Source organism: Myotis myotis, unplaced genomic scaffold (genome assembly GCF_014108235.1).
Source record: "Myotis myotis isolate mMyoMyo1 unplaced genomic scaffold, mMyoMyo1.p scaffold_m19_p_12, whole genome shotgun sequence".
Lineage (NCBI taxonomy): Eukaryota > Metazoa > Chordata > Mammalia > Chiroptera > Vespertilionidae > Myotis > Myotis myotis.
In genome coordinates this window covers 25,506,081-25,567,207 of record NW_023416316.1, presented here as the reverse complement: position 1 = coordinate 25,567,207, position 61,127 = coordinate 25,506,081, and the positions used below count along the sequence as shown (strand labels likewise).

The following is a 61,127-nucleotide window of genomic DNA, read 5'->3' as shown; positions in this document are numbered from 1 at the left end:
AACTGGGAGCGGCTTTTTACATATTTCCCGTTTTAAATATGGAGCCAGAGAGTGTTCCCAGCACTGCAGAGTCCAAATTGGGTCTGGTTGCATTTTAGGTCTATTAAATCCACTGCGGTGTTTGGAGCAGATTGGAGGAGAGAGAAGGGAAAGAGTTCTGAAATAGACTGAAATACAGCATCGGACAGAAAGGAGCGCCACGGAGAGACATCGGGCAGACTTAGGGGCTAGATGTGGAAGTATAAAAGAGAGCCGTGTCCAGAGAAGACACTGCACACTTCCCCATCGCGTTAGGGAAAAGGCCCAAACTCCTGAGCATTTGTCGATCAGGCCTTCCATGATATACTCCCAATCAACTGCTTCATTCATGAGCCAGAAGCTCCTCAAGCACAGGCCTTCACATAGTAGGCACAACATGAAAGTTTGTGTTCAGTATATACTGTTTGTCCGTTCACCTTCTGATGAACATTCGTGTGTTTCCCTTTGGGGCTGTTAGGATTAAAGCCGCTATGAATATTCTTGTCCAGGTCTTAAAGTGGACATATGCTTTCATTTTTCTTGGGTAAACTCTGGGAATGGAATTGCTGGGTCATATTTTGGTTTAAGGAATATAACCAATATGCTCAGTAAGTGTTGATAATAATGTATGTGCAGAAGAAATAAATGAATAAATATTAGGTGTTTCATAGTTTTAGAATGAATGAATGCATTTGACAAATAATTTATGTCACCCTTATCATGTGCCAGGCACTATCCTAGGCCCCGGGATTAGACTAGGGAACAAGACAAAGATCCCTGTGCTTCTAGATCTTTAACTTGAGGAGAAGCATAGATAGGAAAACAGTCAGTGTGCTAAGGGAGACAGGGAACCTGAGGAAAGGAGATTGACGTTTCTGAGATTGTGGCCACCCTCCCCGAAAGGGCGATGCTTGAAAAAGACCTACAGGAAATGAGCGGCTGGGTGGCTGTGTAGCTGAAGAAAAATTAAACGAGCAAGAGCGGAATGACATGTCGGACGGCCAGGTTGAACGCAACAGCAGGAGCACGTCCGAGCGGGTGGGATCTGCCGCCCCGGGCCCGCCCGGCCCGCTTGTACTTGCGTCGCCCAGGAGGAGGCGCTGCTGAGCCCACCCCGCAGTCTGCGCCCCGGGCCCGCGCATGGGCCCGCGCAGAAACCGCTAGGCGGCGTCGGTTTCCCTTCCCACGCGGGACGCCCGCCTGGGCCGACGCGGCCGGGGAGCCCGCGCGTGCGCACACCGAGGCTGGGTGCTCTCGGGGCGGGCGGGGCGGGGCGGAGCGGGGCGGGGTGGGGTTGGCGGCGATTCCCGAGCCGCAGTGGCAGCTCGGGCGGTGCGGGGAAACCGAAAGTGGGCGGCGGCCGCGGCTGTGGCCCGGACGGAGACGGCGGCGGGAGCGGGGTCCGGAGGCGTGGGGACCGGCCGTGGGCCCCCGGAACCAGGTGAGCGCACGTCCCGCGGCGGAGGGTGCGACAGGTGCCCGGCGAAGTCGGACGAGCTTGGGGCCGGCGCGGCGCACCTGTGTCCCCCGCGGGACAGTGGCCCGGGCGGGACCTGGACGGGCCTCTTGGCTGCAGCCGCGGGGGATGCCGCGGTCCCGGCCGCCGGAAACGGGACCGGCGCCGGGGAGTTGGGGTTCCAGAGCGCTGTGTTTTAAATCTCCGGTGGGACCCCGCCCCCCGGCACCCGGGGCCGGCTGGACGGGCACCCGGGAGTCGGACGGACGCCCCGGCGGCGGGGAAGCTCAGAGCAGCGGGGGAGCTGCGGCGGCGGGGGTGTGGCCACCGGGCCCGGCGCTGACCGGGAAGTGGTTCCTGGCACCGGCGGGACCGCCGCGGCCGCCGCCGGCAGCTCCTGGGCTCCACAGTCTCTGCCCGGACCGGGGAGACCCGAGCCCCAGGCGGGGTGAACTGCCCGCGACTTGCACCTGGAGCTTTCAGTTCCACAGCGACTCGGGCTTCTCTTTTGGGACCGGCCCATGCAGGCCGCCCAGGTTAATGTGGGACCAGAACCACCCGTTCCGTCCAACCGTGAACGCAGGGTGGGCGCAGAGCCCCGAGCTCGGAAGGAAGCACGAATCCGTGGATGAGTTGTCGCTGAACCTGCCCCTATCCCGCAGGGTCCGGTGCCCAGCTTCCACTTAATGGGAAGAGGCTGGGAGCCCACACAACTTTTCTGCTCTGACCCACCTGAGGGACGTAATATATTTCCGTTAATAACCCAGGGTATCACTCCCGAATAATTTCCATTATTTGAGCAGAAAAGGGGAAATACCTATATTAGAAAAAAGTCCAGGGCCCCAAAGGATTCTGATAACTGTCCTACAAAAGAAACTATTGATCTAGGTCAGCTTACCCCGCCCCCCATCTCACCCCCAAATTGTACAAGTAGAAAAATTGCAGAAGAGTATTCTGTCTAGTTGATAAGCATTGCCTTAATGACAGAAAGTGGAACTTAGACACAAGTCCCCAACGTACCCCCGAGCTGCCTCGATGGGCTGCCTTGGTGTGTAGGCGTTGCCTACTGCGAACATGGTGGCCTTTGCACACCTGGGGTGGAACCTGTCTGGGCCTCTCCTCTTACTAACTGTGATCTTGAACAGATTACATACTTTCGTTGAGCCTGGTTTTCTGTGTATCAAGTGGAAATATTTAACTTAGTCTGCACAGCTTTCATGAGATAACTATTGTAAGTTCTTTGGCTTGTAGTGACTAGTCAGGAAATGTTAACTCCCTCCCACCAAACTTCCCATCATTTCCATAATCGGGTTTCAATTTCTTGGAAGCAGGAACACATCTTTAAATCCTCTATGTCAGTGGTTCTCAACCTTGGCTGCACATTAGCATCACCTGGGAATCTTTTTAAAATCCTGATTTCTGGGCCTCATCCTCTGGAAATTCTGTTCCTTTGTTACTAATGTTGTGGCCCCACCCCATAACACAGAAACAGAATTTCCGGAGGATGAGGCCCAGAAATCAGGATTTTAAAAAGATTCCCAGGTGATTCTACTGTGCAGCCAAGGTTGAGAATCACTGCTCTATGTCATATAAAGTGGCAGGTGGTGGAGATGTCTGCAGTTCCACTCAGCTGACATTCATTGAGCATCAGTTACATGTAAAGTACTGTGTTGGGTGCAGGGAATTGCTCCTGGGCCCAGCTGGATTAGAACCCACACCTCCTGTGCCTCGTACAAGACCCTTTGGTGGCACTCAGCTTCCCTCTTTGCTAGTGAACCCAGTGAGACTGTGAGGCAGCGGTTGGCGGTGTTTTTGGATTTCAGTCCCTGTAGACTGGAAATGAAATGTAATCCCTGCTAATGCCCTTTTAAGTGTACTGGTTGAAAGTGGCTGAATGAACTATTGTATTTTGTACCAAGAGATTTAAACTTCTTGAAGGACCTCTCTTTATGTTCATCATGCAATAAATCGAGTGTAGAGACTTAGTTTGAATGTAAAGGAAGAACATTTAATAATCCAACTCTAAGTCCCTGCTCTATTTTTGATTAAGTGCTGTTTTCAAAAATTGGTATTTGACATAGAGTGAGTGGTTTGCTTCTGGGCACTTTCAGGGTCAGCAGATAAATGCAGGAAGGACAGAAATGCCCTGGTGTATGGAATGAAATCTAATTTCATTTTTGTGTGAATTGGTTTTTCTTTCTTTATGTAAAACCTACTTTCTCCACCCGGTACTCCAACTTAGTGCTTTCTTTTTATTATTTCCCCATTGGGCCACTTTTTTTAAAGTTCTGTCTTTCAAACAAGCTATTTTTTAAAAATCATTTTTAGCTAAAGATTTTTTGTGTGCGTATATTTGCCAATAAGAGCTTCTAATCAGCACAAGTTACCCAGTGTGACCCCAAAAGTGAATTCAATATTTTCATCATGCACCTTAGTCAGGGGAAACAAACCCATGGTTCCCATTAGGCCTTTGGGCCCCATTTTAGAGCTCGAAGGACTCCAGGGAAGGTTGAGAGTCATGGTTCTTGTCCACCTTCCTTATCTTCCATGAGAAAAAAAGAGACCTGAAGTGACTTGCTCACAAGGTTACAGCTAATAAGTAGCATAAATAGGATTAAGACCCAAACTCCTAAATAAACCAGTTTGTCATCTCTAGTACAAATATAGATTTATGTAAAGCCCTTGTTTATATATTCACTAGAGGCCTGGTGCACGAATTTTTGCACAGGTCGGGTCCCTTGGCCTGGCCAGCGATTGGGACCGATCGGGTCCGTCTTGCCCAGTCTTGATTGGGGCCAGTCGGGGTGGCCAGCCTGGGTGGTGGGGGAGCAGGGAGGGACCGAGGGAGGTTGGCTGGCTGAGGGAGGTTGGCTATGAGAGTGCACTGACCACCAGGGGGCAGCTTCTACATTGAGTGTCTGCCCCCTGGTGGTCAGTGTGCATCATAGTTACCAGCCGGTCATCCGGTCATCTGGTCGTAACTGTTGCTTAGGCTTTTATATATATAGATAGTATGAAGTTAGTCATGCATGGATAATTTGGAGTTTGAAATTACGATAATAAAAAATAAAACTGCTTCCTAAAGATACTGTGTGGAAGTATGTCACCATCTGAGTCATTAATTATTATCTTTCCTTTTAAAAAGTTGATAAAGGAGTGATTCAGGTGGTAACAAGTAGACTACAACTGGGGATAAATAATAACATGTTAAACTGTTGCAAGATGAGTCATGTGGAGGGTCGTTGGCAAAAGCCTTCCTTCTCTTAGGCTCACTGTATTATTTTGTAAGAAGAGGGATTTGGGCTGATGTCTAAAATCTTCAGCACAGACATTCTGGACTTTAGAACCCTGGCTTGTTGCTAAAATAGTGTTTTCAAGGATAAGAGCATCCAGTTGCCAGAAGTATATGTCCTGAGGAGATACTACTGCCCCCCCCTCACCTCCTCTTCCCATGCCTTCAACACACTATTGTGTATGTCCAGGGGTTATGCATATATGGCTAATCTTTGGTTAATCTCTCTCCAACCACCCACCCATCCCTACCTTTCCTTTGTGATTTGTCAGTCTGTCCCTTGCTTCTTTCGTTCTGGGTCTCTTTTGTTTATAAGTTTATTTTGTTCATTAGCGTCCACATATGAGTGAGATCATGTGATACTTGTGTTTCTCCTACTGGCCAAAACCAGGTTCTTTAGAACAAGACTGTTTCTCAGGACTCTTTTTAGGTGTATGAAAGAGAAAAACTGTGAATTTCCAAAATACACATTGGAATGTGAGAATTATTTTAGGCTATTGAAATTGTTTAAATCTTGCTTTTCTAAAAGTTGTCATTATTCTCCCCTACTTCTTGCCCCACTTCTTGTACATTATCAACACTCTGTGGTACTCATAGTTGATTGTGTAGCAAAGAGAAAAGGAACAGGATGAAAGAATAGAAGGTATCAACTGCCACCATTGAATTTTTGCAATACGTAGTTGCAGTTCTTTTGAATTTGGATGCCACACCCTTCCATCCGAATGTGGCAGATCCCTGCGTCATGCCACTTTGAGGGCTACTTGCTGAGCACAGCCCAGAGTTGCTGCCAGCGTGCCCTGAGCCGGATTCACTTTCGGAAGCATAGTCCGCTCTACATCCGGAGCAGCTGTCTGAGAAGAAGCCCGAGGTTTGGGAGTCGGAAGGTCTGGATTCTTGTGGTTCTGGCCATAAAAATATGTGAGACCTGGAATATTGACCCTGGGCCTCAGTTTCCTTACTTGTAAACTGAAGAGCTTAGAGGGGATGGTGTGAAGGTGCCCACTAGAACCCCCTGTGTCTCTCAGCTCCCCTTGGTGAGGTTGGGCCCACCATCCTGTGCTGCTTTCCTTGGCCAGGCCAGGCCTAGGGACATTGTGGGGGTGGAGTCTGGCAGGGGATCTCTGCTGAGAGACCATTTGCTGAAGCAGTAAATGACTTTTTGCCTATCGTTTAGATGAGGGACGATGTTGGAGGAGATCCAGTGGCTTTCTTACCAAGCTTTCCTGTTCGTAGTATGCCAATGCTTATATCATTGCACTCTTAGTCATATATTCACAGGTAGTTTCCCGTCCACACCATACTTCTATCTAGGGAAACGTTTTTAATTAAGCAACTACTGAATGCTAAGTATTGTGGTAAGCACATGTAACTCTACCCTTGAACTAGTCATTCAGAAAGAAGCAAAGAAAGAAGGAGGAAAAAGAGTGAGAGGAAGGAAGCGAAAGTCAAGTGCAATATGTTGTGATCTGTTTTTTTTTTTCTTAATTAAATCTTTATTGTTCAGATTATTACATTTGTTCCTCTTTTTTCCCCCCATAACTCCCCTCCTCCCAGTTCCTGCCCCACCATCCGCCCTCACTCCCCACCCACTGTCCTCATCCATAGGTGCACGATTTTTGTCCAGTCTCTTCCCGCATCTCCCACACCCCTTTCCCCCCCAAGAATAGTCAGTCCATTCCCTTTCTATGTCCCTGATTCTATTATGATCACCAGATTATTTATTCACTTGATTGTTAGACTCACTTGTTGATAGATGCATGTTTGTTGTTCATAATTTGTATCTTTACCTTTTTCTTCTTCTTCCTCTTCTTAAAGGATACCTTTCAGCATTTCATATAATACTGGTTTGGTGGTGATGAACTCCTTTAGCTTTTCCTTATCTGTGAAGCTCTTTATCTGACCTTCAGTTCTGAATGATAGCGTTGCTGGATAAAGTAATCTTGGTTGTAGGTTCTTGGTATTCATCACTTTGAATATTTCTTGCCACTCCCTTCTGGCCTGCAAAGTTTCTGTTGAGAAATCAGCTGACAGTCGTATGGGTACTCCCTTGTAGGTAACTGACTGTCTTTCTCTTGCTGCTTTTAAGATTCTCTCCTTGTCTTTTGCTCTTGGCATTTTAATTATGATGTGTCTTGGTGTGGTCCTCTTTGGATTCCTTTTGTTTGGGGTTCTCCGTGCTTCCTGGACTTGTAAGTCTATTTCTTTCACCAGATAGGGGAAGTTTTCTGTCATTATTTCTTCAAATAGGTTTTCAATATCTTGCTCTCTCTCATATTCTGGCACCCCTATAATTCTGATGTTGGTACGCTTGAAGCTGTCCCAGAGGCTTCTTACACTATCTTCGTATTTTCAGATTCTTTTTTCATTTTGCTTTTCCGGTTGGATGTTTTTAGCTTCTTCGCATTTCAAATCTTTGCCTTGATTCTTGCGGTCCTCTGGTCTGCTGTTAGGAGTCTGTATAATATTCGTTATTTCAGTCCGTGTATGTTTAATTTCTAGTCGGTTCTTTATCATAACATCGAGGGTCTCATTAGATTTGTTGAGGATCTCATTAAGTTTATCGGCGGCTTCTAGACAGTTCTTGAGAGACCTTAAAAGTGTGGTTCTGAACTGAATATCCTCCATTGACAGTTTTGTCCTATTTGTTTGTCTCCGCATTTTTTATGCTTTCTTGGTGCACCCCCTAGTGGTCTTTGTGTGCAGTCCTCCTGTAGTTAAGCCTTGATTGTTGTAGTTAATACTAGGGGGATTTGACCTCCAGGCCAGCTGGCTGTGAGAATCAGCTGTGTCTGCAGTGGGAAAACTTCTGTCCTCTAGGGAGGTGCTAATCTAGCCTTTGCCTGAGGCTATCTGGCAAATGGCTCTGAGCAGGGCTTGGGCAGGGCAGGTCCCCAGGGATCTACAGGGTGGGCCGGATCGAGCAGTTATGGCTGCTCTCAGTTCCGTCCCTAGGGGCTCTGCCTCACAGAGTCCCAGCAACCGCTGCAAACCTCGGAGAGAAAGCTGCCTTCGAGTTCCGACTGAAGCCAGACAGTCCCGCTTCTCCCGTTTGAGTCTGGGTCCCTAGAGACTCGCCCGGATCTGGAGCTCAGAATCTGAGACTCCCTCCCAATTGAAAGCACCAACCGCGCCCTCCGCCGCCAGCCCGCCCTGTGCGCACTCCATACCTGAGTATTTCACTTCAGCACTGCGCCTCCTCTGAGTCTGGGTATGATAGTCTCTTTCCTCCTAGTTGTAGAATTTCCACTCAGCCAGCCTTCCTGTGGTTCTGGATGATGTCCGTTCCGTCTTTTAGGTGTGTTTTGAAGTGGTTGTTCAAGGCAGCAATCTCCGGTGTTAACCTATGCCACCATCTTGGTTCTCCCTAAAGTTAGTTTTTTCTGTTGTGATCTGTTGTGGCCCGTTTCTTCCTTCTTGATTGTGGTCTTTGGTCAGTTTTTGAAATAAAAAATACTCTGATTAATTCTCCAGACCCACCTCCACTTTACTCTGCTGTTTAGGATCCTTATTCAGCTTAAACAGCTCCCTTAAGCCCCTTCATTGTCTAGGGAATCCCTTAAGAATTTTAATCTGAGAACCTGTGGGCTAAAACAGAGATGCCCACCCTTATTTCTCCCAACCTAGCCTACCTTATGGTCCACCAAGGCGTGCATAACATTCTTAAAATCTAAGTCAGTTGAATTCTCTTAAACTCTAAATTGTGTTTATTACAACACTTTTAGAGAATAGAAATAATGGGGAAGAGATTTGAAAGATCAAATTGGCAACTTTAAAATTTTGGGAAGCCGCTTTAGAGAAACCTCAAACCTAATTTTTTGAGGGATGCCTAAGGTTTGCCATCGAGACACTAAGATTTGAAATTTCCATGAGAAACTTCCTTTTTGTTTCTAATGGATGACATTCAAGATAGTAAACTTGATTTTTATAGTTAGAGGAAAGTGTTCTCATATACTACACATTTTGTAAAAGTTCTCAAGTATAATTTCCATCTTCAGGAAATCTCAAAATATGCCAAAACTTAGAGCATTTTGAAGCAATATAGTAGATCAGAAAATGATAATGTTTTTTAAAAGCTTTAGTTGTATCTCTCCTTTTGTTCAATGCCTAAAGTGATATTGCTAATGTAGGAATTGCAAACCAGATTGCAAAGCATGAGAACAAGGCACACATCTGAACAAGACATAAAATCACACCTACTGTTCCAGGTTTTACTGTGCTTAACTGCTTCTCACTAGCTTTGGGATCCTCAGTCTTATAGTCTAAGGGACTGCTCTTCCCTCCAAAAGTTGTATGCAAATAGAGAATTATAGTATTCCATGAAAATAGCATATTTTTTAAAGAAGTCACGGGGTGGGGGGGTGGGGGAGTGGTAGGATACTTAATTCAGATTGCCTTCCTGTGGTCAAGCATTGCTTTCCAGTCTTCCCAAGTATAAGATCCTTTTTGTTAGCTTTGTAAAAAACATTGTGAAACCTCACACACTAGTGGTTGTACTTCTAATAATGTCTATTGGTTGATAAAATACATCACTACCCAAAGCTGTTGTGGATTCAATATGAATTTGGGTTTGTGAATCCCAATAGTGTCTGCACACTGTTTGAAAAACGGAATATGTGTGAGACACCAGTATTCAAGCAGCGCTCACTGCTCATCGGAATGTATAGACTCCGTGCAGTCTGCTGTGGCCTTGACCTGGGCCTGCCTCAGAGTACACTGGCTCAGAGTAGCAAGGCCCAGAATTCATCCACCTGATGGTTCTCAATGACAGCTTGGTGACACAATTGGCTGTCTCAGTCAGTTGATAACAGTCATTAAAATTTGCAAATAATTTGTTTTCTTTCTTTCCCTGCAAGTAATATTTAAAATAAAGATTATTCCTTTAATAGTTCACATGCATATATTTTAGTGAGTAGGAGAGAAAAGCAGTGGTGTTAGGTAGATGGAGAATTTCTCATTCATTCATTCAGTGTTTATTGAGCTCCTCTTGTGGCCTGGGCAGGAGGAATTCAGCAGTGACCTTACAAATCTCTGCTTTCACAAACCTTATATTCAAGTTGGGGAGACAGCCAGTAAAATTCAATAAAGTATTTGGTGATGGTGGTAAGTGCTGAGGACTTTATGACCTCCTGATGAATTGATGCCCCCCTTTTCAATCATATTATTGGTAATGTGTGTGTTTTCTTTAATAATCGGCCTGGAAGTTTATCCATTTTATTGATGTTCTCAAAATACTAGTTTTGTCTTCATTCTATAATGAACCTGTTTCATGTTCTTAATATTTATTTTATTCTCATCTTTATGTTTTCCTTCCTTCTCATTACTTTTGTTATAATTTGCTCTCTTTTGTTCTAAAAGTTGTAGATTAGATCACTGATTTGGGACCTTTCTTGTTTTCTAACATCTACACTAATAAAAGAGAAACATGCAAATTGGTGTCACTCTGCTATGCTCACCAGCCAATCTGGATGAGTATGCAAATTAACCAACAAAGATGGCGGTTAATTTGCATATGCAGGCGCAGAGCAAAGACTGAAGACTGAAGAGGACTCAAGACTGAAGAGGCTTGCCTTTTCCGCTGCGGCCGGAGCGAAGGCCTGGGTCCCGGGTGCCGGAAGAAAGCCAGTGCTGGCAGCTGGGGGAAGGAAGGCCTATTGCACAAATCTCTTCGTGCAACGGGCATCTAGTAACAATATAATGCTCCAAATTTCCCTCTAAATGCTGCTTTGACTGCAACCAGTAAATTTCTGTATATTGTGTTTTCATTTACTTAAAAATATTTTCTGATTTTTGGGGAGCCTTCCCTTTGATCATTGGTTATTTAGAAGTATGTCATTAAATTTGCCAATATATATATCAATGTCATTGGTACCTAATTTAATTTTGTCCTGGACATAGTACACTCTTTGTGTAATTTCAGTTATTGTATGTAGATTGGTCAAGGATTGTTTTAAGTTTCAGAATATATTCCATCTTGGTGAATGTACCGTGTGCTCTTGAAAAGAATGTATATTCTGTTGTTGGAGGGGAGTATTCTATAAATATCAATTAGATTAGTTTGGTCCATAGTGTTGTTGAGCTCTTCTGTATCCTTACTGATGTTTTTGTTTCCTGGTTGTATCAATTACCAATAACTATGAATCTGTCTATTTATTCTTTCAGCTCAATTTTGAAAACATTTTGCTTCATGTGTTTTAAAGTTGATGTCAGGTGTGGTCTCACTTAGGATTGTTATGTCGTTCTGTTGAATTAACTTCTTAATTATGATATAATGTCTCTCTTTGTCCCTGCCAATATTCCTTGTTCTGATATTAATATAGTTATGTATTAGCATGGCATATCTTTTTCTATCTTTTTACTTGTAACCCATGTATTTATATTTAAAATAGGTTGCTTTGAGATAGTATTTGGTAAGTCTTGTTTTTACATCCACTCTGCCAATCTGTAACTTTGTATTGGAATATTTTGGTCATTTATATTCAATATAATTGTTGGTATGGTTGGTTTTAAATCGACTATTTTGCTCGCTGTTTTCTAATTGCCCTGTCTATTCTTTGTTGTTGTTATTATTTTTGTTTTTTCTCTCTCATCTTTATTATTTTCTTCCTAAGTTGTTGTTTTTTTACTTCTGCCTGCCTGCTTTTTGATTGAATTTTTTATTCTTTTTTATCTTTACTACTGGCTTATTAGTTATACTGCCTTAAAAATTTTTAGTGGTTGCCATAGTGTTTACAATTTACATCTTTATCACATTCTACTTTCAAATAATATTATGCTATTTCATGTACAGTATAAGAACCTTCTAATGGTATTCTTCCAGTTTCTCTCTCTCATTCTTTGTGCTATTGTTGTTGTACATTTTACTTTTATATAATTGTGCACCCCACAGGAGGGAACTTTTTTGGTGATGGAAATGTCTATATCTTGATTGTGGTGATGATTGCATGAGTGTGTATATTTTTCAAAACTCAGTAAGTGTATACATAAGATGAGTGAATTTTATTGTATGTAAATTATACCTAAATGAAGATTTTGATATATGTATAAATATGTATGTGTGTGTGTCTATTTATCTATCTATAGAGAGTATAAGAATATAGACCTAGTATAGGACTTTCTAAGACTATAGTATTAATTAAATGTTGTTGGTGCTGGTGGTGACAATTTTAAAAAAAGTTAATGTTAGGTGCAGGAAAGCATGTGAGGAATACTTAGGTCTAAATATTTGTCACTTAAACCTTGCTGTCATTTGAGTATCATATTTATAATTAAAAGGATCCACACTGAAGCTAATATTGTCTCCTTTTTCAAAAGGACAAATGAGGAAATTAACAGAATTCTCTGCTGTTCAATTTGGTGTCTAACAACTATATTTATTTTAAATTAAATTAAAATCCATTTCCTCACTCATGTTGGCCACATTTCAAGTGTTCAGTAGTTCATGTGGCTATTGGCTACCATATTGGACTGCACAGATATAAAACGTTGTCATCATCACAGAAAATTCTATTGGATAGCACTGTTGAAGGAAAATATAACAAGTTGTCCATGGCTTACCTTTCTGCTTCCTTTCATGCTTCCCACTTTTCTTGGCTGTTTAAATGTCATTCTCCTAATCTATCTTCATTCTATTTACCACTAGTCTAAATAAAATGGGAATGGTTAATTTTGAAACATGCCTGTTACTGATCAATGCAGATTCTTAGCCAAGGTCCTCATGGATTTCCTAGGTACCAAAATGCAGCAGTCGCTTTGCTTTTCTCTCTCTTACTTGTCTGCTGAAGATGGCACTTTTGAACATGCCCTTCTTCTCGCTTCTCTCCTCTTTTTGTTTATATGACACGGTGACTGCCTTTTCTACTTCTATTTTTCTGGTCCCTTTTTCTCAGCCTTTTATATGATCTTCTTCCTTGCCTACTTCTTAAATGACAGTCTTTCGCAAAGGTCTGTCTTTAACTTTGTTATTGACTCCCTAGTTATGAAATACCACATATATGCTGAAGGCCAGCAATCTATAACCGGCTCAGACATCTAACTTAAATTCCTAGTAAGTATATCTGTGTGGCTGCCTTGTGAGCATCCCAAACTCCTATGTCCAAAATTAATTCACTCTATTACTTTATTTTGCAGATCTACCTCACCTCAGTGTGGGTCATTACTATGCACCATGCTTCTAAAATGGGAATTTGGAAACTCTCTCATCATCCAAACCAGCTAATCAATTCCTGTTGACTTCACCTCCTAATTACCACTCAAATTGATATTTTGCTTATTCCCAAGGCCCTGTTTTCAGGTCATCCACATTTCTAAGTATTCCTACAAGCCATTTATCTTCTTCTAATTTATCTTCCCCACTACAGAATAGTGATATTCCTAAAATGCAGAACTAATCATTTTATCCCCCTATTAAAACCTCTCCAAGGCCCTACATTACTTTTGGCAAAAATGCAAACATATTAGCATAATATGAGAGACTCTTCTGGGTCTGCCTCTTCCCACCTCTCCCATCCCTATCCTTCAGCCCTTACGTAGCTTGGAGTCTTTGTTCAGCCATATCCAGCCACTTAACTACTTGGAATTCTCAGAACAACCATAAACTTCTCTCTCACTGCTGCGCCTTTTGCACTTTCTGTTTCCTTTACTTGGGGCTGATACCTCTCCATCCCCCCGGCCACCCCCCTGCCACACCCTTTTCCTCTTTGTCTGGCTGATTCCATCTTGTCTTTTAGGCTTCCATTCGGGCCTCCCCTCATCTGGGAAACATTCCCTGATATCGTCCCTTCACAGGCTAGTCTTTGTGGCTTTCTGACTTCCTGTGTCCTCCTAACATGCTGTGCATTTCTCTACCATCGCATTTATTGCTCTTTATTGTAATAGCACAGAAAGTATCCAGTAATTTATCGAATAGTCTAACAAGTGTAAACTCTGAAAATCTACTTGAATCACAGGCTAATGAGTCATCTCACAGTAATCTTGCACTGTGCTCTTATAGGTGAAGATGCTGGAAGCAGATCTGGTTTCAAAAATGCTACGAGCTGTTCTACAGTCTCATAAGAATGGAATAGCATTGCCTCGGCTGCAAGGAGAGTACAAATCTTTGACTGGAGACTGGATCCCCTTCAAGCAGTTAGGTTACCCGTCACTAGAAGCCTATCTGAGAAGTGTGCCAGCAGTGGTCAGGATAGAGACCAGTAGATCTGGTGAGGTAAGGGGGTACTTGTGCATGTCAGAAAAGTCACACCAGTTCTTAATTTCCTCTCTGGCACTTTCAGCCTCATCACTGTGATAGAAGTCAAAGTGAAAAGTGCTAGCTAAGCCTTGACCAGGTGGCTCAGTTAGTTGGAGCGTTCTCCCGGACAGCAAAAAGTTGTGGGTTTGATTCCCGGTCAGGGCACATACTTAGGTTGTAGGGTTGATCCCCGTTCAGGGTGTGTTCAGGATATTTCCCTCCCTCCTCCCTCCCTCTCTTTCTCAAAATCAATTTTAAAAAAATATATCCTCAGGTGAGAATTTAAAAAAAGCACAGTCTAGATCAGGGGTGGGCAAACTTTTTGACTCGAGGGCCACAATGGGTTCTTAAACTGGACCAGAGGGCCGGAACAAAAGCATGGATGGAGTGTTTGTGTGAACTAATATAAATTGAAAGTAAACATCATTACATAAAAGGGTACGGTCTTTTTTTTTTTTTAGTTTTATTCATTTCAAACGGGCCGGATCTGGCCCGCGGGCCATAGTTTGCCCACGGCTGGTCCAGATTCTGATTATTTTGGTTAACCCCTCAAATTCTTTTGTTGTAAAAATAATAAGATTTTAACCATATTAAATAAGAAATTTTAAAATTAAAGTTCATTCAGTCTCAATATCCAAAGTAACTGTACTGGAAATCTTAAGTGCCTATATGTCACACCCACCCATTATGAACTTGCTACAACTGTTTTCTCCAGGTCACTGACCTCCTGATTGCCAAACTAACTGATGCTTTTAAATTCTCATCATTTGACCTCACTCAGATCTATTCCTACTCTCTGGACCCCACTTCAATCCCTAATTGATCATTTAGCATTTGATTATTACAGGCCCTCCCAACCGTTCTCCCTGTCTTTAGTCCTCTCTCTCTCTCGCCTGTTCTTGCCTTCACACCAATGTGATCATATTATTCCATAATTCAAATCCTTTAGTTTCTCTAGAATAATATTATGTATTCATATTTATATTCTCTGGGAGATATTTTATGTATAGCATGGGAAATTTGATGGTAGCAGTAAGTTTTTCTTGTGCATACCCTGTGACCCAGCAGTTTCACTTCTTGGTATCTGCCCAATGCACAGTGTGGAAGATAGGGACAAACCATCACCCAAAAGACAGGCAAAAACACCAGTCCCCCAAACAGGACATTTTTCTGGGTACATTTCTATAAATGTAAATACATCAAACATGTATAAAGTATTTCTCACCAAAACTTATTGTTGTTGTTCCTCTGTTTGCAGTGCACAGGGGAGGCAGTGAGTAGAGGAGGAAAAAGGGTCCCAGGATCAGCAGTGGTCAAAGGGGAGGTTCACCTAATCTGTAATAATGTTTATAAGGAGCAGCTATAAATTAATTAAATATTATATTAATAATAAAACTTTCTTCAGCATTCTTGATTCTCCTAGAGAGATTTAAGCCATCCTTTCTGTCCACTTGGCACCTTGTAATACATCCAACATCCTACTTGACACAGTGTTTTCTGTTTAGTCTCTTTGTCCTTCTCTCTTTCATTCATCAGTTTCTTGAGGATGAGAGATTGTTTTTCATCCCTAATAGTTGGTGCTTAATAAATGTGTTGAATGTATGAATGATAAAATGTCTGAATGAATTAATAAATTAATAATGCTTCATAGAGTTACTAAGCTATAATTTACTCTTTTATTTCCCTGTTTGGGGCATTTTTAATGTTTCCAGGTTTTGACTGTTAGAATAGGCCCTATTGCACATATTTGGGTATGTAATTTTTTCTTCTTTTGAATTATGTTCTTGTAACATATTTTCAGGAATAGAAATACTGGGCCAAAGAGTAGGAACATGCTTTGGCTTATTTTTGCTTTCCCGTTCTTGAGTTCAACTTAGAATCAAAGACTTAGATATTAGATGGGGCTTTAGGGATCATCTAATCCTAATGGTCTACATACTTTTGTCAAATATTTTTTCAAATGGCCTATATGTTGCACAAGTTTTTGTGTTGTTGTTGTTGTTTCTTAAGATAAAAAGCTGAGCTGCTGTTTTAAGTAGGAGCAGAGGGTCCTGGCCTGCCTAACCTTCACACCTTGCCACTGTGAGGCCCTTGAGGTAACTCCATGGAATCCTGTGGCTCCACTGAACACTTTGAAAACCCCAGATCTAAGCCCTGTAAAACCCTTTTTTATAGCTGCAAATTCTGAGATTGGGAGGTTAACTGATTTGTCCTAAATCACTCAGCTAATCTTTGCAGTGGCAAGACTAGGATTTAGCGGTCTTTGAAAGGTAGTACAACATAGCAGTTATGAGTACCTACTTTGGATTCAGGTAGCCTAGCTGTGTGACTTGGATGAGTTGCTAACTTTTCTGAGCCTCTGTTTTCCCATCGTATTAAGTAGAGTAAAATATATTTCACAGATTATGTTAGATAATACGTGTAGACCACAGGTTTCTTTGGGTTCATTTATTATTCCCATAGTACCTAGCACATTGTAGATGCTTCATAAATACCTGTTTAAGGAATAAATAAAATTTTGAATTTAACCAAGGAAGATTTTTCAGTATGTTAGACTGTACTTGATTTCTATGTAGAAAATATAAGTCTGCTCAACGTGATCAAGAAGAGAATGATTTGCAAACAGCTTGATTTGGGACATGTAAACTCACTGAGATCCACTTTTAAATATTGGCCTCTAGCCCTAGGTGGTTCCGCTCAGTGGCTAGAGCATCAGCCTGCGAACCTAAGGGTCCCAGGTTCCATTCTGGTCAAGGGCACATGTCCAGGATCCACAGTAGAGGGCATGCAGGAAGCAGCCAATCAATGATTTTCTCTCATCATTGATGTTTCTCTCTCTCCCTCTCTGTTCCTCTCTGAAATCAATAAAAATATATTTTTAAAAAATATGGCCTCTAGGCACCGGTGTGTCTGAGAAATGTTTCTCCTCTCACTTTGCCTCTCACGAATAGACTACCTGTTATGCTGTGGCCTGCACAGAAACTGCAAGAATTGCTCAGCTTGTGGCTCGTCAGAGGAGCTCTAAAAGAAAGACGGGGAGGCAAGTTAATTGTCAGATGAGAGTAAAGAAAACCATGCCGTTTTTTCTGGAAGGTATGGTCTTTTCACATGCTAAAAATTTTAAGCCTGTTTATGAATACACTGACATATGGAATTCTGGGAATATTGCTTATATTCATGATAAACTTATATCTGTTAACATAAGACTTATATGTCAAGGGTGAAATCCTGAAGCTAATATTTTCATTTGAAATTAAGTGAACATGATGAGCATGACTTGCTAAATGAAGTAATTACTCAGTGTGAGGTAACAGAGAGTACTTACAGCAAAATGTGGTGTTATTCTTTTAGATTATTTGCGGGAAAGCTTCATCCAGCATGTTGGATGAACCAAGAACCTATGATTTAATGTATTATTTAGCAAATCATGCCTTTTAGTATAAATTCTCTTTTTTAAAAATGTGAATTATATGGTAGACAGAGGTATTATATAGGCAGCTCAGCCTGTGTTTACTGAATACTCATTTCAAGGAGCTTATAATCAGTTCTAAAACTAAATTCTCAAGAAATAGCTCAGTGGCAATACAAAAGAGTAGATGAAAGGAGGAAAAGGGATTCAACAAAATTCCCTATAGGCATATATAACATATAGACACTGACAGTGGTGATGATAGTCAGAAGGAAAGGGGGTTGGAGGTGGGTGGGTGGAGGTGGCAAAGTGAGGAAAGGTGGGAACAGAAAAGGACTTTGCTTGGGGTGATGGGCGCAAGATGCAGCGTGCAGATGATGTTTTATTGAGCTGTTCACTTGAAACTTGTATGGTTTTGTGAAGCAATGTCACCCCAATAAATCCAGTTTTAAAAAGAATAGATGCCTGAATGCCACAGCAAGCAGTTTACGTGAGAATGACAATGGAGGTCATCATATTGAAGAGGAGACTTGAACCCAGACTTCAAATGATGGAAAGAGTTTAAACTGATGGAGAGGGGATGGAGGACTGAAATATGGGGGAGTGTGGTACATTTGTAAGAACATGAGATGGTTGCTAATAAGTATTAATTGGTAAGTAGAGGGAAAGTAACTAGCTAGTCTAGTAGATGAAATCATATTTTGAAGAACCTCATCTGCTAAATACTCACCAATCTCCTCCTCCCCTACTGACCACCCCTCAAGTGGCAACTTCCTCACGTTCTTACATACTGCTCTGAGATTAGAGACCTGCAGAAAACACCTGGACAGGGGAGTGACATAATGAAACTAGGGTTTGGGGAAGCTAAATGATTTCATTCTGTATGTCTAACTTCATAGGAAAACCAAAAGCAACTCTCAGACAACCAGGATTTTCTTCAGATTTTTCCATCAGCAGAAAGCCTAATGCAGCTCTGTCAAGAGACAGAGGAAACTCTCTTGGAGTCAAGCCTGAGGCTGAATTACCACCTTACACAGTACACACACATGTTGGAAGTGAAGTATTCAAAAGTGTTCCCATGCAGAGGCATGTGACCATGCCTACCAACAACAGGTATTTGTTCTTTGTTGGGCTAAAAGAACTTTAGTGAACCTAGGATAACAAATGCTAGAAATGTATATACTTTGTTTTGTCTAATGTAAGTTTATTTGTATGTAGCATCATTACAGTATTTGTAAATCCACTTTTCATGGTTGCATGAATGTATTTCTCTGAATACCTCTGTATTTTCTCTACATTTTTTTGTAATCCCTCCTTGTGAAATTCATTTTAAAAGCTCTCACAAATTGTTCTAAGATGCCATTTCAGTATAACTTACAACTTTTTCTGAGAACCTTTCTTATAATACATTTTGTAAGCTTTAAATAAAATCTGTTGATTTGCACATTAGACTGTGTCCCAGAAATTAATCCATAATTATACAATTGCATAATATAGCCATGCATCAGAATACTGGATTGGCAATAATAACACAGCTTTAAAGTCTGAGTTTGGTGCTGCCATTCACAAGCCAAGGGAAGTAAGGGAAATCATTTGATCTTTTGGGGCTGTGGTGTCCTCATTTGTCCAGTGAAAATGTTATCTAGGCAATCTCAAATTTCCTTTCTGACTCTGAATGTTAAAGGTTTTATAAGATCACTCAGGTCAGCAAACTACAACCCATAGACCAAACCCAGCCTATTGCCTGTTTTCTGTAAATAAAGTTTTATAGAAACACAGCCACACCCCATTGCTTCTGTATTGTCTGGGCTTATTTTTGCACACTGCAGAGTTGAGTAGTAGTGCAGAGACAGTGACCTAGAAAGCCTAAAATATGTACCATAGGACCTTTTACAGAAAAAGTTTGCCAACTCCTGATATAGATGAGTCAGTATTACCTTCTTGCATCTATTTGTGCCTTTATAAAACAAATTTTGTTGTATCAAATTTCTTTAATTCAGTGTTCAAAAATCCCATTTTGTGCAAAATATAGTCCCCCCCCCCAGAGGCACTTTCCCACCCTAATAATTAGAATATTTAGAAAGAATTAATTTTTTAAGTTAGGTAAAAGGGTTGTAATTTTTTATATTTTGGCATTTTTTATAAAGTAACCCTTAAATATTTTCCATAATGGTATATATTTAATGTTGTTTATGGTTATTATAATTTGGATAAGATCTAGAAAATACATAGTTAAAATTTGGATCTTGACCCGAAGCATTAGTTGGGTTCAGTATGTGGCTGAGGTATGATTGTCTCCCCGGGTTGCATGCCTAAATTCAGTCCCATTTTTAAATTGAATTGATAAAATGATAGCAAAATCAGGCATTCTGGATTGTGGGGTCTGAAGAGCATGCTCCACCCCACAATCCGGTGTCTCCTACCCCTTACCTAGCGGCACTGGATGGCCCAGTTATGCGCCTTTCATCTCCAGGTAGCACCAGCAATTATTGAATGGGAGGCCCCACCAGCAGCCTAAATAGTGGACCCAAGTTGGTGCTCTCTGACCTGCAGCGTAGTGTGCTTCTGCCCCTCCCACCTAGTAGCACCAGACCCAGGAAGTGCATTCTGCTCCCATGGACTGCACCTGCAGAGATCACGCAGGAGCCCCAGCAGCAACAGGTGCATGTACCAGACCAGAATAGTACCATAAGGGCCCTGAAAACTAAATTATCAATGGCCCACCGCCTGCAAAAGTGGGCCAGGAGAACTGTGCTAAACCTAAACAGGGTAACCGCCTGCTAAAATAGGACATTTAAATAGGATCCAAAGTGTCCTAACATGTGTCCTAATGTCCAGGATACAATAACAAAAAAAAGTCACTCATTGTACTAAGAACCAAGCAAATGACAACTTGAATGAGAATAGATAATCAACAGGCATCAACACCAAGATGAATCAGATGTTAGAATTGTGTGACAAAGAATTTAAGGCAGCTGTCATAAAAGTGTTTTCTGAGCAATTGCCAATATTTTTGGGGGGAAAAATAGAAAATTCATCAAACAAATAGAACATAGTAAAAAGAACCAGATGAAAACTATAGTATTTAAAATGCAACATCAAAATAAAAAATGCGCTGGATGAGCTCAGTAGCAGAATGAATATGACACAAGAAAGAATCCATAAACTTGAAGATAGGACAATATCTTTAATGAAGATAGGACAATAGAAATTTCCCAATCTAACAGCAGAGTAAACAGACTTCAAAAAATCAAACTAATCCCAAACCAAAAAACCAACTAGCAAAGCCTGAGGAGCCTATGGGGGAGAAAAAGTTAGCAGAGCCTTAGGGTCCTCTGGGGAAAATAAGAAAGACCTAATGTTTGTAATATCAGAGTCTCAGAAAGAGAAGAGCGAGTGGGACTTGAATGAATATTTGAAGGCATAGTGGTTGAAATATCTCAAATTTGGCTAAGGACATAAGCCTACAGATTTAAGAAGCCTAGAGAACTACAAATAGGATGAATCTAAAGAAACCCACACCAAGACACCCCATCATTAAACTTCTGAAAACTAAAGAAATACAAAATCTTTAAAAGAGCCAGAGAGAAATGACACAGCACCTGTAGGGGAATACCAGTTTTAATGACAGTGGATTTCTCATCTGCAGCCATGGAGGAAGAAAATGACATATTTTTCTAGTGCTGAAAGAAAAAACAACAGTCAACTACAAATTCTATATCATTCTATTCATTCCTACAACATTCACCCTTCCTTGCATGTACCAAGCACTGTCCTTAGGCACTGGGAACACAGGTAATTAAGACACTTAGAGCCTAGCGAGGGAGACAGACATGAACACAAATTATTGCAGTCTGTGTGTGTGGTTTATTTCTTTGCACTCATATTTGGAAAAATCTTGCTATATATATTTATTATAATTCATATAAAATTATTTTAGTAAGTGTATGAGGTGGGGAATCTTTGTTTATTTTTTCCTAGTGTGCTTATTCGAGCAATCCTCTCTCTGGTTTGAAATGCCACTGTTATCATATGCTAAGATGTAATATAATTTGAGTGTTTCTAAGCTCTCTACAATTTTACTTATCTGTTCAACTATTTTTGTAACTTTATTATACATTTCAATATGTGGTATGCAAGTCTTTCAGTTTTTAGTTATATTCCAAAAATAGTCTTTATGTTCAACTGTTCATTCTTTGCATGTTTTTAAAAATTATTTTGTATTGCTTGTTCCTTAAAAGTGATTAATTGGAACTCTTCCGAGTTATTTTATAATCCTAGTTTAAATTTAGCTTTTAATACATTCTCTTTGGGTGAATATGAAACATGAAAGCTGAAATCAGGTATATTTGCATTTCAGTTGATTGTGAAATATTTTAATGACTTGTTTTACTGTTCAATGCCACAGAGACTTTAATGAAAAGTATAGTGTTTAAAACTTGGTATTAACTTTGCTATTTTAATTTTCATTCACTTTCTTTATACCTTAGGTTTAGTCCAAAAGCATCCCTTCCACCACCTTTACAGATACATCTCTCAAGAACCTGTACTAAGGAAATGAGTGGTACGTTCCCTAAACATTAGCTTCATGATAGATTCTGGCTTCTGGAGCCTCAAAGCCCTAAGAAAACTATCTGTTGATGGCTTTGACATTTGCTTCCACCTTCTCCTGCTTGGAGTATCTCTCCTCCCCGCTTTCTTAATTTCTTTAAGTTATGAATTGACGTGATGTAAAGAGAAAATCATACCTCCAAGGATGTCATCATTATTCTGACTTGAGACCTTCCTCACCTTAGACTTATTCTGTTTCAATTCCAAGTGCCACCTGCAGATACTTGTGTCTCTTGTCACCCTCTCATGCATCAAGGATAAGATTTAAAGTGTATAAATGTGGGACCTAAACTCATAAAATCATTTCAGATACTCTGCCATTCAAAAGCTGGGACCCTAAGCTGTATGCAGTGACTACTACGTATTTAAATATGAATATAAATGATTCCTCGGCTTTTAAGTTCCAAAGGGGGCTGTTAAGAAAACAGTTGGAGACAAAATATAAAGTCAAAGAATCTGAAGGTTAGAAATGTACCCACTCATCTTGTCTCCTCCAACCCAGGTATAAATCCCCTGCTTATAGCCCCACCTGAGGGACACAGTTTTCAGAAATAGCACTTACGTTGCACAAATTTTAAAGGATTTGCTACTTTAAGTGTGATTCTTACTGAATTAAAATCATTTTTCTGTAAGAGCACATCTCCAGTATTTCTTCTAGAAATTAATTAAACAATATTATTTTTTATGTCAATTACTCTTACATATGCATTTCCTGAAACATGACTACTATACTCAATAAAGTCATATACCCTTTAGACTGGTTGTAAGTCCTTTTAAATGAGAGTAAACTTTTCCTGCAGAACCAAAAGGACTTATTCAGGAGGATTGCAATTCACCTGGCAGCTGATATGCATCTTTTGTTTTCTTAACCGACCTTTTGGAGTTTATAACCTGAGGAATCATTTATATTCATATTTAGATGCTTAGAGGTCATTGCACATGGTGTAGGGTCCCAGTTTTTAAATGGCAGAGTATCTGAAACTATTTTATGAGTTTAAGTTTCATATTTATGTATATTAAGTCTTACCCTCTTATGAGTGAGAGGGTGATAAGGGACACAGGTATCTTGATAAGGGACACACCTGCCTGCTGACAGCCTAGGTTACCTCCTTGATTTGTCTAACATTAGGTGGCTCCAGAGGCCCCACAGAGCAGGTGTGTTTGCAGAGACTCCAACTGTGCATCAGCTGCTGACACTCTCTAAATGGGGTCTGGCCAGTTCTGAGAAACTTGTCTTTTTTCTGGTATTTTTATATCATTATTTGGGAAGAACTTAAATAAATTAGCTCTGCCTTAAGTGGGAAACCTAGGTGGGCACCCTGGACCCTTTCATTTGCTGAGCCAAACAGTCGCAGCAAGGCTAGGTCTCTCGCCCTGTGGTGGGTAAAGCAGTCAGCATCCAGCCATCCTCAAGGAACAGCTCGCTCTTTGGCGTTCTAGCCTCTTCAGAGGCCAGTGTCTCCAAACCAGCCCGTGTGTCTATACCAGGCAGTTTAAAGTGAAATTGTTGAATCCCAGCAGAAATCCTATATGATTGAAATGTGAACATATTTTGCTTGTAGTTGGTAATTTTTAAAGTACTTTGATCTGTATTCCAGTGAAATTTAAATAAGATTTGGAATGAATCTCATAGTTCCTAAAAAACAGAACTATCAACTATTGTTAACACTCAAATTTCTTTAATGTCTGAGGATGTTAACTCAGGCACTCTACATTTTAAATAAAAATTAAATGAGTAAGAGAGTTAGTCAACACTTTATGAAAGATAAATGATATGAATTGGGGAAATAAAAAAAAAACATCAATAGTTATCTGTGTGCTTCAAACCTTATATTTAAAAACTGAGGCCAGGATGATTAGTGTAAGTGGATCATTTTTTGAACTTCATGAATTGCCAGATTATTTTTCTCTTGAATAAAGGGGAAGACAGATCACATCTTAAAAGCTGGACAGTTTATTATTTTTTATAAAATATATTTGATCTTACTATTAAGGCTTTATCTTCATGCCTTGTGGAATATAGCTTAAATTCAGTATTGCAAATAAACCATTATTGTCTAAATTTAACCTTCCTTAGTTACAGTTAGAAAATGGTTGATTAAATAAGTTTTATTATTCTTTTTTAATTTTTATTGATTTCAGAGAGGAAGGGAGAGGGAGAGAGAGAGAGAAACAACAATGAGAGAGAATCTTTGATTGGCTGCCTCCTGCATGCCCCCTACTGGGGATCAAGCTCTCAACCTGGGCATGTGCCCTGACCAGGAATCAGACTGCTACCTCCTAGTTCATGGATTGACGCTCAACTATTGAGCCACACCGGCCAGGCAATTTCATTATTCTTTATGAAGCAAGATTATTCTGATGTTTAAATTAGATGAAGTACCCTTGCAAAATAAAGGGACCAGGTTCCCTCTGTGGGTGGCTGTTGACCCTGCTGGTTATTTCATGGTTAAAACTTGGGATGAAGTTATCTTGGTCCTGCTCTGCCTAATACTGCTCCCTTCTAAATCCCTAGATCCCACAAGCCTGAAGTATGACAAAGCCTAAAGCACAATCGTTAGGTAATGGGAATAAGCTAAAGCAAGCATTTTGGTTAATTCTATCATTTTTTTAATTTAAAGATAATTTAAATCAGACTGTTGAAAAACCAAATGTCACGCCTCCTGCCTCTTACACTTACAAAATGGATGAGGTTCAAAACCGCATAAAGGAAATGCTAGACAAGCATAGCAATGGCATTTGGATGTCTAAGCTTCCACATTTTTACAAAGAGTTATATAAAGAAGAACTTAATCAAGGAATTGTACAACAATGTGAGCACTGGCCTCATATTTGCACGGTACGTTTCTCCTTATTCCTCCCTCCTGATGCCACCTCCACTTTCAGATTTGGGTTATTAGTTATGTCACCTTTTAGTCAGGGAGCCTGAGGCACTTTACATAATATTGCTTCATTAATCTTTACCCTCAGATTAACGCACATCTGTTCTTATAGAAGTATGTCAAGGGTTAAGGACTGTGTGTTATAATTGCTGCTTTTATATATTTTGTTTTGAATTATTTTTTATTCATTTAATATGTGATGAAAGGTATACCATTTTGTATTGAGCTGCTACCAATAGATACTTATTAACTTTGCCATTTTAATAATGAACTTACTGGTAATAAAACTTTTTTTTATTAGCCTCAAATTATATATGCTTGTTCCTAAGCATTTTTAAAGACATTCAGCTGAACAAATTTTATTTTGTTATATGATATTAGAGGCCCAGTACGCAAAAATTTGTGCACTGGCGGAGGGTGGGGGGTTAGGGGGGTGGGGGGTGTCCCTCGGCCCCACTTGTGCCCTCTCACAGTCTGGGACCCCTTGGGAGATAACCACCTGCTGGCTTAAGCCCGCTCCCCAGGTGGCAGATGGCAGGCCCAATCCCTAGGTGCCTGCCTGGGTGGCAGATGGCAGGCCGATCCCTAGGTGCCTGCCCTGCCTCCCCAGGTCGCGCTCAGGGCAGGGCCGATCAGGGGGTTGGGGCCCCGCCCCGGGTCGCACGTGGGATGGGATGCCCGGGTGAACTGGTGGATCACTGCTGCCCTGCCCGGCCGCCCCAGGTCCGGTTGCACACGGGACCCCCCCTCCCCCCGCCCAGGATCGCAGATAGCAGGCCTGGATGGCGGCAGGGCAGGTGGGATGGCGCTGTCCCGCCCTGCCTGCAGTATGCAAATTAGCCACCATCTTTGTTGGTGGCTAATTTGCTTATCGTGCTGATTAGCCAATGGGAGGTGTAGCGAAGGTACAGTCATTTACCATGTTTGTCTATTATTAGATAGGATATTATATTACTAATATAACAATATAACTATATATAGTATATGTAATGATACTAACATATATATAACTATACTAATATATGTAACTAAACATATACTTCAGTATTTTAATTATTTGTAAGAAATACATTCTTTTTATTTTAAAATTAATATAGGGTTGAGATTTGAATTTTTTACAAACTTCTTTGGAGAAAAAACATTGAAAAGTGAGTTGACATCAATTTCCATACACGTCCCACTGAGAGTCTGTTATTATAAAATGATGGATCAGAATAATTTAATAGAAATCTTAGCCAGAATAGGATTACTAGAGTCTTAAACCAAAGTAACTTTTAGATGTTTCTTAATGCTTTATTTACACAGAATAGGTTCAACAGTGTGAATGGTAGCATTGCTATTGTTGCTTCGAAGCTTGTAGAATTAAATATGCATGATGATTAGTATTTGAAAGAGGCCTTTCATTTATTTAAATTAAAATATATTTTGGCCCAAACCCTGTTGGGCAAAGTGTAGGCCACTCCCTCTTTATAAGCACCTGGCCTAAAGACAGCATATGTTTTTATAATCACTTTTTCCTTCAGGCCATTGACACCTGCTTGAGTCCCAAGCGCTTTTCAGGCAAGATTCATACACTGATCCATCCTGATTGTTCATACACCATTTATTGTTCACCTGCATGTACCACTAACTGTCTTCAGTGTTAAGAACACTAGAGGGCAGTGTGATGTGTTAGGCTATACAGTGTGAAAAGTCAAACTCTGGAAATACGGCTGTCACCCTATTTATAAAGTCAAGAATGCTTAATGATACCCCTGATTTATGTGGAATGTGGAGTTTATTTTTATGGTAGGAATTCCCAAGAATGCTATTCACTTCATTTTTACTCCTTTCTGGGAAGGATTTCTCACTGGGTGCAGGTTTAGCAATATTGATGTACCTCCGCAGAATTCCCTAATCTGAGGAGGACTTTTGAGATTTTACCAACGATGCTCGATTTGCAGGTGCAGGGCCTAGAGTTCCTTCTTGGAATACATATTGTTTCATTTTTAAAATGAATAGACAATCATGTTCTTATAGTATGTCTTCAACAAACTTAAAGCCCTTTTAGAATTAAGATACACATTTAACTCATTACTAAGCTTTGATAAAGAAAGCAAATTTGGAGCTACAATTTTAAAAATTAACTTCATAGGTTCTTCTTACTGTGTTGTTTCTGATTACTCTATTTTATATGCCATGATAATTACTATTAGTGTGGCTTAATTTGTGGCTTTTAAATTAAAAATATTTTTAAATTTTTTTTTAAATTTATGGCTTTTAAGGAAAATTTTTCATCCTTGCCTACTCTACGTATATGCAAAGTTCCGGAATATTTTTTGCTAGGATTGTAGGTGGAGAATGTCTCTTTGATATTAAAACTTTGCCCAAAATGAGTGGTTTCCTACTAAATTTAAGGTTCTTAAACAACTGACTTTGTTTTCTGGTTGCTTTTTTTCAACACTAAAATCATCCTTGTTGCATGGTAATTTTCTGTGCAGCAGGGAGAGTGGAACATAAAGCAGAAATATAATATACCTTTTTATCTATATTCTGTGTCTCTCAACTTTGAGTAGGACTGTTTTTTCAGTGGTTCTCAACCTGTGGGTCACGACCCCTTTGGCGGTCGACTGACCTTTTCACAGGGGTCGCCTAAGACCATGCTGCATATCAGATATTGACATTACGATTCATAACAGTAGCAACATTACAGTTATGAAGTAGCAACGAAAATAATTTTATGGTTGGGTCACAACATGAGGAACTGTATTTAAAGGGCCAGAAAGTTCACTGGTTTAGATGAAACAGTCAATCATTAGGTATGAGCATTTGTGTCTAGGATGCCAAAAACTGCTAATCTTATTGACATCTACTAGTATCTTTCAGAACTCTTTTTTAAACATCTGAATTTTTTTTAACAGCCTACTGGTAAACACTTTTAAATAGTTGCACCTTGGTCATTTTTACAATTTTAAACAGTTACACCCATGGTTATTTTCCTTTGTTCTGACTTCTTGCTTTTCACCTTGCTGGAAAGCAAAAACACTGATAGCATGCCCAGACTGATGCTACTATAACCAAGGCCAGACAGCCTCAAACACAGTACAGAAAATGTAGGGTGGGGGGGAAAAAAGAACACATATGTAATACCCTTTGTAATACTTTAAGCAATAAAAAAAAAAAGAAAGAAAATGTAGGGTAAGAAAAGAAAGACTTGATAATGTGTACCTCTCTAAATAGCTTGCTATATAACTGAAGAAGAAATTCAAGTGCAGCGTATTTCTTTCTTTAAAAAAAAACCGCTTTCCCCAATCATATAAAACACCCTTATTAAAGAGATTGAAAATACAGTTATAAAAAATAAGACTGCCCATTGTGCTACCACTCTTCCTCAGAGATACCCACTCGCAGGGGCTTCCGTTTCATTATCCGAATGAGCAGCACCAGCTGCAGAGGCCGAGTGGCAGCTCGGAAATGTTATCTTCATGGGGCTCTAATCAGCTGTGACGCTTCACAAGGATGCCTGATGCCCACGCCAGTTGGACGCAAGCAGCACTCTGCTTTGAATCTGTTGTTCTTAACCTGTCAGAGCCCTCCAGCAACAAAACGTGGACTGCGTGTTTTGAAAGCTAAAGGGAATATAAAGTCATACCAACAATGATGCTCCACGTTCACAGTGTTCTTAGGCAGCTGGTGAGGGAAATGGGAATTGTGCACAATCTGTCTTGGAAAGGCAAGGAGCCCAAGATGGTAAGCCTACAGGCCATGGCTACTGGAATCTGAGAGTTCCCCTTGTGTTCTGGAGGGACAGCAACCTTTCTTGGTGTTGGGTTTTTAAGGAAGTGACAATGAACAGCAGCAATGTGTCCTCAGGCTGAATGGTATAGAAACAGTCCATGTAGCAATGCCAGCAGAAACAGTGGTGAAAATAAACTGAGGATCTGAACATATAGTCATAATATCTAATTGGAGTCCAATTTTTCTCCAGTTTGTTCACCAGTAAAAAGAATTTTGCAATGAACACATTGGAACAGGTTTTAAATGTAAAATCAGTGACCACCAGAATAGGAGAAAGGTAGAAGGCCATGGTGGCAAAATCAGGATAGAGGAGCTGAAGAGTAAATGTGGTGCTGCTGTTCTGGAACTTGAAATACAGCAAAGACCCAGAGGGCCCCTTAGTGCAATAGAGTGAGTTTGGGCCTTGGAGTTAGATTTTTGCCTTGCCATTTCTTAGTTGTATTACTTTCAGTGTACAAATCCTCCTCTCAGGGCCTCGCTCTGCCCTGTCATGTGCCTATTCCTACCCACCTCATAGGGTTGTTAGAATTAAATGAGACCAGCTATAAAAAGCAGCTGCCAGTACAGTAACAGAAACATACCAGTTGTTTAGGAAAAGGCAGCTGTTATTTTTTGAGGGGCAGCTCAGCTTGAATTAAAGTAGGTAAACCAAAGACATGCCCAGCAAGCTCTCAAAGGAACTTAACTCAGTGAAAACAGAGAAAAAGTTAGAAGGGGAAAGGAGAGTTTAAATGGAAAGTTTAAATGGAAAAAATTTTTTAAAGGCGCAGTGAATGACTTAAGTCAAAGGAATTGAAACTCCAAGGTGAAGTGAGTTTCTGCTATCTGAGAGGACGAGATCACCCCGCCCACGGCCCGCTTAGCCAAGATCATCCCCCAAGCTCTGCACACGTTTAACTGGGAGAAGACTCCACTGTGCTCCTGAAGGAACCTGTGAACAAGAGCCCAGCCCGGGGCCCTGCTGAAAGAAAATGACTTGAAGTTTATCCTAATACAAATAGTTGCAGTTAGTAACATCAGTGAAAAGTCTTTACTAGGCAAAGGGTTGGGGGTGAGAAAGAGCATGAGCCTTGAAATATAAGGAGCATATAAAATTACTATATGTGGGGGAAGTTTCTCTGGGGAGATGATTTGTACACAAGAGTTGCCCTCTACAAGGAACGTTTACCTTTACCTTTGACTAAATCTCTGTGGCATATGCCACAAGCAGTCGTACTTTCTTAAACAAAAATAGCTAAGAAATTCTCACCCTTTTCGAGTACCTAGGGCTTAGTATCACTAGCATCAGTAACTGCTGCAGAGTTTGGGTGGTGACCATATAAAATGAAATTTAGAACGTAATTTAGAGTTTCAGCACAAAGCACCCCTATGCAATGGAAATGAAACTGTGGCTCAATAGACCCATAAACTTTTTGGAAAAATTTCTGATTTGATTGGTCAATACCAATTCTGTTTTAGAATCCCAAAGAAAATTCTAATTCCATAAAACAGGTTGTGTATCTGAGCCATGCGGCCAAGTTAGCAGGTGAGTCTTCATGGACTCAAAGGAATTTTACTTCAAGAATTTTAAGTTCAAAGCACACTTAAATAGAAAGGAAGAAGCGTGGATCTCTCAGAATTAAGGAAAATAAGGTTTCTAGGTATATAGGGTGAAGACTTTTATTTCTGTGAACATACAGGCTTCCTGAAGAAGTTGATGTTTTAAGTCCTTAAGTCTCATATCTATCAAATCTAATGTGTCTACCCCAGACTTATAGAAACCCAGAAGTATCTCTTTGAAGTTGTGATTCCAAATGAGGCAGAAATCAAGCTAAATATAATGAAGTTGTGGGGCTAGAAATTGTAAGGCATATTAGATACCAGAATCTTGTGACCACCAAAGGAGATGGCTTGAACTCTATGATATAGGGAGTTAATCTTTTATGTTACCTACCTGTCTCTCCTGTTGGGAGGTGAGGGTCCATAGACAAATAAACTGACCCACTGAAATTGAGAGAGGTTGGTAGGTGAAGACTGAAGAAGCGTTTTATGTAGGCTCAGCTAGCTTTGGGCAGGAGAACTGCCATGCCTAAATCTAACCTTACATTAATTGGGATTTTATATGACAAGTGAATAACTCACATAGAATTGTTTTATTTTTTCATTTGCCCCAAAAGAGGGATACCCAGTCTGTATTTTTGTATCTTATTAGGTGTCTTAAACTTTAAGAATAGTGAAGACTGGTATATTAAGATTCTAGATTTAAAAACATGAGTCTCTAGAGAGGTGGACTAACCAATGAGAGCAAAATGAGGAGTTTTAGATATTTGTGTCCCTAAGGGACATAGGTTGTGATTGTCATTAATGCAGCATTCTAAGTGTCACAGGGTGTTGGCAGGAGTCCACTGATGATGATGGGGAATGCCTGCAGATGCAAAACACAAACGTACTTGTGCTGTAGGTAACACCTCTGCTTCCATTGATGCTTTAGGGCTTTTGGGCACAGACTTTTTCTTCAGTCTTCAAAATTTGAGCAGTACACATTGGCAGAAGAATATGAAGAGGAAAACCTAATGTTTTATACTTATATTAATATTCTTCCTCCTCATGTATTATCTAAAATATATATTCAGACTAAAAGGAATCTTCCATCTTAATATTAAATTAGCTATGTTTTTGACTTATTAAATCTCTTTGGTAGCAAGACAGTGCCTTCTTTACATATACACATCTATGTTCTCTGTTCCTCAGCATTTTACTTTTAAAATGAAGTAAATGTTCTTTATGATCAAGCTACTCACCCCGCATAGTTTCATATTCTGTTCTGCTTAGGGAGGCGAGAACGTCTTGCACGCTTGTATGACTGCCTTTGTGTCTGGAACACTCTCCTAAGGGCTTCATCGCAGCTGAGGAATAGCTGGACGGGATCTGACAAAACAGGAGCATTTCGTGTATCCTGAATTTCATATAATTTTCACATCATGAAATTTTCACATCAATCAATTCTTTGTTTTTCCCCAACCATTTAAAATACAAAATTTATTCTTAGCTCATGGGTTTTGTAAAAACAAGGGATGAGCTGCATTGGGTTGGGGTCTATAATTTTTGGTCTAGCAGTAAAAGGCTATACATCGGTTTCTCTTTTCTTTCTTCTCTTCCTATAGAGATGCCATCATGCCAAGCCTCTCAGGAATGTTATGCAGATAGAATTAGAGATCGGAGACATACAAATGCCAGGCATTTTTAACTCATGTTTATTGGAGGGGTAATACTTCAGCTAACCTTGAACTGTGGTGGTTGTGGAAACAGTACCTTGCCTCTGGAGCGTCTTTTTCCAAATGATGGAAAGCTGAATGCCTCCTCAGGCTATTGCAGGAAGAGGAGAGACAGTACTTCTGTTTTACCTAATATTTCCTAGCTTTCTTCCCGGTGGTTTATTTCTGACAGTTCTGACACCTTTCACAGCTTCGTTCCACCTCGCGTTCAGTCAGTTTTGTAAACTGTTGCTTTGGATTTGGCAGAGAGAACTGAATGAGATGTGCAGCACACAGGGCAGAACCACTCATGGTTTCCTAGGGTTATTGGAGGCCAGATACCTCCCAGGGAAATTCATGCTATTTTATTTCTGAAATGTGTCTCGTGGTGTAATTTGCAGATAAAGGCAATGCATTAAAGTCTTCGTAGTTGAGTCAAATGTACACGTTTGTGTTCTCTTGATTGATTTTAAAAGTGTTGCTCTTAAATTTGAAATGAATTTCTGGTACTGTGTTTTCAGATTGTTTATAGTCATTGAATTATCTATCATTTGCTTTCTTTAAAAATTTCAGGTGGAAAGACCTTACAGTGGTGGTCAAGACTTGCTTCTTTATCCAGCTAAGAGAAAGCAGCTTTTGAGAAGTGAACCGGACCCTGAAAAAGTGCCTCCATCTCCACTTCCTGCTCCAAAACAAGCATCACCACTAAGAGGGTGTCCCACAGTCATGCCAGGAGACTTTAAAGAGAAAGTCTCAGAGCTGCTGGTGAAATACTCAAATGGTCTTTGGGCCAGTGCACTTCCAAAAGCATTTGAGGACACGTACAAAGTAAAGTTCCCCGAGGATGCCTTAAAAAATCTTGCCTTGCTTTCTGATGTATGCACCATAGACTACATTTCTGGAAATCGCAAGAAGGCCATTCTCTATGCTAAACTTCCACTGCCCGCTAACAAAACCCTGATGGATGCAGGGCACGCACACGGCGACTATGCTTTCAGGTCCATGATTGAAGAAGAATATATGCAGATAGAAGAGAATGCTGTCGAAAGTGCCGATACCATTTTGGAGAATGTAACGGTTCCTCCGCTAGTCATTCCGACTGAGGCATCCCCCTCAGTATTGGTGGTTGAACTGAGCAACACAAATGAAGTGGTCATCAGGCAAGTTTTATTTTCTAAATTTTTAGGATCCTGGTGTACTGTTGTTACTTGCTTATTTTTCATGTGGGTGCTGGGGTTTGAGGAATAATAATATAGTCTAAGTTCTGTAGAGGTATAATAAAGTCTAATATATTCTTTTTTTCTTTATATCTTTCACATTTCTCTCAACTACCAGAACTTTTTTTGTTTGTATCTCTTAGGAGACTTAATTTTTATTTCTACATTATGGCTATAGAAGTACATTTGTCTTGCCCACTAGATGGTGAGCAACTTGAAATCAAAGGACTTAAAAATTAATATCTATTTATTGTCGTTCCCCCTGCTTAAAGCAAGTGATGCATAACTATCTCTGTCTAGCGCAATTCCATAGCTAGACAGAGATGCTTGGCCTCAAACATGGTAAAAAAAAATTAAGATCTACGTATATTCTTAATATGTGTTAAATGTTCAAAATATACAACTATTCTTGAGAGAAAGGATTACTAACAGTTTTAAAAATTGAAATGATAATATGGTATGAACTTGAGAAAAATTCTACTTTGAAAGCATAATGGTAACCATGTCAAAAGTGATACCTCATCCATAGAAAAAGCAAGTCGCCCACTGGGTAGTTAATGCTACTAATCTGGGGCTCTGTAGCTTTTCCTAGAAGTCCAAATAGCTAAGCACCACCTCCTAGGATAATGCATCAGATTAGACCTTGGACCCAAAGATGCTCTGATTTTTGAGGCTTTTGATATCATTGCCTGGGAGGGAGGAGTCATTACCTGAGTGGCTAATGATAACTGGAGATAGAAAATGCAGTCCAGCTCTAGGTACTTGACATGGAGTTTTAGAGAAAATATAGAATACATAAAAAAATATTGAAAAACTCTAATTTGCGGTTTCTGACTGGGGATAAGAATGGGAACTGGGCCCTGGCCCGTGTGCTCAGTGGTTAACGTGTTGGCCTATGCACTGAAGGGGTTGCAGGTTTGCTTCCCAGCCCCCAGTTGGAATGCATGTGGGAGGCAACTAGTCAATGTGTCTCTCTCACATTGATGTTTCTCTCTCATTCACCCCCTCCTCTCTCTTCCATTCTTGCCCTGAAAAAGCAATAGAAAAAAATATATATATCCTCAGGTGAGAATTAACACCAACAAAAATGGGAACTGGTGTAGCTGGATCTCTGGAGGTATCAGCCTTAGGCTGGATCAATCGTGTGATTCCTGATGTTCTTACTAAAGGGTTGGCAGAAATCTGGATCAGTTCTAGGACTTCTGTAGGGAGGTTCCAGTCTATTCCAGGATGACTCGGCCCAGGGTCCTCAGGTTATTTAGATCCCCTTTTCCAGTGTAAACTTGAATCCTGGAGTTAGCATTGCACATTTCAGCAGGTGGGTAATGCCTGCCATGGGGCTGACCCTAGATCATTGGCATCCCCCACTGTCCTGAAGACAGCAGATCCCGGCTGGGCTGAGACCTGTTATACACCCACATCTTCATTCAGGCAAGGCAGGAAGCTCTGGAAACTAGACCTGTGACTCTTGAAAGGTCCGGAGAGGTGCTATAGCAGAACCCTCAAGTCAAGTATGGGATGTTGTCTCCGGTCTCAAAAATTAACTTTGCACTTATGGCATACCTAAATTGTCCTACATACATTCTTTGCCCAATTGCTTAGGTAATTTGGGGACAATGTATGACCTCATTCTTGCCACTAACCACTATCATACCAACTGTAACATTATCCACCTACTCCACCAAGCTGTGTACCCATCCTTCTCCACTGGTTGCTGCAGAATCTGCCTGCAGATCACACACTGCTTCTCACTACCTTCCTCCTCCACGGTAGGAGCCTGTGCGAGGTCAACAGCTAAGCCTGAGGGCTCTGTTCAGGCCTTTCTCTGCCAGTGACCTCCCAGGGCTGGAGCAGCACTTCAGGGAGGCCCTGTGAGGCTCCAGTCCCAGGAAATGAGCACTTGGGTGGAATTTCAGGTCTCGAAGAGACTTCAGAGCCAGAGTACAGCTGCATTTTAGGCAGTGCCTTCACATTCTTCAAGCTCAGTAACTGCAAAGTGTGACAGAGCTATATAGCTGTCTCTGGAGTCAGCTGTGTGCATGTAATAGTTGGTTTTAAAATGGTCCTTGCCTCAAAAGAAGCATTCTTTCCATATTGTGTATGATGTTTTAAAGCTTTTTTCTCTCTCTAGTAATGGGTAGGATGACTGGGTATCTTCTGTTCTGGTGATAATTATAAGAATACATGAAAACCCTCCTAAAGGAATAGTATCTTAATGCTCAGTAGAACCACTTGGACTCTAGGTAAGAGCTAGAACAATACAAAGAACAATGTACTTATGGCATATTCCCATCTCCCTGGCTAGGTGATAGCCTAGCCTTCTAACTAACAAGCCTTCATCATGTGGCTGACATCTCCTGTTACAGGAGCCACTTGATTCATCAGGTTTTGCATCCTGGAAGGAGGCCTTTGATGGAATTCTCTCTGAGGACTGAAGGGCAAAACTACAACAGCCTGTTTGTGGCAGAAAGGAAATAGTATGTTTTGGTAATACGAACTGGGACAAGGTGACTACAGTTGTCAGCAGCAGAAAATTGTAGAAGGAGATAGTTACATATCCTGAACACATACTTCTCAGGAAGCATACTAGTACAATGTCAGAGGCATTTTGCTATAACATGTTACCCCTTCTAAGGGTATCAGAACTCAACATTTGGTTGTAATGTGTTCAGTAAGGTGGGGAGGGGTTGTCACGTGGTTGTGTTTAAAGCTTTGTTTTTCTGTAGTAAAATTTCACTGGTTTTCAGAGCTTGGGCCTTGTTTAGACCCAGCCTTAGTTAAGGCAAAGCTATCAACTGGATTCTCTTCCAGTAATCTGCAAAGCTCTCCAGCAGCCTTACTCAAAATCTCTGTCCACTCTTGCTGTCTGGCTTCCATTGGAATCTCCATATTCCGTGTCTTCCTCTCGTCCCTGGAGTCTTTTCTCAGCCTATCCTCCTGAAGATGCCCCAACTACTGGATGTGCTTGAGCAGTTTTTGCTCTGTTGTGTGGTATATTGAACCTTGGTGTTTTTTTGCATGAGTGCCACAATATTACATTTTCCTTTGTTAGATACAATTGTTTGCTAAATACATGTTCTTCTCCCTGTTGATGTAAGCAAGTCTGAGACTGGAACCAAAGATGGAGGTAGAAAACAGTAATATTAATGAATTCTTATAGATTGCCTCCTCCTGTGTTGCTTCATTTGTGTTCTCCTCTTTAACTAATCCAGGTATGTGGGCAAAGACTACTCTGCTGCTCAGGAGTTAATGGAAGATGAAATGAAGGACTTTTACAGTAGGACCCCGAGGATCACACCAGTCCAGACTGTGCATGTGGGGCAGCTGCTGGCCGTCCATGCCGAGGAGGACGCTTGGTTACGGGCCCAGATCACCTCGACAGAAGGGAACAGAATCAAGGCAAGCACTTGTTTACTTTGTCGTAGCATTCAGAAGACAAGCACATGAGTTTTCAAATAAAAATGCTGCTTCTGATCGTGTACCCTAAGGACACAGTAAATAAACTGTTTTATTTTCTCCAGAGGTTGAAAAGATAATCTATAAAAGATTTTCACTGTCAGCTTTTAAGTCAGTGGTAGTTATATTATCTCAAAGTTTTAGTGAAAACAACAACAAAAAATTCTCCGTGGAAGTGTCTGTAACCCATGATGTAATCAGGAAGAGCCCTTTATTCTCATTGCCTGGGAAAAAGAATAAATACTGATCACAGTTCTGTGAGTATCTGGTCAAGGTCATTACTTCAACGTGAGGGAAACAGTACAGATCAGAGGAGATCACAGCTTTCCTGTCCCTCTTCTGCCATCAGCTGAGGACCCCAAATAGCACTTAGACATGCTCTGAGGCCTGCCTTCTTAGTCGGCTTTCACCAGTCTCTCCCCTTAGCAGGCTCTGCGACTCCAAGACTTGGCGTGTCCCTGGTGGTCAGCCTTTCCCCATTGCCTCCTCTTTCCCTCAGTGCAGAGACCAAGAACTAGAACTCTCTGGCCCTGAAAACACTGTTTTGTCTCGATTTTACAAGCACAGAAATACACTTCTGTTTCTTCGGTCTCTGTCCCATAATATAAAATGTGTTCCTAAAACTAATGTAATATTGTATGCTAACTGCAATGGACAAATAAATTAAAAATAAATAAAAACATTCCTTGTGCTAGCGTCAGCCCCTGGCAAATAATCCCTTTTGTGTCCCTAAGTGCAGATAGCTTCTTTCTGAATCTGAGCATCAGTCCATCAGGTATTCTCCCCTGAAACCCTGCCTTCAAATATACAGGGTCAGGAGGTCAGAAAGGGAGGCTGACTGTTTCCTGCCCAGTTTGTTCAATAGGAGATACCCTGACCACCCAGTCACCGTTTGCCATTCACAGAGAAATTTAGGAAATTCCTTAACCAAATCTACCGAGATAAAACTTTAAGCAATTTGATGACCTAACTTTTAAAATCTGAAAATTGGCTAGCAGTTTCTAGTTTCTTAAAAGTTAAATCTTTACCATATGGACCTTAAATATTTACACAGGAGGAAACATAGGTCCACAAAAAGGCTTGTATACACATTTGTAGCAGCTTTATTATTAAGAGTATTAATCTGGAAACAACCCAAATGTTCACCAACAGGTGAATATATAAATATAAATAAATTGTAGTTTATCCATATAATGGCATACTATCTATACTAATAAAAAGGTAATACGCTAATTAGACCGGGAGACCTTCTGCACGTCCTTCTGGACAAAGCCATGGTGGCGGGGCTGAGGCAGAGGCTGTTAGGGGCTATCAGACCAGGAGGGGAGGGCAGTTGGGGGTGATCAGGCCGGCAGGGGGGGGCAGTTGGGGGTGAGCAGGCCAGCAGGGGGGTGCAGTTGGGGTGATCAGGCCAGAAGGGGGGTGCAGTTGGGGGCAATCAGGTCGGCAAGCAGAGTGGTTATGGGCGATCAAGCAGGCAGGCAGGTGAGCGGTTAGGAGCCAGCAGTCCTGGATTGCAAGAGGGATGTCCAACTGCGGGTTTAGGCCCAATCCCACAGGCAGTCAGACATCCTCCAAGGGGTCCCAGATTGGAGAGGGTGCAGGCTTGGCTAAGGGAAACCCCTCCTCCCCCTGTGCACAAATTTCATGCACTAGGCCACTAGTTCAACAATAAAAAGGCATGAACTGATGAATAATTCTATATTAGTGACGTCGAGAATGGGGAAAGTTCATCTGTATGATAGAACTCGGATCAGTGGTTGCCTGGGACAGGAGGTGGAGGGGGGTTAATTGCAAAGGAGAAAGAGAACTCTTTGGAGCAACAGATGGTCTATTAATCTTGATTGTGTGGTATCTACATTTGTCAAAACCCATCAAACTATACTTTAAATGGACATTTTAATTCAGTGTAAATTGTACTTGGATGAAATATAAGCAGGCTCCGCGGCTGGTGAGTATGAGAAATAGGAACATGAGGTTGGTGCCGGTTTGCCTGACCAGACCCACATCTTGGGAGTCTGCTGGTTATTGCTCAGGTGGTGCTGTGAGATCTTTGGCCACTTGATGGTGCCAGAGAACCAGGAATGGACTGGGGCCTGATAGGATTCTGAGCCTGTTTGTGCTGATCCACAGCATTAAAGAGAGAAATATTACAGAGTGTGGAGAGTCAAGCTGGGTAATCCATGGGCAGATGTTTCATAGTCGTCAGCTGCCATACAAATAGATGATATCGTGATTTAAAAAAAGAGAAGAAAAGAAGCTCTAAACATGACAAAAAACTTTTGAAGATTTTAGAGCGGTTATTCTTCAGTCTGTTTGTCGGTGCTAGGGATATATTCTAAATTTCCCAGGAATCACGATCACATATTCTATCCTACTGTCAGGTCATGTTATCTCCAATTTGGGTCTGGGAATAGCAGAATCCACGTGGTAGGCGGTGGTAGCTATTAAAGGAAACAAAGCTGCCTGAATCCTGAGGCCTGTGGGAGGAAGAACAGGTGCTAAGTTGAGACTGGAGACATGGACCTGTCTGCTGAAATGGCAGGCTGCCTGCAGTAGGGCCCCTGCCGAGATCTAGGCCAAGGGAGCAGTGAGTCGATATGGACTCTGAGAGACGGTTCTCTCCAATAGGCCATGTACAGGCTCCACCGATCCAATGATCAGGTGGTCAGGGAAAGGCAGGTCTCTAGCCTTATCTTCCTTGGATTCTCTGCTTGAAAGAAGTTTTGTTTTGTGTGTTTGGTGCCATAATCTAAGAACTTAGAAACTGTGAACATTAATTTGCTGCGAAAGTAAAACGATTACTTAGTCTTTCTGTGCCCTGGGCTTTGCTTTATTTTGTTTTTGTAGTAACAGTCAACTGCTTTAACTAGAGGAGCAGTCTCCCGGTGTCCCTCAGATTCTTATTTATCATTCTAAAACACAGCTTAATGTTTTTTCTCAAAAAAGTGCTTTGCTTATAGAGTCCTTTTCAATGGCAGGTTCTGCTCATACTTTAAAAATACTATCCAGACTCTTAATGATCTGCTCTAATGGCGAGGAAGTGTGGTGCAGATTCCTGCAAACACAGAACTCTGTCCAGCAGATTCGGGGCCTTTGCTGAGCTAAGTGAAGGCCTAACCCAACTCTATACCCGGAAAACAACAAAACAAGCAAGCGTTTGTTTGTACGTGTAGAATTCAGTGTCACCAGCCATGGCATCGTTGTTGTCATCGACAGAAAGCATCTCGGTCCCTGGAAGCATAATAGCTGAGAGCAGCCATCCTGGATGCTGCTTTGGGGATTTAGAATCTGATAAATATCAGAGTGACTCCCTCTCTAGGAACAAATAGCGCTGCCTCCGGATACAAATCCTTGGTGGAAGGGTGTAAGTCAAGAAGGAATAAGCATTATGATGTTAATGAAAGGGAGGGGCAGTCGTGGCTGGCAGACCCAGATGGGTTTGCTGCGGAGAGGTTGGCAACGACAGAGCATCAGAGCTCAACAGGCTTCCATTTCCTCCCCGTTGGAAAGTGCAGTAGAGGAGTGCGGCCTGGAAGTCAGGAGCCCTGGCTTCCCTGGTCCCAGCCCCAGCCTTTCTCTTACAGGCTAAACCAGGGGCGCCTCTCCTGGCATTTCCCAGGCAGTGTGGCCCCACTTAAATGGTGATCATGGAATAAAATAGAACCAATTAAGTACCTCAAGTGATTTTTTAAGAAGTGAGGATAAAGAATTTTACTTGAACCTAAGCATTGTTTCTGTTATCATTAGGTATGTTATGTGGACTATGGATTTAGTGAAAATGTTGAAAAGAGCAAAGCATACAAATTGAACCCAAGGTTCTGTTCCCTCTCATTCCAAGCTACAAAGTGTAAGCTAGCAGGTAAGAGGAACTTTTTTGAAAGCTCTTTCCATTTTGATACGTTATTACCATTGTACTTTGTGGTTAAATCCTAAAATGTACTAAGTATCTGAAGGTGTTATAATGTGTTATTTTTTGAAAGGTATAAATATCATGTCTAATATCATCTTTATCGGATGTGATCATTATAAAAATATAATGTTTTTATTACATTTTGTTATATAGAACATACATATTTTATTTTATTATAAATATGTCTGTTGGCCATCTTAAAGGATTGTTGTTTTTTATCTAAATTTCCACTAACAACTGCTGGAGGCCCTGTATCATGGAATTTGATCAGTTTAAATCATGTTGTTCAAACTGTTTTGAAGTGACTCCCAGCTTCATTCATTCCTAGCGAGATGGACTCCGGGTGCTGCTTACTACCAAGCAACACACTTTCATGCGCCCACGCATAAGTTTGGCTACAGGTCATGTGCACTCTCCTGCAGTCACTGTTCCTTCCTTTCCTCCTCAAGGAGCATGGAGGAATGCGCATGTGTGAGAGGGACATTGTAGGGATAAACTGGGAGTATGGAGGATACGGTGGCCATGTTAGTGATGAAGAAAGACATTGAAATATGTATGCATCATGCCAGGAGAGGCTGAGCTAAATTCAGAAAATGACCAAAATTCTTTCATGAGAATTAGCCCTGTGAAGAAATCCCTCCTTCCCAGGAAGGGTAAATCTTTGTGTCAGAGGAGCTGGGTTTGGCTCTATCTGTGGGATAAACCTCAAGTTATTTTAAAAGCCTGTTACAAACCTGTGGGAGTTCGTTTTGAAAAGAATGTGTCAGCATAGGACAAGATTGAGGATGCTGAAATGAAAGAGCAGTTGATAAGAACGATAAAGTCATATGTGTGGAGAACAGAACAAGAATGAGAGAAATGTTGCTCTGAGGGATCCTGTGAGCTTTTGCTTATGGACCTAAAGGCGAAAAATATAGAAATAGACATTATTGTACCATGGGGGAGGCAAGAGCTAGTTTTAATTAGTTTAATGATTAACTTAAAGTTGTCACATATATGATACATGGAATTACAATTTTCAAAGAATTTGAAGAGTAATTAGACTAAAACAAAATTCCTCTCTATCCGTATTATGATAAACACTATTGAATCTTTCTACAATAAGTCAGAAAGTTCCTTGGTATCCTTAGGGTCATCATGGTATACTTAAAAGGAAGAAGGAAAGAAAGAAGGAAGGAAGAAAGGAATGAAGGGAGGGCGGTTGTCTAAATTTCTAATAAATGCATGTTCATTTTTATAAGAAAAATAATTGTGTAGATTTAATTAGAAAATGAAAAAAGTCAAGGATATAGTTTTGGAAAGAACATTACAAATACATGATGGGCAGACATGATTGATAGCATTTTTTATGCATTAGATTTTTAAAAAATATATGTTTGTATATAAGGTGAAGGTTACTTCTTCTATGGTAGAAATTCTGATTCATGGTCAATTTTTCTTCTTGTTTTAAATTGCCTGCTTTAGTGTGAGTATTCAAAAAGGCATCCACATTATAATATATATTTTAAAACCTAAAGGTGGTTATTTAAATGAGATTGTAAAACACAGCTTCCCCATAAAATTTAAGAATTTTGTAGTAGAGTCTTAACTGTAATAAGTATCCAAATCAAACACAACCCAGCTGGCATGGTTCAGTGGTTGAGCCTTGACCTATGAACCAGGAGGTTATGTTTCAATTCCTGGTCAGGGCACATGCCTGGGTTGTAGTGCAGGGCATGCAGGAGGTAGCGATCAATGATACCCTCTTGTAATTGATGTTTCTATCTCTCGCTCCCTTTCCCTTCTTCTCTAAAATAAGTAAATAAATAAAAACCACAATCCATCTATCCATCTTAAAATGATTCTTCTAACTAAGTAGAAATTAAAATATTCACTGTTTTTCAGGGTTGGAAGCTCTCAGTGATGATCCTGGTTTAGTGAAGGTGGTTGAATCTTTAACTTGTGGGAAGATCTTTGCAGTGGAAATTCTTGAAAAAGCTGATATTCCACTTGTTATTCTGTATGATACCTCAGGAGAAGATGATATCAATATCAATGCCACCTGCTTAAAGGCCATATGTGACAAGTCACTCGAGGCTCACCTTCAGGTACCACTGTGACCACTGCTATCATCTGTTATACATATCATAGGAAAGGAAGTTATCAGAAAAGGATGTTGTAACTTTTAGGCTAATGCTAGATACTGACAGATTACATATATATTGAGAAAAAGGGGCAGAGGGGCTGAAAGTGAGGAACATGCCAAAACCATAATAGTAATTATTAGGAATTGGATCTTTGTTTTATTTTCTAGTTTCTATAATATATGTAATAACTTCATATGAAATTATTTTGCAAAGACAATAGGGGAGGATATTACAAAAGACAAGAAAATTAAATCAATGAAGATGTTTATTAAAGAACTAGAGGCCCGATGCACGAAATTCGTGCAAGAGTAGGCCTTCCTTCCCCCAGCTGCCAGCACCGGTTTCCCTCTGGCACCTGGCACCAGGCTTCCCTTGCAGCTCCAGCCTCATCCAGACTAATTAGCGTATTATGCTTTTTTTTATTATAGATTAGCTTTAACATTTTAAAAATGTGTAGAATAAAACCTTTAAATAAATTATAAAACAAACAAAAATAAACTATAAAACAGCCACTGTAAAGAATAGGATGAGATGTTAAAAATGATCATCTTAAAGGCTTCATGGAAATGTTGGGAAAATATTTGTTTTAATGAGTAGAACAACAGTGAATTATTTTTATGTTATGATTTGACTGAAGATGGCTAAATTAAACCTCTACTGTGATTAAACATTTTTTAAATTATAAAATTCTTGTGGCCTGTGGACACAGATTAGAAAGTAGGTGATAATGGGATTGATTTGGTGATAATATTTTATTTCCATTTCTGTAATGTTCAAAAAATATGTTTTATGTAATAATTCTTTTTCTAAATTAATGGAGAGAAAATAAACTAAAGTGAAGGATGTTCTCAGCTTTTCAGACAATGGAAAGTGTTAATAAGTTAATGTATGCAAAAAGTCTGTTTTATGCCTGATACAGATGATATCAGATATTTCTTTTGGAAAGAGAGGAACCTAAATTAGTTTTTACTCTTAAGTTATGGATTTTATTCTGTCCTATTTATCCTCCAACTTAGAAGATTTTTACGTATGTGTTTATTGATTTCAGAGAGGAAGGCAGAGGGAAGGAGAGATAGAAACATCAATGATGAGAGAGAATCATTGATTGGCTGCCTCCTGCATGCCTCCTACTGGGGATCGAGCCTGCAACCTGGGCATGTGCTCTTGACTGGAATTGAACCTGGGACCTTCAGTCTGCAGGTCGTATCCACTGAGCCAAACCAGCTGGGGCGAACTTAGAAGATTTTTGTATAGATGCCCCTTACATAGGGAGGAACTATGCTCTATTCTCAAGCCTCCTTGGCATGTCCTTGTTCGTTCCAGGTTGATGCCATGTACACAAATGTCAGAGTGACTAATATTTGCTCTGATGGCACACTCTACTGCCAGGTGCCTTGTAAGGGGCTGAACAAGCTCAATGACCTTCTGCATAAGATAGAGGATTACTTCCATTGTAAGGTATGTCAGAGCATCATCTACCTCTAAAGTTAGTCCTGATATTGCAAATAAGTGGCCTCTACGTTTATGTACATATGAGTAACTTTTGAATAGTTTGAGGTAGAATAGTGGGTAATAGCCACAGACTGCCAGTGTAAAACAAAACAAAACCCTTCCCCACACACACTGGTTTCTGCATTATAAAATGAGGGTAAAGCTGTGTACACGTGGGATTGTCAGGAGAACAAGTTGCAAGCCTGCTTAATGAGCACAGAGCCTGGCTAATTAAGTAAGTGCTCAGCAACTGATAGATTTGTTACTGATAAGGTGCAGGTGATGACCCTACAGTGCCTGCCTGTCTGCCAGAGCCAGCTGGCTCCTCTGCCTTAGGCAGCAGTGAAACCATGGAATTTAGGAGAATAAGACCTCTGGCATCACCTTCCCCAAGCTCTTTATGGTCTCTGAGAACCTACCACCTCAGCAAATGTGGTTCTGCAGTTTAAATTTGTTAATGAGCTTCTTACCCTTTAAATCTAGTAGTCTTTTCTGAATCAGGATATGTAGAGTTTTTGCTTTAAGGTTCTAAGCTAGGGGTGGGCAAACTTTTTGACTCGAGGGCCACAATGGGTTCTTCAACTGGACCTGAGGGCCGGAACAAAAGCATGGATGGAGTGTTTGTGTGAACTAATCCATGTTAACACTGCTGCTGGTGAAGGAGCGGAGGGGAGAGCAAGAGAACCCTCCGCTCTTTTGGCTCCGCGGGCCGGATAGAACAGCCAAACGGGCCGGATCGGCCCGCGGGCCGTAGTTTGCCCACGGCTGTTCTAAGCAGTGGTTCTCAACCTTCTGGCCCTTTAAATACAGTTCCTCATGTTGTGACCCAACCATAAAATTATTTTCGTTGCTACTTCATAACTGTAATGATGCTACTGTTATGAATCGTAATGTAAATATCTGATATGCAGGATGGTCTTAGGCGACCCCTGTGAGGGTCGTTCGACCGCCAAAGGGGTCGCGACGCACAGGTTGAGAACCGCTGTAAGTGATTTCCTTAGCTCCATTAGGACGTTATAGTCACAATGCAGAATATGCTGTGATTTCTGAGTGATAAACCCTAATGCCACTTCCACCCTGACTCCCTCGCCCCTGGAAGTGACCCTTGGCCTCTAACCTACAAAGCACACTTAGGCCTCGTGGCACTTAGGCAGTACTGAATTTTAGCTGTTCGGGAAGTGGTTTGTCTTAGAGCAGTGATGGCGAACCTTTTGAGCTCGGCGTGTCAGCATTTTGAAAAACCCTAACTTAACTCTGGTGCCGTGTCACATATAGAAATTTTTTGATATTTGCAACCATAGTAAAGCAAAGACTTATATTTTTGATATTTATTTTATATATTTAAATGCCATTTAACAAAGAAAAATCAACCCAAAAAATGAGTTCACGTGTCACCTCTGACACTCGTGTCATAGGTTCGCCATCACTGTCTTAGAGTGTAGGCTTCTTGAGGGCAGAGACTGAGCTTTACTGGTAAGCGCCTTCATTTAGGTGCTGTAGTACCTAATCCAGTGTTTTACATAGAATGGTATTTCCTAAATTTGTGCTGAATCTGGTTAAGCCTGTATTCAGACTACAGCCTAGAATTAAGGCATTAAATCTATAGTTTTGCCTCTTTCTGTGTTAGAGATGTTTTAGCTAGATCTCAAGGTCATTAGGCTTGATTTGCTAGTCTATCTTGGAGAAATCTGACACATCCAGAGAGGCTGACGCCAGCACTCATTTGCATGCATGTGCTTACAACCTATGGTGGTGACAAGCACTCTGGACAGTCCCTGGTGCTCTTGTAACCCAAGTGGAGGCATGACCTGTGGGGAAGAGTAAGATACCGCGGCAGGTCCCCAGCTTCAAGGGTGGAGCAGAGGAGGATGAAGAGACCTAAAGCTATGATGTGTTGGCTTTGATGGGCTCTGATGTCCATATTTTAAAATCCTGTCTTTGAATCTTATTAAGTGATGAATAAAGAGACCTTATTGACAGCTCGCTCAGCCTCCTCACTGTTCTGCTCTTTGTCGAATTCATCCTCCCTCTTCATGTTTAGCTGATGGCGCCAGAGCCTGCATGAATCACACTGACCTCCCTCCTGGCCTTTTTAGACATTTTAACAAGGCTAATTTATGAGCCATGTGCAAGGAAGGAGCTTAGATCGCTGCCATCAACAAGTGCAGAGAAGCGAGGCAGAAGTTCTGTGACCCTGGGCTTGTATCCTCGGATTGCATGTGGGTGAAGCAGGCAGCCTGTGCCACACGCTGTTTCCCTAGTGGTGTAGCAGATGCTCTTTGCTGAGAGTAATAAAGTGTCATGCATTCTGTTTTGCAGCACATGACCTCAGAGTACTTCGTTTCCTTACCCTTCTGTGGGAAGATCTGCCTCTTCCATTGCAAAGGAAAATGGTTGCGAGTAGAGGTAAAAATTCGTCACTTGACTTTTTAAAAAACTTATTATGAAATATTTCAAACAGACAAGTTTTTTAAAAATGGAAAAAGCAATTTGAGAAATAAAATACGACCAATATGGCCAATGCTCCCTGTCTTCAAACCCTTTCTTCTACTGCCACCCCTGAATTTGGTGTTTCTCATTCCTATTCATTTCGTTTTACTTTTGCTCTGTTTGTATCTATATACATATACTTTTACTATCTAGATACTTTCATATACAGGTACGAGAAATATAGAAATGAATATAAATATTTATAATAAAAATAAATGAACATGGTATAACTAGATGAAAAATGTTTTTAAAATATATATAAATAGTAAAATGTATTGGTTCTTCTGAGACATGCATTTTATTCTTTGTGAGATTCATCCATGTCCACGTGTGCAGCTCTGGTTCATTTGTTTTCATTGCTGTGTGAAGTAACCATGTGTGAATATGCCAACATTGTCATTCCATTCTCCTGATGATGGATATTTAGGTTGTTTCTAATTGTTTGTTATGAACAATGTCACCACGAACCTTCCTGTGCATATCCCCCAGGGCACATGTGTAGGAAAGGCAGTTCTGGGTATAGGAAACACGTATCTTCAGCTTCACGAGATGATTGCCCAACTGCTCTCCACAGTCGCCCTTCCATTGACGCTGTGACCCTTTGAGAGTTCCAACTTCTTGGGGGCGTCTCAAACCCTCTCTCCCTCCTGCCCAGAATGGCTTTGGCTTCAATGTTCACACACTCTATTTCCAGTCCCTAATGAGTGTCTTATTTTCTTACGAGCTCAGTTATGAATTTGAAAGGTTTGTTATATTTTATCATGTATTTCTGCATGTTTTTCAAAGATGGATTTTTTATTTTTGTGGTTACTGTTTCTTTCCATTCTTTGTGTCTTTTTTAAACATAGCTAATTTTCCTAATTGTTAAAATTGAAAAGTTGGGCTTTATTTTATTTTCTCTGTTTTTCCTTTGTTACAGAGGTTCTTAATCTAGGTGTGGAGACCTCTACTTTCAGGGTTCTTGCAAATTGTGTGTGTGTGTGTGTGTGTGTGTGTATTATGTATTTTGGGGGAAAATATCTAATTTTTGTAAGATTCTCAAAGAAACTAACCCTAAGAAGGTAAGAACCATTGCTCTATTGATTTTTAATACTGTGTAAGCAACATATTGAAAACTAAATTATACTGATTTTCCCTTTATTTCAGTAAAACTTGGTCATGTCTACTTTAACGAATGCAGCGATTTTGAAGTAATTCTTGTCATTAATGTGAATGTGTGTCAGAAGGCTGAGATCTGGGGTTATAGGAACAAGAGTTTTGTGCTTAGCTATAAACTTCAAAAACATGACTCATTAAGAAGAACATGGCATTATTTGAATTTGAAAGTTTGTGATGTTTAGTGTATAATATATAAATGCACAAATACTAATTTCTTTAAACTTTTATTTTGAAATAATTTTAGACTTTTAAAGAATTGCAGAAATAGTTCAGAGTTCCTATATGCCTCTTACTGACCATCTCCAAATGTTATCATCTTGCATATAACCAATATTAAAACCAGGAAATTAACACTGACACAATCTTATTAACTCCACTTCAGAACTTCCTGACATTTCCCAGATTGTCCCTCAGATGCCCTTTGTCTGGCCCAGGATCCCAAGTTGTATTTAGTTGTCATGTCCTCTCAGTTTTCTCCAACTGGCAGTTGCTCTGTCTTTCTTGTTCATGGCCTTTTAAAGGGCAGCAAAATTTTGTAGAGTATCTCTCAACTTCAGTTTCTTCAGGCTATGCCTATTTGGTAAAAATAACTTTTCAGCATATGCTCAAATCTTTAGAATAATATCTAGTACTATTTTAGAATAATATCTAGTACTATATCTAGTACTACTATCAAATTGTGTATTGAATATCTTTGAGATAGCAAAAGTGTTTATTCTTTTAGTGATGCACATAGAAAATTAAGGAAGGAAAATTGATTAATTAAAAGCAGATCATGGGTTTAAATGATATATTTGCTCTTGACACATCAATTTGAGTACCTATGCATTTTTAACTTAATCTATACATCCAGTCAGCTTCATTTCGTGGTTGTCTATCTCCCTGCCATTATTCTTCCTCTAAACACATCCTGAGTGGTCTGCATTCACTTTCTACAGTATCATATGTTCTAATTTTTGTAAATCAATTTTTTGTAAAAGCATGGAAAAAGATTAAAAGGATAATTATAACCTATAGAATATATATGTATATATTATTCACTTATAAGGATATATGTGAAATGCCAATTCTAGGCATTTTCTCCTCCTGAAAGCTTGCTCTAACATCTACTTCCTGTCTGGGTCAGGTGCCCATCCTCTATGTTCTCATAGATTCTAACTTTATTATTGCCTGTACTACATTATTTTATGATTATATATTTGTATTATCTCTTATGAGACTAGGAACTCCTTAAGATGTGAAAGTATATCTCTGTGGCCCAATTATGCCTGGATATAATAAGTATTCAATATATACCATTCCTACTAATATACATACTCAGTGTATATGTTTGGATAAATACATTTTAGAAGGCTGCCTCATTGTACTGTTTGTGTTTATCATATCTTAAGAGATTTAAAAATTGTGTTAATGAAGCATTCTCTGGGGCAGTGGAACAGGCTTTACTTCTGGGAAATCTGACTTCCATGCCAAGACTGGTTCAGTTGTTCATGGCGGTCACTATGTTGAAGGCACCACCATTCCTGTGGCGGCAGTTAGCGCAGTTGTGGGCATAAAGTTCCCGCCCAGATGACCACCCTCATGGGGCTGCATTTGGCCAGTGTATTCAATGATGCCAAATGTCACAATGACTTATTAAGGGAAATTATGGGCATTTAAAGATTCACCTAGTATCTTATAAATCAACTGTTGCCTTGATTTAATGTGTAATTTTCCCATTTTTGAATCACTAATTTGGACTTATTTTACCTCTCTATGACTTTCTGAGTTTCAAATTTTTAGTTAGAGCAAATGAAGATAATTATCATTGGGTTTTCTGACAAAACTACAAAATACCATTTATGGTTTAAAAATATATAGCATTTACTTGCTAAAAGTAAAATTTGGACTTTGAATTATCTCTATTCTTTATTTCCGCATTGCTAAGACACAATCGCTTTTTTCTCACATTTTAAGATTGTGGAGAGCAGACTGCATCTTATAATCAGCAATACATAATGTGTCAAATTGTTTTATAGTCAGTAGTGTCCTAGAATTGAAAATATAGTAAATATTACTATATTTGTTAATTTTACTGATTATTACTAGTTTAGTGATTGGTACTGACTAAATAAATTAACAACAAGATATTGAAATCCAATCTACTCTAAAAGAATACATGTAAGTACTTTTTAAAGTAAGAGATAATTTGGTAACAGAAGTCTGTGTTGCTTTTACATGCAGTTTAGAGTTGAACAAACTGTCATGGCACAGAACCGTTCTGACCTTTGCGATGTGCTCATTAATGAGCCAACTTGTCTCATTGCAGATCATGAACGTTCACAGCAGCCGGACTCTGGATGTTCAATTCCTGGACTCCGGCACCGTGACATCCGTAAAAGTATCTGAGCTCAGGGAAATTCCCTCTCGGTTTCTACGAGAAATGGTTTCGATACCATCTCAGGTACTGTGTGTTACAAGCTCAGGAGGTTTGCTGGAAGAGACTTGAATGTGTTTGTAATCATGTTGTGAATGCCCAATCACTTTTGATCTTCATAATGATTGAAATCTGAGTTTGTAACAGAATTGGAAATGATCCAAATGTGGTTGTTCACTCGTTTCCAGATATAAAATTCAGCTGTCTTAGACAAGAATACCAGTCAGACTTATAGAACATTGTTTGATGTTTGTTTTCAAGTATGTTCCATCATTGGGGTATGTTGTCCAGTTAGAGGTTCCATTTTAATAATTTAGTCAGTGCCAACTTCTACACAGCTTTAAGGTATTGTATGTAAATAATTACTTCCAGAGTTCTTTGATTAGAACACATTATCTATGGAAATATGTTTATATTTAACATTTTCTTATATGATGTTTCCCCCATAGGTTTTAGCAAAAAGATTAACCTCAGCCTGTTTCTCCTCTATTGATAAAAAAAAAAAAAAATTGTATTTTGAATTAATTTAAATTGTTTAGAACTATGTCCTACCTTTAGTTTAGTTTTTTTTTTTTAATATATTTTTATTGATTTCAGAGAGGAAGGGAAAGGGGGAGAGAGTTAGAAACATTAATGATGAAAAAGAATCATTGATTGGCTACCTCTTGCATGATGGGGATTGAGCCCGCAACTTGGACATGTCAGAACCAGGAATTGAACCGTGACCTCCTGGTTCATAGGTCAACGCTAGCACTGAGCCAGGCTGACTGGGCTATTTCCTATCTTTAGGAGAGGTAGCGGATTTTGTATAAAAATTAATCTTTTTTGAAAATAAAATTGTTCGACATTCTGTAATTTTAAAAGGCTGCTTGACTTATATGTGCAAGAAGATATCTTATACCATCAAAGCTCAGTAAATAAAAAGCACTTGTTCATAACCAGCATGGCTTTTATTTCTCTCACTCCAGTTACCACTACCTTTTCTAAAATGACTATTACAGAGCAGCTGTTTAACTTGGGATCAAGCCAGTTTTCAAAATCACTTTTATTGTTGCTCCGCCATAATTTTGAAAATTGTTAGACTTTTAAGTGCTACTTTCCCTTGATAGCACCTCTGGCCTCTATACCCCTTGTTAGAACATCCACCAGGGCCAGCCTTATGGAGGGGAAGGAGATGGGGGCTCCATTCCACTGTTTCTGACTGCCTGAAAGTCACAAAGACCTTCTTTAGCTACAGCATTAAAAGCCATGACAACTTTTTCTATTAATCTTATCCAAATTCGCTGTTTAATAGATGTGAAGTTGGGGGGACTTTAAAAGCCATTGAGGCCAAGCCTCTGGCTGACAGCGTCTCCCCAAAAGGCCTAAGTCAGAGCAGCAAACTAATGGCCTGTTGGCCAAAGCTGACTCATGAATATTGGGTTTGGCCTCTTGGCTCTTAGTGTTTTAAAATGTGAATTGGTTGCCAGAATTTAAAAATCAGATAATTTCACACTTGACAAACTAGAAAATCGGACAATATTGAGTGTTCTCCTTTATGGGACAATACTCTGTGGAGCTTGGCAATTGGCATTCTCCCTGGAGGGCCAGTATGCTGGCCCCACCTGGCCACCTCACTCCCTCATCACCTGCCTGGCCCCTGCAGGTAGAGAGTGTGTGACCTCATCCAGGGGACACATTGAGAGACTCAGACCCGAAAGAAGAGGATATGACAGGGAGGATGTCGCCCAGAGAGGAAAGAAGGAATCCAGGAAGTAGGTTTTGTTCCCCTCACAGAATTGCCTCCATCAGTTCAACGGCTTCCATGAGACTGCAGGGGTCCCTGAGGTCACCTTTTACTACCACCTGCTGTAGCCATTCTACAAAAGCTTGTGCAGAGGTGGTGGAAGGCGAAAGGATTGTGGGAACTGAGGCTTTTAGCTATTGATGGGTCTCAGTTTTTCTTCATTCTCATTACAACCTCCTCCCAAAGGTGAGCAGAACTGCCTGGCACCCACGAGTGCTCAGGAAATGCTGAATGAAGCACATGAGCCTCCAAAAAGATTTTTCCAACAGGACTCAGTTTTCATCCAAATGACACTTCATTTTTTTTTTTTTTAGTTGGGTTTAGAGGGAAGACCTAGACATAAGTCCCAATCCTGTCTTCTCGGTTTTGTGATCTGATAGTCTCTCCACATCTGTTTCGCCATCTATATAATAGGGTCACAACGTTGGCCTGTCAAGCAGAGAAGTATTGCAGGGTGAGAAGAAGGTGAAGTGCCTGGTATGAGCGTTGACTGGTAATAGGAGTAAAGATAATAGTATAATATAAACAGAGCCAGGAAGAAAGCAGGTGCTCCAGCCTGAGCACTGTGATTGTCATTATTAGCTATTGCTGTCGCTTGCTTTCTTGGCAACATCTGACTTGTAGGAAAATAATATTGACATTACTCACAAGTACCTATTTTAAGGTGGTGTGCCTGCTTTTCCATCATGTTTTCTTTTTCAGGCCATCAGGTGCTGTTTAGCAGATGTTCCACAATCTGTTGGCATGTGGACGCCGGATGCTGTGCTTTGGTTAAGAGATTCTGTTTTGAATTGCTCGGACTGTAGCATTAAGGTTAGTTATCTTATTGGCCTCCATACATTTAGAAAGGGAGCTGTCAGCCAGAAGGGCTCATTTGTTTGTGTGTGAAAGAATACTGTAAACTGATGCTTTCACACCTGAGATTGGTTACATGTGTAGTGAAAAGATATTTCATGGTTTAATTTTTAAAAATATATTCTTATTGATTTCAGAGAGGAAGGGAGAGGGAGAGATAGAAACATCAGTGATGAAAGAGAATCATTGATTGGCTGCCTCCTGCACGCCCCCTACTGGGGATCTAGTCTGCAACTGGGGCATGTGCCCTTGACAGGGATCGAACCTGGGACCCTTCAGTCTACAGGACGACACTTTATCCACTGAGCCAAACGGTTAGGGCTCAGATTTAATTTTTATGTAAGAACTTATTCTGAGGAGTGGCCACGTTAGAGGGGTTAATGCGGGGGGGGGGGGGGGGAGACATCTGTAATACTTTTAACAATAAAGATAAATTTTTTTAAAATGAACTTACTCTGTATCTCCAATACTATTTTAAAACCCTTTATATAATTTTCCCGTTATTATCAAGGTAGCAGACATGGTTCTCTGCTCCTATTTTGTACCGGGATAAGGAATTAAATCCCCAACAGAGGGACCACCATATAAGTCTTGATAAATGTTTCTAAAAATCATTTAAGTCCTCTATTTTTTTCTAATAGATTATAAACGAATTATTTGCTTATAATCCTGTTTTTTGCCTCTTTTCCTAAAGTTTGCTTCAACTGCTTGATTTATTTAGTTTGGTTTTTTTTATACTTTTGCACCTTCATATCAAAAACATTGCTCATATTTCCAAGAATAGAAATGCAAAATGATATTTCTCTGTTTTAACTAATGCAAATTGTGTTGTCATTTTATATGAAAATTTAATAATGAAATGTCCTTGAGAAATACTTTCATGAAGATTTCTAAATTATTCTAGCTCACACTGATTTTCCTCTCTTCATACTCTTTTCGAGTTTATAATGTGCAGTTCCTCACTTAATTATGTATCATTTTATATTCTTTAATTTTCACATGATAATGAATATTGTTTTCTCAGCTACTTTTTCAGCTCCTAAATTCAGAGCATTGGCTACTCAATAAAAATATTTTAATAGTTGATTTTTGAAACGGTACTTCTGTATAATAAGTATCAAAATGAATTAGCAGTCAGTACCTCGTTAGCACTCCAGATGATGAATTTAAGTAGATTCATCTTGCCAGGGGGGGGAAAAAAAACACTTTTAAGTAAATCACTGCAGCAGGATTGCCTTGCAGGTGTCTCCCTGTCTTCAGGCCTGGTCTCCGCCTTTCACTCCTGGCCTGATGTGTTAAAAACTAGATGTGGCTAGAAGTATCTCATGTTTGTCATTTCTAAGATAAGCCAGAGGAGCTGATGAGAAGACTTGAACAGTCACCTAGCAGTACAGCCCATTTTCAGTGTCTGGTGTTCCCAGGCAGACACTCACTCCACTGACAGGAAGAGGTAGCAAGGTAGTGAAAGGTCTCCTGGGCAAAGGTGCAACCTGCCCTCTGGCCCGGAGCTTCCCTCCTCTCTCACTCCCAAGGTCCCTCTTCCCTCAAGTAACTGGGGAGCGGGGAGGGCTGAGGGCAGATATTAGGACCAAATAAGGAGTTTAGACCAGAGGTCCTGGAGTGTATGGCGAATGTCAAAGCTTTTTCCTCCCTCCAGTGTGAGAGGACACCAGCCTTAAGCAGAATGCTTGCTGGACGCTCTGCCATTGCTGTGATTATTTATTATTATTGAAGTTGAGTGATGAGCACATGTGGAAGTTAGTACATTTTTCACTTCCATAAGCTTGTTGCTGGTTGCTAGACTACTTAAGAGCTCATCCATTGCTACAGATGTGATAGATAATTCATCTGACCTTCAATAAAATGGCTTTGAGCAAGTTGGGGTGGAGATTTTTTTGCAAAATACTGTGCTTTAATATTTAACGTTAATATTATAACCACCTCTCGGAGTTCAGTGTAAACTTGGATTTCTTGAATTGGTTTTTTATGTTTTTCAAAGGTTACAAAAGTGGATGAAACCAGAGGGGTCAACCACGTTTATTTATTTACTCCTAAGAACTTCCCTGATCCTCACCGCAGCATTAACCGCCAGATTACGAACGCAGACTTGTGGAAGCATCAGAAGGACGTGTTTCTGAGTGCCCTCGCCAGTGACGCGGGCTCTCCCAACAGCAGAGGCGGGCACACCATCGCTGCGAGCAGCTCCGGGGAGAATATCAGAAAGAGCCTCGTGGAAGTCAGCAAAAAGCCCGTGGTGGATCACATCAGCGCTTTCTCCACGGAGCAGCTGCCGCCTCCTGTGCACTTGGCAAAGCCAGGGGAACACATGGATGTGTACGTGCCTGTGGCCTGCCACCCGGGCTACTTTGTCATCCAGCGGTGGCAAGAGATCCATAAGCTGGAGGTTCTGATGGAGGAGATGATCCTGTACTACAGTGTGTCTGAGGAGCGCCGCGTGGCAGTGGAGAAAGACCAAGTGTACGCCGCCAAAGTGGAAAATAAGTAGGTCCCTGGACAAAGCGTTTCATTCTGTTTCTAAGAGAAATGTGTAGAGTGATAACAAGAGTCCTTAATCCCTGCAGGGGGACTTTGAACAGCATGACTGGGAGTTTCGAATGTGAAATGAAACTAATGAATTATGCAATTTTCTAATATTTAAAATGACATCATTTATCTAAAAATCTAGTGATCATATTCCTATTAAAACCTAAACATATCTGAAGTGACGGTTTAAATGTTTTTTCTACTTTTCTATTAGAAAATATATTTGTTTATTCAGAAAATACTTTTATTGAATAACCTTTTAATTTTTTAAATAACATATTTATTGTAGAAAATTTTAAAAACACAAAAAAGTATACAAAATGAAAATTAGTCAACCAGACACTACTTATGTATTTCTTCAATTACTTATGGAATTCTTCTAGTTTTTACTCTACATACTTATACAGCTGGATTATTATTATTATGTATAATTTTGTATTTACTCTTTTACCTGACAATCCTGTGAACAGTTTTTCATGTAATAAAATTTCTTCATAAACATTTTTAATGGCTGAGTAAATAGTCCATCATACAGAGAAATCATAATTTATCATTCTCTTTTGTTATGTAGGTTTTTTCCTCCCACATTTTCACTCTTAAAAGTGAAAAGTATAGTAACTCATTCTGAAAAGCATTCAACTAACATGTTGCAAGTTTCTTATCTTCCAAAAAGCATTTTTACTGTGTCAAGTTATTGATAACAATAAGCATAAATATGTTTAATTCAGAACAATGGAAACAATGTTGGTATAAATTTGCCTCAGAATTCTTTGCAGGATAATTTAATAACAGTTAAAGTCAAATTACTGTTACTTGTTATCTGAGGGGCAGATTAATGATAATTAGTGGGGGGTTCTACTTGGAGGCAAGGGTTGTGTGGAGGAGACCTGTAGTATGGGACCTTAAACTCCGATCCCCTCACCCCATGTGCCCAACAGCTCTACCCCAGCACTCTTGGGCTTCAGCCAATTAATCTGTCCCCCAGATAAGCAAGGGGTGTCTTATAGATAAGAACAGATGCCCTGATTTTTTTACTTTATGAACTGAAACAATGTAAATGTTTAGAGTTTCTATCTTGCTTACAACCCAGGACTATTTAATACACCTTGTTTCCAAGTAAGGTAAGAAGTAGGAATTTTGGATGCATTTTTTTTATAACAGTGGTTTCCAAATCTATCTCGGCTAAGAATAACCTGGAAAACCTATTAACAATGGAGATTCTCCTTCTTCACTCCAGACACCCTGAATCAGAATCGCTGGGGGTGGAACCCCACAATCCGTGTTTTTAACAGATTCCCCAGGAGATTCACAAGCAGCCTTGCACTGAAATTGGAAATCTAGCCTTTACTTAAGCTATTATTTTGAAAGTTGGAAGCTGAGTAAAAGTTCAACACTTAACTTCTCTGATGGCTCTCTCCTCACTTCTCTGCACCTCTTATTATAGACTAACAGCACAGATCCCACCATTTGCCCTGTACAATTTGAAGACATTGCTATTGGCTGAAACCAAATATTTTAATCTCCTTTTGCACTTAAATAAATTAGCAGCATGCACCAAGCTGGCATTTCCATATATGAAAAGTTCTCTTTAATTTTCTCTGAAGTTCTTATATTTACACAGCTTATCTTCATTTTAATAATAATTATAATGGCTACCATTTGCAGAGTGCCTAAAAGGTCAAGTACATAAAGTGCTAAGTGCTTTGTATATATTATTCCTGCAAGTGAATTAAAATTAAATATTACCCATGAGATAACAGGCTCAGAGAATAAACAAAGAGCCCAGGGTAACGCAACTGGAAAATGGCCCAGCTCAGGTGGGACTCCAGCTCAGCAGTCTGGCCCGCAAAGCTCTTAGGTACTTATTATGGTACCTTTTTGTGTCCCTGTTGTCTCTGCAACTCATGGATTTTTGCGTGCTGCGCTTTGGCCTAATCTGAAGGTTTATGGACTTTCCCCCAGCAGTGCCCCATCAGAGTTGAAGAAGCCTTTCTGTAGCCTTACTGCAGTTCACCCGTACGGCACCTGTGTAGGTTTCCTGTGCCCATTTCCCACGAGGTGCACGCTGCTGGGGAATGGGTCCAGCCTGGCCCCGCCCAGCAGTGCTGCAGTGAGGTGCTTGCTGTTCACGGGGCTCGTACTTGATACACGTTTCAGAGGTTGCCCAGGTCTGCCCCCTGAGGCAGGCCCCGACGCCCACGGTGCAGGAGCAGAGACTTGCCTTTCAGACGTTATGAACCACCATCCTCACCTCAGTGTAATCATCTGAGCAAGACTCTAGGACTTTAACATGGTCCTTCATTCCTGAACTTGGAGGTCTAGGTTTTTTTCATTTTAATGAGAAAAGGCCCAGAGGGGAAAAGTATATTTGTGTAAATTTCTGGCACCTTGAACACTGGATCTTCCCCCATATTCTCCTACCCTTTCCAGGCTCTTTAAGCAATAGGTTAGATTTCTTTGTTTCTCAATGCATTTACTTGGCATAATTAAAATTGTCAACTTTACATTATTTTTTTGTAATCTCTTCCCCACCTCCCTTCCCAGTCTGACTTTCTCTTCCATCCCTCCCCACGTCCCACCTGTAGTGTTTGCTCCATCCAACACACCATGCCCTGTGGTGTCCCCTGTGCTTTTCTTCTCTTGCGTGTCTTCAGCCTGGCCTGGTCCTGCTTGCCTCCCTCTTCCCGTCTTCCACACGTGTGCCTTGCTCCCAACGTGTGGCCATCCTTGTCTCCCCGACAGAATGAAGGGATCTACCAGCCTTGTCCTGATCACCCTCCATAGCATTTGTTTCATTCTGCTTAGTGGTGTCAGTAGATTGTCTCATTCTCCTTTAGCTTCATGCGGCCTGAGAAAGGTTGTTGGAGTGAGAGAATTCCACCAAACAAGCCAGTGATAAAGCCAAGAATAGTAACCTTTGGAAAAAGAAGAAGCAATCTCTTTAAAAACATCTATGATAGTATAGTTTTATGTTTTGATTATCATCATTCATATTTTTCTTTTTATTATAAAATGTTATCCTTAACTAAAGCAGGTGTTGATTTTGTATGTTTCTTCTTCCTTTTCAATCCTTTGCACACCTAGGTGGCACAGGGTGCTATTAAAGGGAATCCTGACCAATGGACTGGTGTCCGTGTACGAGCTGGACTATGGCAAGCATGAGTTAGTCAACATCAGAAAAGTACAGCCCCTAGTGGACATGTTCCGAAAGCTGCCATTCCAAGCAGTCACGGCTCAACTAGCAGGTAATTTCTGTGGAATTTGAACTCATTCCCCAACATTGTCTATATTGTCATTTTGTCCTGAGTACAGAGTCATTGGCCTATTGAGGTAACTTTTTTTTAGCCCAAACAACCAACTTCCCGACCATAATGGAAATAGTTTTTAATGATCTCTCACAGTCATGCCTTCCAACTACACCTGCTATTTCTGTTTTTCCACATTCCTTTCTGTCACTGGTTTCATGTATGAGTTTATTTCTAAAGCTATAATCTTAGTACAGGTACAATATTACAATCTGCTTTTTTCACTTAGCATTTCCCCCCTAATTTTGGGGCGGCTGTTTGATGGTCTCAATAATGATTTTAATAGCTGCAAAATATTCTGTTTGATCATTATTTCCCTATTATCAGATGTTTAGGTTCTTTATACTTTTATTGTAGCATTAAGAAAAAACCAGCGACGTCCTGGCCAGTGTTTAGGGTGTCAGCCCACACACCATTGGGTTACAGGTTTGATTCCCTGTCAAGAGCATGTACCTGGATTACAGGCTCGATCCCCGGCCCTGGTGGGGTCTTATGCAGGAGGCAACCAATGGATGTGTCTCTTTCACATCGATGTCTCTCTCTCTCTTTCTTTCTCTCTCCCTCCCTTCCTCCCCTTCCTCTTTCCCATCCACTCTCTCTAAAAATCAATGGAAAAAATATCCTCAGGTGAGGACTAACAAAACAAAACAAAAAGTCATGGGGATTTAGAAATGCATGGGACTTAAATTTCATCTGATCCAACCAGTTTATTTTATAAGTAAACCAAGGCCTGGGAAATAAACTGATTTGCCCAAAATCAGACCACTTGATAGAGGAAGAGCTGGAAATGGTAACTGAGTCTCCAGATGTTCAATCTGGTGCTTTTGCCCTAATGTTGTGTATAATAAAATTTTGAAAAATTAGTATATTAATGCTTTTTTACTATATCTCATTCATCAGGGAAAAAATCTATAAATAAGAGAAATGTTACTGGTATCATTGATATTTTATTCCCCCTATTTGTGTCTATTACCGGTTTAAATCTGCATGTACTTTCTGTAGGGAAATGTGCAGTAGTTATTATAACTTCATTTTATAACACAGCATTAAACCTCAAATAAAGCTGTGTCTGTAGAAAAAGGTCTACAGAAGTAACCCATTTAGAATAGAAAACTATAAGCTGGACTGCTTCAAGACGGTTCTGCAACTGTTCTTCAGCTAGGCAAGTCCAGCCTGGGATGTTTAAGCGACTCTGGAATTGACTAAGTAGTTTTCCATTATAGTGGGGCAGGGAAAGGCTCATTTCACCCCTCACTGCTCTGCTCTTTCTCCTAGGAGTGAAGTGCAACCAGTGGTCTGAGGAGGCTTCCATGGTGTTTCGGAATCATGTGGAGAAGAAACCTCTGGTGGCACTGGTGCAGACGGTGATAGAAAGTGCTAACCCTTGGGACCAGAAAGTGGTGGTCTATTTAGTGGACACATCCCTGCCAGACACAGATATCTGGATTCATGATTATATGTCAGAATATTTGGTAGAGCTTTCAAAAATTAATTAATCGCTGCTCTGAGACCTCCACAACTAATTCAGATTTTCTAGCAATAACAAAATGTAGTAGGTTTAAAAAAATCTTATCTCTGCTACATGGCTCTGACTGCTGTGGGGATTGAAAAGAATATGTTATGTTTGGTGAAAACTATTTAATAAGTAGTATTTAACAGAGTTGAATTTTCAAAAAAAATTGCACTTGAGTTATTACTATAATATTAGATTAAAATGTTTATCAATATAAAAACTGACTACCTCCTAATTTCTAGGCTTTATGATCTTAAGATGAAGCGTTTCCCTTTCTATTCATGTTGGCTTCCTTGCAGTGCTGGGTTCTTCTCCAGTTAGACTGAGAATTTTGTGACCTAACTCTAACCTGGTGTCCCAGAGTCGCCAGACCCTGTGAAGACTATCCCGAGTCTTTAGCACACCAGCATTGCTAGTGGTGCTGCAGGAGGGGCAGCCAGGCTCAGCAGTATGCCCCTCCCCCCAGTCTTGAATGGCTTCTCATTGCCCAGGGCCATGGTCAGGCCCCTTGAGTGTGGCTCTTCCTAAGCCTTAGGACAGTGATGGCGAACCTATGACACGCGTGTCAGAGGTGACACGCGAACTCATTTTTTTTATTGATTTTTCTTTGTTAAATGGCATTTAAATATATAAAATAAATATCAAAAATATAAATCTTTGTTTTACTATGGTTGCAAATATCAAAAAATTTCTATATGTGACACGGCACCAGAGTTAAGTTAGGGTTTTTCAAAATGCTGACACACTGAGTTCAAAAGGTTCGCCATTACTGCCTTAGGAGTACCCTAATTAAGTTAATAACAATGTACCTACCTATATAGTTTAAGTTTAAAAAATTTGGCTCTCAAAAGAAATTTCAATCGTTGTACTGTTCATATTTGGCTCTGTTGACTAACGAGTTTGCCAACCACTGGCAGGGAGTCCAGACTGAAGACCCAGGCCTTCTACCATCT

The 61,127-nt window shown here is 40.4% G+C and overlaps 1 protein-coding gene across 11 annotated transcripts; it reads left to right on the top strand.

Moving 5' to 3' along the window:
- Window positions 1-1,321: 1,321 nt before the first annotated feature.
- TDRD7 (tudor domain containing 7) lies at window positions 1,322-60,394 on the top strand. Of its 11 annotated transcripts, XM_036330296.1 has the most exons (19): window positions 1,364-1,459; window positions 12,740-12,810; window positions 12,894-13,056; window positions 13,756-13,968; window positions 16,944-17,085; window positions 18,301-18,514; window positions 21,892-21,965; window positions 24,634-24,851; window positions 32,478-33,064; window positions 36,334-36,520; window positions 40,328-40,439; window positions 42,375-42,577; window positions 43,940-44,074; window positions 46,427-46,513; window positions 50,064-50,198; window positions 52,660-52,770; window positions 54,812-55,314; window positions 58,441-58,601; window positions 59,937-60,394. In XM_036330296.1, exons 4-19 carry the CDS (start codon window positions 13,762-13,764, stop codon window positions 60,155-60,157), a joined length of 3,297 nt encoding a protein of 1,098 aa, XP_036186189.1. In that variant the 5' UTR covers window positions 1,364-1,459; window positions 12,740-12,810; window positions 12,894-13,056; window positions 13,756-13,761; the 3' UTR covers window positions 60,158-60,394. The 11 variants fall into 11 exon arrangements, with proteins under 11 accessions (XP_036186198.1, XP_036186193.1, XP_036186192.1 ...); XM_036330298.1 differs by lacking the exon at window positions 12,894-13,056; XM_036330297.1 differs by lacking the exon at window positions 12,740-12,810 and having other exon boundaries at window positions 1,366-1,459.
- Window positions 60,395-61,127: the final 733 nt, after the last annotated feature.

Excerpts from the sequence above, each read along its gene's own strand:
- TDRD7 (XM_036330305.1), top strand. The coding sequence starts at position 13,762 with ATGCTGGAAGCAGATCTGGTTTCAAAAATGCTACGAGCTGTTCTACAG. Across the intron at positions 13,969-16,943 it reads AGACCAGTAGATCTGGTGAG|ACTACCTGTTATGCTGTGGC; the intron begins GTAAGGGGGTAC and ends TCTCACGAATAG. Across the intron at positions 55,315-58,440 it reads GCCGCCAAAGTGGAAAATAA|GTGGCACAGGGTGCTATTAA; the intron begins GTAGGTCCCTGG and ends TTGCACACCTAG.